Genomic DNA, 72,089 nt, shown 5'->3' with positions numbered 1-72,089 from the left:
GGCAATCTCCTCTCTGGTTGCGCGCCTGTCACCTCAGTTCCAAATAAAAGCCGAATGAAGCGATTGGATCGGTATCAAACGCGTTTCTACTCTCCGACAGTTGGCATCGTACCCGTCGTAAGCTAGCGAAATGGCACCGAAAACCAGTGGAAAGGCTGCGAAGAAGTCTGGCAAGGCCCAGAAAAACATCTCCAAGTCGGACAAGAAGAAGAAAAGGAAGACCCGCAAGGAGAGCTACGCTATCTACATCTACAAGGTGTTGAAGCAGGTCCACCCGGACACCGGTATTTCCTCGAAGGCGATGAGCATCATGAACAGTTTCGTGAACGACATCTTCGAGCGCATCGCTGCCGAAGCGTCCCGCCTGGCGCACTACAACAAGCGCTCGACGATCACGTCCCGCGAAATCCAAACCGCCGTCCGCCTGCTGCTGCCCGGTGAGCTGGCCAAGCACGCCGTCTCCGAAGGAACTAAGGCAGTTACCAAGTACACCAGCTCGAAGTAATTCTCGACGGACGGGGGAAGCTCATCCATCTATCCATCCAACCAACCGGTCCTTTTCAGGACCACAATACGCATCTGTCGAAAAGAATTTGTCCCAACCCAACCCTCCATCATCAAATGTTACCAACTAATTCCAGTCGCACAATATTCAAGTTGCGCAATAGAATCGCGGTAGACAGCCACTTACGGGGCATTTCCTAGCGTTCCCAGGTAACAAAATCGTCTATCTCGCTCTATCTAAGCAAAAAGTAAACCTACCAAAGCGAGAAAGGATGATGATTTTCTAACCTGGGTTTCTCCAACGGAGAGCAGCATTTTGTATCGTTCATTTACTCATCCTTTTGCTTGCCTGAGACATTACTTGTGTTTGATGAATATTATTCATGTTTGTATGTACTTAATGCATATATGTTTGTGATGAATGCAGTGCAGAATTATGATAAAACGTTTTCGTACAAACAATTATGAACTATCAGTTTTGAAACATTAGCGTACATCGGAGAATTGCTGCATTGTGGTAAACATTGATGGCAATCATGACTTCCTGGCTTGACCTGAAAATAGAATTTCATATCCATGGCGATCGCTTCACACGGGTACCTTGTTGGTGTGGCGTCGCGTACCACTCAACCAAGCAAAGCTATTCTCTAGGCTCCCATGCCAACAACACGCGCGCATCGAGTACTCCATGCAACATTTTTCTAACCAACAAAATGAATCGACATGATTGGAAGGAGGATGATTTCAACATTACTCTTTTGCTCAACATTTCTGGTGGTCCTGAGAAGGACCGTTTTTGTTTGGGGCGAGACTGCCGCTCGAGGGACAGCGACGACTTAGGCACGCTCTCCACGGATGCGACGGGCCAGCTGGATGTCTTTCGGCATGATGGTGACGCGCTTCGCGTGGATGGCGCACAGGTTGGTGTCCTCGAACAGGCCGACAAGGTACGCCTCGCTGGCTTCCTGCAGGGCCATCACGGCCGAGCTCTGGAAACGCAGGTCGGTCTTGAAGTCTTGCGCAATTTCACGAACCAGACGCTGGAAGGGCAGCTTGCGGATGAGCAGCTCGGTCGACTTCTGGTAGCGACGGATTTCACGCAGGGCTACGGTTCCCGGACGGTAACGATGCGGCTTCTTCACTCCTCCGGTGGCCGGAGCACTCTTGCGAGCGGCCTTGGTGGCCAGCTGCTTGCGCGGGGCCTTGCCTCCGGTCGATTTACGGGCAGTTTGCTTCGTACGGGCCATTGTACACTGTTGGCTGAGGGTAGCGGGACGTGAGCGTGTCTTTCTCGATGCGAAGTGGCTTCTGAAATAGAGTTTCACGACTTCCGACGCCCCTTTTATAAGATCGCTCGGCCTGCACACATGCACACTTCCTCGCAGCGAGCGTACGACAGAGGGTACGCATGTGTTGGTGTGGCCTAAAGTGTATATAATGGCGCGGTCTCGCGCCGAGAGCATTTATTGTGCATTGTGAACCTGAACCTTACGGATCAAAATGACTGGACGCGGAAAGGGAGGCAAAGGTCTGGGCAAAGGAGGAGCCAAGCGTCATCGCAAAGTGCTGCGCGATAACATCCAGGGAATCACCAAGCCAGCTATCCGTCGTCTGGCCCGCCGTGGAGGAGTGAAGCGTATCTCTGGCCTGATTTACGAGGAAACTCGTGGCGTGCTGAAGGTATTCCTGGAGAACGTGATCCGTGATGCGGTCACCTACACCGAACACGCCAAGCGCAAGACCGTCACAGCGATGGACGTCGTGTACGCGCTGAAGCGTCAAGGTCGCACTCTGTACGGTTTCGGAGGTTAAGCCCGACGACCCCGCCAGCCAGCGAACACAGCTGTTGCCAGCTCATCTCAACGGTCCTTTTCAGGACCACAATCCGTTAGCGTTGCCTAAAATGCCTACATTTTACAACTTTGATCGATGGTTGGTTTGAAAATATTGAGAATTATTTTAAGTGATCATTGGTGTTCGTTTGCGGTGATTCGAATATCGAACAGAACCAGTGTTCAGGCATGCTCAAAGAGAGACGCCATCTAGTGCAGACGCTGAGACACGGTACCACAGGGTGTTTTTTTTTTTTTTTAATTTCGTAGCAACGTACGGAACTGTCCATGAAGTGAGACGAGCAACACGCGCAGGTCCCTTCCCGATTGTGATCAGTGAAAATCAAACATATGTATAGTGTCATAAAAAAGCAGCATCGAAAAGCCTGCCGTCGCACACGCAAGGATCGAGAGAAACGTTACGAAGTGTTGGTAGAAACGCTCTCTTTTTGTGTGATTTCTCTGGCGAAGCTTTCGCTACGCTCATGCGTCTCGCGATATGCTATCTTATAAAATAGCTGATTCCTCTGTTGCCCGCACAAATGCAGTTCGTGACCAAGGCCTGCTTCGCACAGATTAAGTGCGAAATCTCAGTACTGTACAATTGTCCGGCCGATCCTAGAATTCGAAAGCCTCATGTGGACTCGTTCACAACAACATATTATTAACAGGATAGAATCATTTCAGTATAAGTGTTTGCGCGCATCGCGTATGCAATCTCCATCAGGATGCTCTACTGCTCCTTAGTTCGATCGGTGCTGCCCAAGCGCCACACATTGCTTAAACGACTGGAAAACAGAAACTCCACTTAAAAACAAAATGACGCGCCCGACCTTTTACCCGACGTTTAATGCGTGCGCGCCTTTTCGCCTCGAGGACGCGTTTATTTAGACCAACGACGACGGTTTCAGACGATAAGTGTCATCGTTTTTTTTTAAACTATGTCGTCGCCTATGAACATGCACATTGTAATATTATTGTACCGGCACCAGTGATGGCACCGACGTACGCGTTGTACAAACAACCAGATCACTCCCATTGCCACTCCTTTTGCCACCGCCGCCGTCGTTTTTAGTCCCCCGTGGGGGTAGTTGTGAAAAAATCACAACTCTTCTGGGTGGTGGTTGGTGAAGTTTGTGAAGCAATTTTATTCGATCCTTCGATACAATCTCAAAACTGTGTACTATTATCAGACCAAACCCTGTGTGTTGTGTTGTTCACGGGCAAGGCTGGTCCCTGGAATATGGAATGGGAATGCGAATGGAACGAAAACAAAACTAGCATAAGATAGAAATAAAACTACATTTCTATTGGGGCAATTTTGAAACAGTCCCAAGATACGATTTGGGCATCGAGTCGCTGAACCAGCGAAATTGGCTCCGGGTACACACAATAGGACCGGGGTTTAAATCCCATCCAGACCGCCTAGGGGCGTACATAGGGCTGACTACTTTGCTACGGGTACAATCAAGTCACAGAAAGCCAGAAATGGCAAGCCAAGACCGCTCGAGGTTGTAATGCCTGGGAAGAAGAAGAAATTATTTGTTGCGGGACTACCGAACTAAACTTGTATGTCCCAACCAGGCCGCTGCTTGACGTGTAGAGGATTGCCGAACCCGTTTTGGCGCCTATTCGCCGAGTCTTTTATCAAAAAGATTGTATGGAATGGAAATACATGTGCAGTCGGTCGGGTCGAGAAACAGCGTAGAATTTGTTTAATTAAGAAAGCCTCATATCCTCAGTCCTGTCCGTGTGGGAGGGTTAATTCCTACCTGTACAAGGTTTGCTGTTTTAATTTTTATGGGATGTTTTGGCTACCCTGCACTGAAGGTCAGGCGGATGCGGATCAGATTAATGAGGCTGTGTGTCAGCTTCTACTTCATCGCGCATGCGTTACCTGAGACAGGCTGGCAGGCTGGGTGGGATACTTGAGCGTTCTCCATGCAGATTTTCGAAGGTACGGTTAGGGAGGGAACAGGAATGGTTCAACATATTCTTTAGCAATACGATTTGTCGCCCTGAAAAGGACGGTTTTTGGTGGAGCAGCTGGTGGCTGGCTAGTGAGCTTAGGCCTTCTTTTCGGTCTTCTTCGGCAACAGCACGGCCTGAATGTTGGGCAGCACACCACCCTGGGCGATGGTCACACCGGACAGCAGCTTGTTCAATTCCTCGTCGTTGCGGATGGCCAGCTGCAGATGACGCGGGATGATGCGCGTCTTCTTGTTGTCTCGTGCAGCGTTTCCTGCCAATTCCAACACTTCAGCGGCCAGGTACTCCATCACGGCAGCCAGATACACTGGTGCGCCGGCACCGACACGCTCGGCATAGTTGCCTTTGCGCAGCAGACGATGGATACGGCCAACTGGGAACTGCAGACCAGCACGGTTCGAGCGGGACTTTGCCTTTCCCTTCACTTTTCCTCCCTTTCCACGGCCAGACATGATGAAGGCTTGGGTTTCAGTTGAGTTCGTTGAGAGCGCGACGCGGCGATGTGCGATGCTTCGTAGCTTGTTCGTTTGTGCCAGAAAACGTTTTTTTTTTTTTTTTTTTTTAAAGTTAAAGAATTTATTGATGGATATCTTAGAATTAACATTATTAACATATTTTCGCGAGAATCAACTGAAATGTTTTTCAGCGCTCTTGTCGTTTTGTATGCCAAGAGGCAGTTCTTTTTGTTAATTAAATAATGATGTTGTATGCACTTAGGCTAATTGTTAGTTTAAACTTACAAACTAATTAACAACTTACGAACTAAAACAAACTACTATCTTAAAACTAGCTAACTACCTTATTCTCTAAATATTAGGTTTTTCACCTGCTGGTGTGTGGAAACCGCTGCTGAAGTCTGCAACCGGTTGATGATGTTGTCTGCTATTACGTCGAATGGTGCTGTGTTCGCTGCTTCGTAGAGCTCCTCAAGCCGTGTCCAGCTGGGAGCGTCCAGAATTAGTCGGAGGATTCTATTGCAGCTGGTTTGTATCTTCAGCAGGTTCGTCCTTGCACAGGTACGCCAGACAGGAATGCCGTACGTTGCTGTGGGCAGGACGATCTGTTTATAGATGGCTATCTTGTTGGATGGGTGTAACTTGGAGCGTCTGTTGATGAGTGGGTATAGCTTCCCCAATAGGATGAGCAAGCGGATGGATGTTTGCTTGGTGTGGTGATGGAACAGCATACGGTTGTCGATGGTGATCCCGAGGTATCGCACCGTCGTCTTCCACGGCAACCGGATGCTGTCGATGGTGATGTGATGGGTTTGGGGACTGATGAGCTGTTTTGACGGGCGATGGGGGATGATCATCGCCTGGGTCTTGGAGTGGTTGATTTTGATCTTCCAGCTGGAAGCATACTGTCCGATGATGGTCAGCGAACGTTGAGCGCAGCTTCTCAACTCTACCAACGTCCTACCCTTCGTCGCGATGGCCATGTCGTCTGCAAACAGGAACATGTCCGCACCGACGGGAAGGGTCGGTAGGTCCGCAGTGTACAGCAAATAGAGCAAAGGCCCCAATATGCTGCCCTGCGGAACACCGGCTGGTACTGTAGCAGCACCAGAGGCAGTTGAGGAGACGACGACCCGGAACGTCCGCTGTTGTAGATAGTTGTGCAGGATGTTCACCAGGTGAGCTGGAACCCCGAACCTGCATAACTTGTGGATGAGCCCGTTGTGCCACACGTTGTCGAACGCCTTCTCGATGTCCAGCAGGACGACAGCGGTGGATTTGGAAACTCGTTTGTTTCTATGGATGGTGTTCTTGAGCCGAAGAAGCTGTAGTGTGGAGGAATGGCCGGACCGGAAACCGAACTGCTCCGCTGGGATGAGTTGCCGCTCGTCGACTGCATCGCGAAGCCTCCAGTAAACCAATCTCTCGAAGAGTTTACCGGGAGCACTCAGCAGACTGATGGGTCGATAGCTTGCAGGCAGCGTCGGATCCTTCCCTGGCTTTAGGATCGGGATCACCTTAGCGCACTTCCAGGACTGTGGGAAATAGAAAAGTTGAAAGCAACGGTTATAGATATTTACCAGAAGTGATAGCGCCTTTGGTTGCAGTTTTTTCAAAAGAATGTTGAAGATGCCGTCGAAGCCGGGCGCCTTCATGTTCCTCATTCTCTTGACTGCAGCCTTCACTTCTGCTATGGTGGTTTGGTCTTCGGGTGGAAAGGGTGGGTCGTCCGCATCGAGTCGGTCAATCGTCGCAGCCACAGATGACTCATGTGGACTGGGCATCGACAGACCGATCTGGTGAGCACTGGCGAACTGGTGGGCAAGTGCATCGGACTTTTCTGCTGGTGTGTATGCCGTCTGGGTCGTGGCTATGGTGAGTGGTGGTACTGGTCTGGGTTTGGTGCGAAGGACTTTTGCAGTTTTCCAGAAGCTGGGTGCATGGGGAGGTAGCCTTTGGACCATACGCTCGAAGCTGTTGTTGCGGATCGTCTGTACTCGCTCGCGGATGATATGCATAAGCTGCGTGGCCTGGCGTTTCAGCAACAAGTCCCCAGTCCGCTGATACCGTCGCCTCAGCATATTACGTCTGGTGATGAGTGATCGCGTGTGGTCATCGAGAACGAGAATCTCACCACGCACACTCCTCTCCGGGACGCACTCCGCTTCAGCTGCTTTGACGGCACCCTCGAACCGGGCGATTGCTGCGTCAACGTCGGGTATCGCGGGACCAACGTCAGTGTTGTCGATAAGCTGGTCCACGGTTCTCCCAAAGCGAGCCCAGTCGGTGTGGCAGTAGTCCTTTCGCAGTAGAGGTGGATGTCGGGTTGCATTCAGATTCAGTTCCGTTAAGACCGGGAAGTGATCTGAGTTCAGCTCATCGATGGTTTGGGGTTTGCTGCAGATGAAATTAGAAAGGAAAATATCTATTATTGAATGGATACCTCGGTTGGGGATGTGTGTTGGAGCATCGGGGAACTGCACAACGAAATTCCCACGCTGCAACAGGTCCGCCAGGGCGATTCCGTTTGTGTTGCTCCGTACGTTGCCCCACAACTGGTGCCTGGCGTTGAGATCACCCCCAATGAGTGAACGGGCCGGATTGCTGGTGATGATGTGTAGCTCTTGTCGGAACGTAGCTCTCCGCGACAGGGTGCACTGCCGCGGACAGTAGACTGCCGTAAGCTGCAGTGGACCGGTGTCGGTATGGAGCTGGACGCCTATTGCTTCTATGGTGGTGGTGTTGTAGTGCGGGAGTAGTGTGTGCCGGATTCCACGTCGGATCGCTATGGCAACACCGCCGCCTCGGGAGGTGGTGCGATCCAGACGATGGATGGTGTAGTTGCCTAAGAAGAAACTCATCTCAGGCTTGAGATATGTTTCCACTATTAGCGCTGCATCGATGTTGTGCCGGACGAGGAAGTCACCGAGTGGAATTTGCTTAGTCCGGACGGACTGAGCATTCCATGTGATGACTCGCAGCGCCCGGTCAGTGAAGGAGCATCAATAGTTCTCCGATAACGGCGATTTGTTCTCCCTTGTTGCGGCAAAGGCGGATCTTCGGGAGCATTCTGCTAAATATAGCGAATAGCTCTTCCGGGCTAAACAGGTCTTCCGATGAAGTTGTGGCTGGAGTTGTGGTTGGTGTTGTAGCTGGTGTGTCTGGAGCGTTCTTGATGTCCTGCAGTCGCTTCGCAAGGTTGTATCTCGGTGCTGTGGATTGCAAGGAAGAAGAAGAGGTTGGTTTAGGTTGTGGTACTGTTGGGTTAGGTTGTGGGATGCGCGCTGCCGCAGGTCGGACGCTTGGAGTGGTTGGTGCTGACACAATCTGCGCAAAGCTTTTGGCCTTGGGAGCAGTGTGCAACACCGGAGGAGGAATGGAGTGTGGGAGTGTGGTTTGGATGGTGGCTAACGGTGGAAGCGCGTGCCACACGTTAGCTTTGGCTGGTGGAGGAGCAGAGTTTCGACCGTTGGCGCGCTGACGAATCTCAATGTATTTGGCCCGCTTTGGACACGACGGATCATCGGCGCGATGAGCAGCACCACAGTTCGAGCACTTTACTGTGCCCGAACCCGATGGACACTGCTCCGAGAGATGCTCCGCCGCGCAGATGGCACACCGAGGTTTAATTTGGCAATGGCGAGTACCATGCCCAAAAGCCTGACATCGATGGCATTGCGTCGGGCCTTTCTTCCCTCCGCGGTACGGCTCCCATCGCACGATGACTTGCTGGATTGACCGTACTGCCTCCAGCTTTTTTAGCGAGCATGTTCCTCGCTTGAAATGAACCAGGTACAACCTGGTTTGAATGCCCTCTGCGCGGCGCTTGATCTCGAACGCCTCCAAAACGTCGAGCTGGTGGATTTCCTTCAGTTCACAAACGATCTCCGCGAGGTCCGTTTCCGGAAGCCCACGAAGCACCGCCTTGAAGGGACGCATGTTTTTAGCGTCATGCGAAAAATATTCCGCATTCCGCTGCTGCAGGTAGTTAAGGACCTCCTGCTGTTCAGCAGGAGATCGAACGGTGATTGACGTGCCTACGCCGGAGATACGGAACTCTGGTGTGATTCCACGAGCCTGCAGTTCCGGACGCAGGACAGCTACTGGGAGTGACTTCACCGTGATCGGAGGCATTTTTGCCGCCGATACGGGAGCCGGAGCCGATGTACGCCCTGCAGGAACAGCGGGCGTAGCTGGTGTTGTGGAAGGCTTCGTTGTCGGGACTGCCTTCCGTTGTCGCCGGTTTACGGTGACAAATTGTGCCAGGTTATCCTCCTGCACGCTGGTGGATGAACGTGACTCCGTACTGTCCACGCTCATCGTATCGTCAGATTCCTCCGAAGAGGAAGAAACCACGCTCCTCGAGCGCTTGGACTCGGCCGAATCGGAGCTCGATCCTACCGAGTCTGGCTTCCTACTCCTCCTTCTACCACGCTTCGGCATAGCCGAAGTCGAAGCCGAAGCAGGCTACGAGGCTACACTCACGAACAGGCACAAGCGCAGCACACGAACACACACACAGGTACAAATACGATACACGGAGAATCACAGCACAGGTACAGTAGCACAACACGGGCACACCAAGAAGCACAGTCAAGTAGCAGGCACTAATCGCAGGCAGCATAACCACACTGGTCGAAGTCCAGGCACGGTATAATGCCAGAAAACGCGCCCTTTTCTCGTTTATATACCGGGAGAGAAAACGTCGGCAATCTCCTCTCTGGTTGCGCGCCTGTCACCTCAGTTCCAAATAAAAGCCGAATGAAGCGATTGGATCGGTATCAAACGCGTTTCTACTCTCCGACAGTTGGCATCGTACCCGTCGTAAGCTAGCGAAATGGCACCGAAAACCAGTGGAAAGGCTGCGAAGAAATCTGGCAAGGCCCAGAAAAACATCTCCAAGTCGGACAAGAAGAAGAAAAGGAAGACCCGCAAGGAGAGCTACGCTATCTACATCTACAAGGTGTTGAAGCAGGTCCACCCGGACACCGGTATTTCCTCGAAGGCGATGAGCATCATGAACAGTTTCGTGAACGACATCTTCGAGCGCATCGCTGCCGAAGCGTCCCGCCTGGCGCACTACAACAAGCGCTCGACGATCACGTCCCGCGAAATCCAAACCGCCGTCCGCCTGCTGCTGCCCGGTGAGCTGGCCAAGCACGCCGTCTCCGAAGGAACCAAGGCAGTCACCAAGTACACCAGCTCGAAGTAATTCTCGACGGACGGGGGAAGCTCATCCATCTATCCATCCAACCAACCGGTCCTTTTCAGGACCACAATACGCATCTGTCGAAAAGAATTTGTCCCAACCCAACCCTCCATCATCAAATGTAACCAACTAATTCCAGTCGCGCAATATTCAAGTTGCGCAATAGAATCGCGGTAGACAGCCACTTTAGGGCATTTCCTAGCGTTCCCAGGTAACAAAATCGTCTATCTCGCTCTATCTAAGCAAAAAGTAAACCTACCAAAGCGAGAAAGGATGATGATTTTCTAACCTGGGTTTCTCCAACGGAGAGCAGCATTTTGTATCGTTCATTTACTCATCCTTTTGCTTGCCTGAGACATTACTTGTGTTTATGAATATTATTCATGTTTGTATGTACTTAATGCATATATGTTTGTGATGAATGCAGTGCAGAATTATGCTAAAACGTTTTCGTACAAACAATTATGAACTATCAGTTTTGAAACATTAGCGTACATCGGAGAATTGCTGCATTGTGGTAAACATTGATGACAATCATGACTTCCTGGCTTGACCTGAAAATAGAAATTCATATGTGGTGTGGCGTCGCGTACCACTCAACCAAGCAAAGCTATTCTCTAGGCTCCGATGCCAACAACACGCGCGCATCGAGTACTCCATGCAACATTTTTCTAACCAACAAAATGAATCGACATGATTGGAAGGAGGATGATTTCAACATTACTCTTTTGCTCAACATTTCTGGTGGTCCTGAGAAGGACCGTTTTTGTTTGCGGCGAGACTGCCGCTCGAGGGACAGCGACGACTTAGGCACGCTCTCCACGGATGCGACGGGCCAGCTGGATGTCTTTCGGCATGATGGTGACGCGCTTCGCGTGGATGGCGCACAGGTTGGTGTCCTCGAACAGGCCGACAAGGTACGCCTCGCTGGCTTCCTGCAGGGCCATCACGGCCGAGCTCTGGAAACGCAGGTCGGTCTTGAAGTCTTGCGCAATTTCACGAACCAGACGCTGGAAGGGCAGCTTGCGGATGAGCAGCTCGGTCGACTTCTGGTAGCGACGGATTTCACGCAGGGCTACGGTTCCCGGACGGTAACGATGCGGCTTCTTCACTCCTCCGGTGGCCGGAGCACTCTTGCGAGCGGCCTTGGTGGCCAGTTGCTTGCGCGGGGCCTTGCCTCCGGTCGATTTACGGGCAGTTTGCTTCGTACGGGCCATTGTACACTGTTGGCCGAGGGTAGCGGGACGTGAGCGTGTCTTTCTCGATGCGAAGTGGCTTCTGAAATAGAGTTTCACGATTTCCGACGCCCCTTTTATAAGATCGCTCGGCCTGCACACATGCACACTTCCTCGCAGCGAGCGTACGACAGAGGGTACGCATGTGTTGGTGTGGCCTAAAGTGTATATACTGGCGCGGTCTCGCGCCGAGAGCATTTATTGTGCATTGTGAACCTGAACCTTACGGATCAAAATGACTGGACGCGGAAAGGGAGGCAAAGGTCTGGGCAAAGGAGGAGCCAAGCGTCATCGCAAAGTGCTGCGCGATAACATCCAGGGAATCACCAAGCCAGCTATCCGTCGTCTGGCCCGCCGTGGAGGAGTGAAGCGTATCTCTGGCCTGATTTACGAGGAAACTCGTGGCGTGCTGAAGGTATTCCTGGAGAACGTGATCCGTGATGCGGTCACCTACACCGAACACGCCAAGCGCAAGACCGTCACAGCGATGGACGTCGTGTACGCGCTGAAGCGTCAAGGTCGCACTCTGTACGGTTTCGGAGGTTAAGCCCGACGACCCCGCCAGCCAGCGAACACAGCTGTTGCCAGCTCATCTCAACGGTCCTTTTCAGGACCACAATCCGTTAGCGTTGCTTAAAATGCCTACATTTTACAACTTTGATTGATGGTTGGTTTGAAAATATTGAGAATTATTTTAAGTGATCATTGGTGTTCGTTTGCGGTGATTCGAATATCGAACAGAACCAGTGTTCAGGCATGCTCAAAGAGAGACGCCATCTAGTGCAGACGCTGAGATACGGTACCACAGGGTGTTTTTTTTTTTTTTTTTAATTTCGTAGCAACGTACGGAACTGTCCATGAAGTGAGACGAGCAACACGCGCAGGTCCCTTCCCGATTGTGATCAGTGAAAATCAAACATATGTATAGTGTCATAAAAAAGCAGCATCGAAAAGCCTGCCGTCGCACACGCAAGGATCGAGAGAAACGTTACGAAGTGTTGGTAGAAACGCTCTCTTTTTGTGTGATTTCTCTGGCGAAGCTTTCGCTACGCTCATGCGTCTCGCGATATGCTATCTTATAAAATAGCTGATTCCTCTGTTGCCCGCACAAATGCAGTTCGTGACCAAGGCCTGCTTCGCACAGATTAAGTGCGAAATCTCAGTACTGTACAATTGTCCGGCCGATCCTAGAATTCGAAAGCCTCATGTGGACTCGTTCACAACAACATATTATTAACAGGATAGAATCATTTCAGTATAAGTGTTTGCGCGCATCGCGTATGCAATCTCCATCAGGATGCTCTACTGCTCCTTAGTTCGATCGGTGCTGCCCAAGCGCCACACATTGCTTAAACGACTGGAAAACAGAAACTCCACTTAAAAACAAAATGACGCGCCCGACCTTTTACCCGACGTTTAATGCGTGCGCGCCTTTTCGCCTCGAGGACGCGTTTATTTAGACCAACGACGACGGTTTCAGACGATAAGTGTCATCGTTTTTTTTTAAACTATGTCGTCGCCTATGAACATGCACATTGTAATATTATTGTACCGGCACCAGTGATGGCACCGACGTACGCGTTGTACAAACAACCAGATCACTCCCATTGCCACTCCTTTTGCCACCGCCGCCGTCGTTTTTAGTCCCCCGTGGGGGTAGTTGTGAAAAAATCCCAACTCTTCTGGGTGGTGGTTGGTGAAGTTTGTGAAGCAATTTTATTCGATCCTTCGATACAATCTCAAAACTGTGTACTATTATCAGACCAAACCCTGTGTGTTGTGTTGTTCACGGGCAAGGCTGGTCCCTGGAATATGGAATGGGAATGCGAATGGAACGAAAACAAAACTAGCATAAGATAGAAATAAAACAACATTTCTATTGGGGCAATTTTGAAACAGTCCCAAGATACGATTTGGGCATCGAGTCGCTGAACCAGCGAAATTGGCTCCGGGTACACACAATAGGACCGGGGTGTAAATCCCATCCAGACCGCCTAGGGGCGTACATAGGGCTGACTACTTTGCTACGGGTACAATCAAGTCACAGAAAGCCAGAAATGGCAAGCCAAGACCGCTCGAGGTTGTAATGCCTGGGAAGAAGAAGAAATTATTTGGCCGCTGCTTGACGTGTAGAGGATTGCCGAACCCGTTTTGGCGCCTATTCGCCGAGTCTTTTATCAAAAAGATTGTATGGAATGGAAATACATGTGCAGTCGGTCGGGTCGAGAAACAGCGTAGAATTTGTTTAATTAAGAAAGCCTCATATCCTCAGTCCTGTCCGTGTGGGAGGGTTAATTCCTACCTGTACAAGGTTTGCTGTTTTAATTTTTATGGGATGTTTTGGCTACCCTGCACTGAAGGTCAGGCGGATGCGGATCAGATTAATGAGGCTGTGTGTCAGCTTCTACTTCATCGCGCATGCGTTACCTGAGACAGGCTGGCAGGCTGGGTGGGATACTTGAGCGTTCTCCATGCAGATTTTCGAAGGTACGGTTAGGGAGGGAACAGGAATGGTTCAACATATTCTTTAGCAATACGATTTGTCGCCCTGAAAAGGACGGTTTTTGGTGGAGCAGCTGGTGGCTGGCTAGTGAGCTTAGGCCTTCTTTTCGGTCTTCTTCGGCAACAGCACGGCCTGAATGTTGGGCAGCACACCACCCTGGGCGATGGTCACACCGGACAGCAGCTTGTTCAATTCCTCGTCGTTGCGGATGGCCAGCTGCAGATGACGCGGGATGATGCGCGTCTTCTTGTTGTCTCGTGCAGCGTTTCCTGCCAATTCCAACACTTCAGCGGCCAGGTACTCCATCACGGCAGCCAGATACACTGGTGCGCCGGCACCGACACGCTCGGCATAGTTGCCTTTGCGCAGCAGACGATGGATACGGCCAACTGGGAACTGCAGACCAGCACGGTTCGAGCGGGACTTTGCCTTTCCCTTCACTTTTCCTCCCTTTCCACGGCCAGACATGATGAAGGCTTGGGTTTCAGTTGAGTTCGTTGAGAGCGCGACGCGGCGATGTGCGATGCTTCGTAGCTTGTTCGTTTGTGCCAGAAAACGCGCCCTTTTCTCGTTTATATACCGGGAGAGAAAACGTCGGCAATCTCCTCTCTGGTTGCGCGCCTGTCACCTCAGTTCCAAATAAAAGCCGAATGAAGCGATTGGATCGGTATCAAACGCGTTTCTACTCTCCGACAGTTGGCATCGTACCCGTCGTAAGCTAGCGAAATGGCACCGAAAACCAGTGGAAAGGCTGCGAAGAAATCTGGCAAGGCCCAGAAAAACATCTCCAAGTCGGACAAGAAGAAGAAAAGGAAGACCCGCAAGGAGAGCTACGCTATCTACATCTACAAGGTGTTGAAGCAGGTCCACCCGGACACCGGTATTTCCTCGAAGGCGATGAGCATCATGAACAGTTTCGTGAACGACATCTTCGAGCGCATCGCTGCCGAAGCGTCCCGCCTGGCGCACTACAACAAGCGCTCGACGATCACGTCCCGCGAAATCCAAACCGCCGTCCGCCTGCTGCTGCCCGGTGAGCTGGCCAAGCACGCCGTCTCCGAAGGAACCAAGGCAGTCACCAAGTACACCAGCTCGAAGTAATTCTCGACGGACGGGGGAAGCTCATCCATCTATCCATCCAACCAACCGGTCCTTTTCAGGACCACAATACGCATCTGTCGAAAAGAATTTGTCCCAACCCAACCCTCCATCATCAAATGTAACCAACTAATTCCAGTCGCGCAATATTCAAGTTGCGCAATAGAATCGCGGTAGACAGCCACTTTAGGGCATTTCCTAGCGTTCCCAGGTAACAAAATCGTCTATCTCGCTCTATCTAAGCAAAAAGTAAACCTACCAAAGCGAGAAAGGATGATGATTTTCTAACCTGGGTTTCTCCAACGGAGAGCAGCATTTTGTATCGTTCATTTACTCATCCTTTTGCTTGCCTGAGACATTACTTGTGTTTATGAATATTATTCATGTTTGTATGTACTTAATGCATATATGTTTGTGATGAATGCAGTGCAGAATTATGCTAAAACGTTTTCGTACAAACAATTATGAACTATCAGTTTTGAAACATTAGCGTACATCGGAGAATTGCTGCATTGTGGTAAACATTGATGACAATCATGACTTCCTGGCTTGACCTGAAAATAGAAATTCATATGTGGTGTGGCGTCGCGTACCACTCAACCAAGCAAAGCTATTCTCTAGGCTCCGATGCCAACAACACGCGCGCATCGAGTACTCCATGCAACATTTTTCTAACCAACAAAATGAATCGACATGATTGGAAGGAGGATGATTTCAACATTACTCTTTTGCTCAACATTTCTGGTGGTCCTGAGAAGGACCGTTTTTGTTTGCGGCGAGACTGCCGCTCGAGGGACAGCGACGACTTAGGCACGCTCTCCACGGATGCGACGGGCCAGCTGGATGTCTTTCGGCATGATGGTGACGCGCTTCGCGTGGATGGCGCACAGGTTGGTGTCCTCGAACAGGCCGACAAGGTACGCCTCGCTGGCTTCCTGCAGGGCCATCACGGCCGAGCTCTGGAAACGCAGGTCGGTCTTGAAGTCTTGCGCAATTTCACGAACCAGACGCTGGAAGGGCAGCTTGCGGATGAGCAGCTCGGTCGACTTCTGGTAGCGACGGATTTCACGCAGGGCTACGGTTCCCGGACGGTAACGATGCGGCTTCTTCACTCCTCCGGTGGCCGGAGCACTCTTGCGAGCGGCCTTGGTGGCCAGCTGCTTGCGCGGGGCCTTGCCTCCGGTCGATTTACGGGCAGTTTGCTTCGTACGGGCCATTGTACACTGTTGGCTGAGGGTAGCGGGACGTGAGCGTGTCTTTCTCGATGCGAAGTGGCTTCTGAAATAGAGTTTCACGATTTTTTTTTTTTTTTGAAGAATCACAAAATGTTTGATTTTATTTCAAATTTGATTAAATCGCAGCAACTTTTACAAAGGTTTGCTTATGTCTAGATATCCTGCCTCAATAGGTGTTTATGCTAGTTTTTATGGTTTCCATTTTTATGTTGGTGTAAGGTTAGACCTTAATTGTGTTTTGAAGCGATAACAGCTTATGAGGTGGAAGGAAGCCTTCTTGGAGGAAATAGATCCTAATATTTTAAGTAAAAGATAATGATATTTTAACGCTACACTTAACCTACCCTACTACTAACTTAACTTATACTAGGAGAGAACATTTCAATATTAACTATTTACACTATATACACATGTTCACAGAAACAAACTCCTGATTACTTGTTCATCGGAAATGAGACTGTGCTGGCGCAGACGATCCTTAACAGCTTGCACACTTTCGCAAACTGTGGGACATCCTGTTTCCTCGTGGAGCGCTCTGGTAGAGTGCCTAATGGGTAGACCCATGATCATTTTCAGCACCTTGTTCTGTGCTCTTTGTATAGCCTGCATGTTTGTGGCAGAACATCTGCTCCAAACATTGCATCCATACATTATTGCAGGTGAAATAATCTGCCGGAAAACCGTTAACCTGTTTTCCAATGATAGGCTCGATTGCCTTTTTATGAGAGGATAGAGTTTTTTAATCAATGCTACAACCTTCATTTTGACGTGCTGGACATGGTCTTTAAAGTTTAGTCGTTGATCAAAATAAACACCCAGGTACCGTGCTTTGGTGGCCCAGGGAATGATGGTGTTATTAGATCTTATGTTTCCCAACTTCCGTTCGAGGCTTTCAGCTCTCATATTAGGGCGATACGGAACCACCAAAGCCTGGGTTTTTGAGTGGTTCACAACTATTTTCCACTCGTGTAGGTATTTAACATAGGTGTCAAAACCTCTTTGCAATCCACTGCGTAAGTGGCACAGCACCCGTCCACAGTGGATTATGGCTGTATCATCCGCATATAATGCAAGGCATGTTCCCCTATCGAGCTGAGGAACGTCGGCAGTAAAACAGTTATATAAGAGGGGGCCAAGAACGCTCCCCTGAGGTACTCCAGCGCAATTTACAAAAGGATCGGAATGTACAGACCCAATGTAAACTGCCGACGTACGAGATCTAAGGTAGCTTTGGACAATCCTCACCAAATATGTAGGAAAGCCCTGAAGCATTAGCTTATGTAGCAGTCCATCGTGCCAAACGCTGTCAAACGCCTTCTCGATGTCGAGAAAAGCCATAGCAGTGGATTTGCCACAGCGTTTGGCTTTGTCGACAACATTCAAGACACGCTGGAGCTGCTGCATCGCCGAGTGCCGTCTCCGAAACCCGAATTGAACCTCGGTGATGTTGTGGCTGGATTCGCAGTGCGCTTCCATTCGGGTGTGTATGATCCTCTCGAATGCTTTGCTGACCACACTAAGCAAAGAGATAGGCCTATAGCTTGTTCCCAAGCATGGGTCCTTCCCCGGCTTCGCAACTGGGACAATCTTGGAATGTTTCCACATTTGTGGAAAGTATCCCAGTTCCAAGCACCTGTTGAAAACACTGGTCAGCAAGGTGACAGCGCTTGAACCTACATGTTTCAGCATGATGTTGAAGATGCCATCAACACCGGGGGCCTTGAAGCCAGCACTGTACTTGATGACATCCTGTACCTCCCCGCAAGTAACCCGGTGGATATCGGCCGGATCAAGGGAAGTAAAGGCAAGGTTTTCTATGCTTAGGTTAACAGTGTCCTCAAAAGGACTACTGTTAGAATCGCTAATCCTATGCGCTCGAGCAAAGTGAGAGGCCAGGGAATCCGCCTTTTCTTTTGGAGTAAAGCTCATGGTGTTACTTTGCTTAAGGACTGGGATAGGTCTTCGTCTATCCTTAAGCACTTTACTCATTCGCCAGAAGGGCCTTGAGCTTTTAGGAAAACTACTAATACGCTTTTCGAATGCCAGATTACGCGCTTCTCGCAATCTGGTTTCCACGAACCTAGCTAGCCTCCTAAAACCGCAGTAATACGCTCTATTACCCGTTCTTTGGAACAGTCGCCGCACCGAGTTTTTCAACGCTATGTAACGTTTCGTTTCCGCATCCAACTCTTGCACCTTAGCGCGGACCTGAACAGTTGGAACCGAACGCACTTCGGCTTCTTTCAACATACTTACAAAGCTGGTAAGTGCCGCGTCGATGTCGTCAACCGTCTCGAGAAGAGGATTGCCATCCACATGCTCTTCCATGTAGCGTTGGAAGCAAGGCCAGTTTGCCTCACGATAATTGCGCCGCTGCCTTATGGCTTGCGTCCCCGAAACATTGATGTTCATTGTCACCGGCAGATGGTCCGATGTTAAGGCCGTGACCGAATCAGGAACGTCGACACAGTCCGCCATGTTGGTGAGGAAGATGTCCAGCGTTGAGTTATACCGGCCGTTCTGGAACGTGGGCTGGAACGGATAGATCACCTCGTAAAGGCCAGCTTGTGCATCCTCCCAGAGCGTGGTACCGTTTTTATTGGCACGTGTGTTGCCCCACTGCTGATGGCGAGCGTTCAGATCCCCGGCGATGATATATTTCCCGGATGTGCGAGTGAGGGTGCGGAAATCTCTTTTCAGCATATTGGTGGAGCCATCTGCATCACGACTTTGTATCGAGCAATAGGCGGCGATGAATCGAAAGTGTCCCTGGGTTGACTGGACTTCTATGCCTACTGCTTCAATAACATGGGTGCCAGGAAGGGGAAGTATGCGGAACACTAAAGAGCGATGGACAGCAATCAGTACTCCCCCTTTTGGATGGTCTTGTCTATCTAAGCGTATGATGGTATGCTCAGGGAGATAGAAAGACTTCTCTGGACTCAGGTGCGTCTCCGTTAAGGCGAGCAGGTCAATTTTCTCGTTCTTGAGAAAATGTATTAGTTCCAATCTTTTGGGCAAGACGGAACGAGCATTCCACGTAGCGCATTTAAGCATCGCAATGCATAGTGGTGATGAATTCGACCATTTTTGTTAACACTTGGTCTTTCGGGCATATCTTTACTATGCGCTTATATTCCATCCAGAGACGAACAATGTCGTGGAATTGAGCTCTTTCATCTGCTTCTTCTTTTTCCGTCAGACTGGCTCGCAATTTATCAAGTTTATCTTGAGCTGGCTGGTGGTATCGTTTTGACACTGCTTGCACATTAACAGTAGCGGGGACTTTTATGGCGGTCTTATGCTTCCCACTTGGGATCAACTCACCCTGAGCAGATGTGTTCAAGATGGTATCATGTGAGGCTGACGATTGAACTTCTTGCTGCTGTTGCTGCTGTTGCTGTCGCTGCAGTCGCTGCTGCTGCTGCTGTTGACGCTGCTGCTGTTGTTGTTGCTGCTGCTGCTGCTGTTGCTGGTCCTGCTGCTGGTGCTGATGCTGCTGCTGCTGAACCGTCTGCTGCTGTTGCTGGTGCTGAACTGTCTGATGTTGCTGTTGCACATGCTGCTGTCGACTTGGACATCCTGGACAGGAGCACAGATGTTGAGTGCCATGTCCAATCCAAGGTAAAGGTTGGCTCCAAGCAGATGTTTTGGGCTGTGGTGCAGATATCCAGCGTGTTGGTGCTGGTGTGGAGGCTTTGGACATGCTGTGCTTTTTGGCATAGGCAAGCCTTGCCGGACAGTTCTTATTGTGGGGGCTATGGTTCCCCTTACAATTGGCACATCGACGCTGATCCTCCAACTCAACTGCACACTGAGTGGTCTTGTGGTTACCTCCACATTTCGCGCATCTGGTAGTCATTGCACAATTGTTGGCAGCATGTCCAAAGTGCAGGCATTTCACACATTGCAACACATCGCTACGCCTTGGTTGATATCTCTCCCACTTCACGCTGGTGAAGTTTAGATGGGATATTTTCTGCAGTTCCACCAGGGAGGTGATGCCTTTCGGGAAGGATACTATGAACATTTTGGAAGTCAATGCTCGGCTCTCTCCCGTCCTCATTTCACGCACTAGCGTTGGTTGTAGATTAAACGCTTTCAGCATTTCTTCTACATGATCTGCAGATCCAAAGCGCAGACCTTTCAGGACTACCTGATACGGTTTGTCCGACTTGAAATCGTGAGAGTAGAACTCACGCTTGAATCCACAAATCATGGATTTTACCGCTTCATGATCGGAGCGAGAGCCACAGACGACGCGACAGAAGTTGCCTGCAGTAAAGGTGAAGGAGGCTTTTATCTCTCCTTTTATCGTTGCATTGCAGAGGGATAGATATTCCTCTTCAGATAGTCCCTGGACCATAATAGGAGGGATTTTTTCCTTCAGCGCGGGAGAGCTCTCTGGAGAGATTTCTTCATTGTCATCATTGATGATGTTCATTGCTACTTCATCAGCAGCGGCAGGCGTCACTTGAATCTCAGCCTTTTTCATGGCTGCCATAGTAGCAGCAACATTGCGTGACGCGACACGCTTGCGACCATTTCCCATGGTCTCTTTTTCTTCTTCTCCCAAGGCTTTGGGATAATCCGCTCTCTTTCTTTTCCCGGCTTTAAGCTGGCCAGCTTGCGAACCTACCGTCCGCCAAGCCGCCATATAGTTGGTGATACTACACTACAACTTTGAAACTGTTAAACGTGAGAGCACATACACTGTGCCACTAATCACTCTCACTACTCTCTCACGGTAATAAGCAAATGTCTCTCACTGTCAGCAGATACGCGCACGTGTTGCTTCGGCAACGGACAAAACGAGACTGATCAATAGAGTTTCACGACTTCCGACGCCCCTTTTATAAGATCGCTCGGCCTGCACACATGCACACTTCCTCGCAGCGAGCGTACGACAGAGAGTACGCATGTGTTGGTGTGGCCTAAAGTGTATATAATGGCGCGGTCTCGCGCCGAGAGCATTAATTGTGCATTGTGAACCTGAACCTTACGGATCAAAATGACTGGACGCGGAAAGGGAGGCAAAGGTCTGGGCAAAGGAGGAGCCAAGCGTCATCGCAAAGTGCTGCGCGATAACATCCAGGGAATCACCAAGCCAGCTATCCGTCGTCTGGCCCGCCGTGGAGGAGTGAAGCGTATCTCTGGCCTGATTTACGAGGAAACTCGTGGCGTGCTGAAGGTATTCCTGGAGAACGTGATCCGTGATGCGGTCACCTACACCGAACACGCCAAGCGCAAGACCGTCACAGCGATGGACGTCGTGTACGCGCTGAAGCGTCAAGGTCGCACTCTGTACGGTTTCGGAGGTTAAGCCCGACGACCCCGCCAGCCAGCGAACACAGCTGTTGCCAGCTCATCTCAACGGTCCTTTTCAGGACCACAATCCGTTAGCGTTGCCTAAAATGCCTACATTTTACAACTTTGATCGATGGTTGGTTTGAAAATATTGAGAATTATTTTAAGTGATCATTGGTGTTCGTTTGCGGTGATTCGAATATCGAACAGAACCAGTGTTCAGGCATGCTCAAAGAGAGACGCCATCTAGTGCAGACGCTGAGACACGGTACCACAGGGTTTTTTTTTAATTTCGTAGCAACGTACGGAACTGTCCATGAAGTGAGACGAGCAACACGCGCAGGTCCCTTCCCGATTGTGATCAGTGAAAATCAAACATATGTATAGTGTCATAAAAAAGCAGCATCGAAAAGCCTGCCGTCGCACACGCAAGGATCGAGAGAAACGTTACGAAGTGTTGGTAGAAACGCTCTCTTTTTGTGTGATTTCTCTGGCGAAGCTTTCGCTACGCTCATGCGTCTCGCGATATGCTATCTTATAAAATAGCTGATTCCTCTGTTGCCCGCACAAATGCAGTTCGTGACCAAGGCCTGCTTCGCACAGATTAAGTGCGAAATCTCAGTACTGTACAATTGTCCGGCCGATCCTAGAATTCGAAAGCCTCATGTGGACTCGTTCACAACAACATATTATTAACAGGATAGAATCATTTCAGTATAAGTGTTTGCGCGCATCGCGTATGCAATCTCCATCAGGATGCTCTACTGCTCCTTAGTTCGATCGGTGCTGCCCAAGCGCCACACATTGCTTAAACGACTGGAAAACAGAAACTCCACTTAAAAACAAAATGACGCGCCCGACCTTTTACCCGACGTTTAATGCGTGCGCGCCTTTTCGCCTCGAGGACGCGTTTATTTAGACCAACGACGACGGTTTCAGACGATAAGTGTCATCGTTTTTTTTTAAACTATGTCGTCGCCTATGAACATGCACATTGTAATATTATTGTACCGGCACCAGTGATGGCACCGACGTACGCGTTGTACAAACAACCAGATCACTCCCATTGCCACTCCTTTTGCCACCGCCGCCGTCGTTTTTAGTCCCCCGTGGGGGTAGTTGTGAAAAAATCACAACTCTTCTGGGTGGTGGCTGGTGAAGTTTGTGACGCAATTTTATTCGATCCTTCGACACAATCGCAAAACTGTGTACTTTTATCAGACCAAACCCTGTGTGTTGTGTTGTTCACGGGCAAGGCTGGTCCCTGGAATGCGGGATGGGAATGCGAATGGGAAGAAAACAAAACTAGCATAAGATAAAAATAAAACTACATTTCTACTGGGGCAAATTTGAAACATTTCAAGATACGATTTGGGCATCGAGTCGCTGAACCAGCGAAATTGGCTCCGGGTACACACAATAGGACCGGGGTTTAGATCCCATCCAGACCGCCTAGGGGCGTACAACGTTCTGACTACTTTGCTACGGGTACAATCAAGTCACAGAAAGCCAGAAATGGCAGGCCAAGACCGCTCGAGCTTGTAATGCCTGGGAAGAAGAAGAAATTATTTGTTGCGGGACTACCGAACTAAACTTGTATGTCCCAACCAGGCCGCTGCTTGACGTGTAGAGGATTGCCGAACCCGTTTTGGCGCCTATTCGCCGAGTCTTTTATCAAAAAGATTGTATGGAATGGAAATACATGTGCAGTCGGTCGGGTCGAGAAACAGCGTAGAATTTGTTTAATTAAGAAAGCCTCATATCCTCAGTCCTGTCCGTGTGGGAGGGTTAATTCCTACCTGTACAAGGTTTGTTATTTTAATTTTTATGGGATGTTTTGGCTACCCTGCACTGAAGGTCAGGCGGATGCGGATCAGGTTAATGAGGCTGTGTGTCAGCTTCTACTTCATCTCGCATGCGTTACCTGAGACAGGCTGGCAGGCTGGGTGGGATACTTGAGCGTTCTCCATGCAGATTTTCGAAGGTACGGTTAGGGAGGGAACAGCAATGGTTCAACATATTCTTTAGCAATACGATTTGTCGCCCTGAAAAGGACGGTTTTTGGTGGAGCAGCTGGTGGCTGGCTAGTGAGCTTAGGCCTTCTTTTCGGTCTTCTTCGGCAACAGCACGGCCTGAATGTTGGGCAGCACACCACCCTGGGCGATGGTCACACCGGACAGCAGCTTGTTCAATTCCTCGTCGTTGCGGATGGCCAGCTGCAGATGACGCGGGATGATGCGCGTCTTCTTGTTGTCTCGTGCAGCGTTTCCTGCCAATTCCAACACTTCAGCGGCCAGGTACTCCATCACGGCAGCCAGATACACTGGTGCGCCGGCACCGACACGCTCGGCATAGTTGCCTTTGCGCAGCAGACGATGGATACGGCCAACTGGGAACTGCAGACCAGCACGGTTCGAGCGGGACTTTGCCTTTCCCTTCACTTTTCCTCCCTTTCCACGGCCAGACATGATGAAGGCTTGGGTTTCAGTTGAGTTCGTTGAGAGCGCGACGCAGCGATGTGCGATGCTTCGTAGCTTGTTCGCTTGTGCCAGAAAACGCGCTCGTTTTTCGTTTATATACCGAGAGAGAAAACGTCGGCAATCTCCTCTCTGGTTGCGCGCCTGTCACCTCAGTTCCAAATAAAAGCCGAATGAAGCGATTGGATCGGTATCAAACGCGTTTCTACTCTCCGACAGTTGACACCGTACCCGTCGTAAGCTAGCGAAATGGCACCGAAAACCAGTGGAAAGGCTGCGAAGAAGTCTGGCAAGGCCCAGAAAAACATCTCCAAGTCGGACAAGAAGAAGAAAAGGAAGACCCGCAAGGAGAGCTACGCTATCTACATCTACAAGGTGTTGAAGCAGGTCCACCCGGACACCGGTATTTCCTCGAAGGCGATGAGCATCATGAACAGTTTCGTGAACGACATCTTCGAGCGCATCGCTGCCGAAGCGTCCCGCCTGGCGCACTACAACAAGCGCTCGACGATCACGTCCCGCGAAATCCAAACCGCCGTCCGCCTGCTGCTGCCCGGTGAGCTGGCCAAGCACGCCGTCTCCGAAGGAACTAAGGCAGTTACCAAGTACACCAGCTCGAAGTAATTCTCGACGGACGGGGGAAGCTCATCCATCTATCCATCCAACCAACCGGTCCTTTTCAGGACCACAATACGCATCTGTCGAAAAGAATTTGTCCCAACCCAACCCTCCATCATCAAATGTTACCAACTAATTCCAGTCGCACAATATTCAAGTTGCGCAATAGAATCGCGGTAGACAGCCACTTACGGGGCATTTCCTAGCGTTCCCAGGTAACAAAATCGTCTATCTCGCTCTGTCTAAGCAAAAAGTAAACCTACCAAAGCGAGAAAGGATGATGATTTTCTAACCTGGGTTTCTCCAACGGAGAGCAGCATTTTGTATCGTTCATTTACTCATCCTTTTGCTTGTCTGAGACATTACTTGTGTTTATGAATATTATTCATGTTTGTATGTACTTAATGCATATATGTTTGTGATGAATGCAGTGCAGAATTATGATAAAACGTTTTCGTACAAACAATTATGAACTATCAGTTTTGAAACATTAGCGTACATCGGAGAATTGCTGCATTGTGGTAAACATTGATGGCAATCATGACTTCCTGGCTTGACCTGAAAATAGAATTTCATATCCATGGCGATCGCTTCACACGGGTGCCTTGTTGGTGTGGCGTCGCGCACCACTCAACCAAGCAAAGCTATTCTCTAGGCTCCCATGCCAACAACACGCGCGCATCGAGTACTCCATGCAACATTTTTCTAACCAACAAAATGAATCGACATGATTGGAAGGAGGATGATTTCAACATTACTCTTTTGCTCAACATTTCTGGTGGTCCTGAGAAGGACCGTTTTTGTTTGGGGCGAGACTGCCGCTCGAGGGACAGCGACGACTTAGGCACGCTCTCCACGGATGCGACGGGCCAGCTGGATGTCTTTCGGCATGATGGTGACGCGCTTCGCGTGGATGGCGCACAGGTTGGTATCCTCGAACAGGCCGACAAGGTACGCCTCGCTGGCTTCCTGCAGGGCCATCACGGCCGAGCTCTGGAAACGCAGGTCGGTCTTGAAGTCTTGCGCAATTTCACGAACCAGACGCTGGAAGGGCAGCTTGCGGATGAGCAGCTCGGTCGACTTCTGGTAGCGACGGATTTCACGCAGGGCTACGGTTCCCGGACGGTAACGATGCGGCTTCTTCACTCCTCCGGTGGCCGGAGCACTCTTGCGAGCGGCCTTGGTGGCCAGCTGCTTGCGCGGGGCCTTGCCTCCGGTCGATTTACGGGCAGTTTGCTTCGTACGGGCCATTGTACACTGTTGGCTGAGGGTAGCGGGACGTGAGCGTGTCTTTCTCGATGCGAAGTGGCTTCTGAAATAGAGTTTCACGACTTCCGACGCCCCTTTTATAAGATCGCTCGGCCTGCACACATGCACACTTCCTCGCAGCGAGCGTACGACAGAGGGTACGCATGTGTTGGTGTGGCCTAAAGTGTATATAATGGCGCGGTCTCGCGCCGAGAGCATTTATTGTGCATTGTGAACCTGAACCTTACGGATCAAAATGACTGGACGCGGAAAGGGAGGCAAAGGTCTGGGCAAAGGAGGAGCCAAGCGTCATCGCAAAGTGCTGCGCGATAACATCCAGGGAATCACCAAGCCAGCTATCCGTCGTCTGGCCCGCCGTGGAGGAGTGAAGCGTATCTCTGGCCTGATTTACGAGGAAACTCGTGGCGTGCTGAAGGTATTCCTGGAGAACGTGATCCGTGATGCGGTCACCTACACCGAACACGCCAAGCGCAAGACCGTCACAGCGATGGACGTCGTGTACGCGCTGAAGCGTCAAGGTCGCACTCTGTACGGTTTCGGAGGTTAAGCCCGACGACCCCGCCAGCCAGCGAACACAGCTGTTGCCAGCTCATCTCAACGGTCCTTTTCAGGACCACAATCCGTTAGCGTTGCCTAAAATGCCTACATTTTACAACTTTGATCGATGGTTGGTTTGAAAATATTGAGAATTATTTTAAGTGATCATTGGTGTTCGTTTGCGGTGATTCGAATATCGAACAGAACCAGTGTTCAGGCATGCTCAAAGAGAGACGCCATCTAGTGCAGACGCTGAGACACGGTACCACAGGGGTTTTTTTTTCTAAATTTCGTAGCAACGTACGGAACTGTCCAATAAGTGAGACGAGCAACACGCGCAGGTCCCTTCCCGATTGTGATCAGTGAAAATCAAACATATGTATAGTGTCACAAAAAAGCAGCATTGAAAAGCCTGCCGTCGCACACACAAGGATCGAGAGAAACGTTACGAAGTGTTGGTAGAAACGCTCTCTTTTTGTGTGATTTCTCTGGCGAAGCTTTCGCTACGCTCATGCGTCTCGAGATATGCTATCTTATAAAATAGCTGATTTCTCTGTTGCCCGCACAAATGCAGTTCGTGACCAAGGCCTGCTTCGCACAGATTAAGTGCGAAATCTCAGTACTGTACAATTGTCCGGCCGATCCTAGAATTCGAAAGCCTCATGTGGACTCGTTCACAACAACATATTATTAACAGGATAGAATCATTTCAGTATAAGTGTTTGCGCCCATCGCGTATGCAATCTCCATCAGGATGCTCTACTGCTCCTTAGTTCGATCGGTGCTGCCCAAGCGCCACACATTGCTTAAACGACTGGAAAACAGAAACTCCACATAAAAACAAATGACGCGCCCGACCTTTTACCCGACGTTTAATGCGTGCGCGCATTTTCCCCTTGAGGACGCGTTTATTTAGACCAACGACGACGGTTTCAGACGATAAGTGTCATCGTTTTTTAAACTATGTCGACGCCTATGAACATGCACATTTAATATTATTGTACCCGCACCAGTGATGGCACCGACGTACGCGTTGTACAAACAACCAGATCACTCCCATTGCCACTCCTTTTGCCACCGCCGCCGTCGTTTTTAGTCACCCGTGGGGGTAGTTGTGAAAAAATCACAACTCTTCTGGGTGGTGGTTGGTGAAGTTTGTGACGCAATTTTATTCGATCCTTCGACACAATCGCAAAACTGTGTACTTTTATCAGACCAAACCATGTGTGTTGTGTTGTTCACGGGCAAAGCTGATCCCTGGAATGCGGGATGGGAATGCGAATGGGAAGAAAACAAAACTAGCATTAGATAGAAATAAAACTACATTTCTATTGGGGCAAATTTGAAACATTTCAAGATACGATTTGGGCATCGAGTCGCTGAACCAGCGAAATTGGCTCCGGGTACACACAATAGGACCGGGGTTTAGATCCCATCCAGACCGCCTAGGGGCGTACAACGTTCTGACTACTTTGCTACGGGTACAATCAAGTCACAGAAAGCCAGAAATGGCAGGCCAAGACCGCTCGAGCTTGTAATGCCTGGGAAGAAGAAGAAATTATTTGTTGCGGGACTACCGAACTAAACTTGTATGTCCCAACCAGGCCGCTGCTTGACGTGTAGAGGATTGCCGAACCCGTTTTGGCGCCTATTCGCCGAGTCTTTTATCAAAAAGATTGTATGGAATGGAAATACATGTGCAGTCGGTCGGGTCGAGAAACAGCGTAGAATTTGTTTAATTAAGAAAGCCTCATATCCTCAGTCCTGTCCGTGTGGGAGGGTTAATTCCTACCTGTACAAGGTTTGTTATTTTAATTTTTATGGGATGTTTTGGCTACCCTGCACTGAAGGTCAGGCGGATGCGGATCAGGTTAATGAGGCTGTGTGTCAGCTTCTACTTCATCTCGCATGCGTTACCTGAGACAGGCTGGCAGGCTGGGTGGGATACTTGAGCGTTCTCCATGCAGATTTTCGAAGGTACGGTTAGGGAGGGAACAGCAATGGTTCAACATATTCTTTAGCAATACGATTTGTCGCCCTGAAAAGGACGGTTTTTGGTGGAGCAGCTGGTGGCTGGCTAGTGAGCTTAGGCCTTCTTTTCGGTCTTCTTCGGCAACAGCACGGCCTGAATGTTGGGCAGCACACCACCCTGGGCGATGGTCACACCGGACAGCAGCTTGTTCAATTCCTCGTCGTTGCGGATGGCCAGCTGCAGATGACGCGGGATGATGCGCGTCTTCTTGTTGTCTCGTGCAGCGTTTCCTGCCAATTCCAACACTTCAGCGGCCAGGTACTCCATCACGGCAGCCAGATACACTGGTGCGCCGGCACCGACACGCTCGGCATAGTTGCCTTTGCGCAGCAGACGATGGATACGGCCAACTGGGAACTGCAGACCAGCACGGTTCGAGCGGGACTTTGCCTTTCCCTTCACTTTTCCTCCCTTTCCACGGCCAGACATGATGAAGGCTTGGGTTTCAGTTGAGTTCGTTGAGAGCGCGACGCAGCGATGTGCGATGCTTCGTAGCTTGTTCGCTTGTGCCAGAAAACGTTTTAAGTTTTAAAGTTAAAGAATTTATTGATGGATATCTTAGAATTAACATTATTAACATATTTTCGCGAGAATCAACTGAAATGTTTTTCAGCGCTCTTGTCGTTTTGTATGCCAAGAGGCAGTTCTTTTTGTTAAATTAAATAATGATGTTGTATGCACTTAGGCTAATTGTTAGTTTAAACTTACAAACTAAATAACAACTTACGAACTAAAACAAACTACTATCTTAAAACTAGCTAACTACCTTATTCTCTAAATATTAGGTTTTTCACCTGCTGGTGTGTGGAAACCGCTGCTGAAGTCTGCAACCGGTTGATGATGTTGTCTGCTATTACGTCGAATGGTGCTGTGTTCGCTGCATCGTAGAGCTCCTCAAGCCGTGTCCAGCTGGGAGCGTCCAGAATGAGACGGAGGATTCTATTGCAATTGGTTTGTATCTTCAGCAGGTTCGTCCTTGCACAGGTACGCCAGACAGGAATGCCGTACGTTGCTGTGGGCAGGACGATCTGTTTATAGATGGCTATCTTGTTGGATGGGTGTAACTTGGAGCGTCTGTTGATGAGTGGGTATAGCTTCCCCAATAGGATGAGCAAGCGGATGGATGTTTGCTTGGTGTGGTGATGGAACAGCATACGGTTGTCGATGGTGATCCCGAGGTATCGCACCGTCGTCTTCCACGGCAACCGGATGCTGTCGATGGTGATGTGCTGGGTTTGGGGACTGATGAGCTGTTTTGACGGGCGATGGGGGATGATCATCGCCTGGGTCTTGGAGTGGTTGATTTTGATCTTCCAGCTGGAAGCATACTGTCCGATGATGGTCAGCGAACGTTGAGCGCCGCTTCTCAACTCTACCAACGTCCTACCCTTCGTCGCGATGGCCATGTCGTCTGCAAACAGGAACATGTCCGCACCGACGGGAAGGGTCGGCAGGTCCGCAGTGTACAGCAAATAGAGCAAAGGCCCCAATATGCTGCCCTGCGGAACACCGGCTGGTACTGTAGCAGCACCAGAGGCAGTTGAGGAGACGACGACCCGGAACGTCCGCTGTTGTAGATAGTTGTGCAGGATGTTCACCAGGTGAGCTGGAACCCCGAACCTGCATAACTTGTGGATGAGCCCGTTGTGCCACACGTTGTCGAACGCCTTCTCGATGTCCAGCAGGACGACAGCGGTGGATTTGGAAACTCGTTTGTTTCTTTGGATGGTGTTCTTGAGCCGAAGAAGCTGTAGTGTGGAGGAATGGCCGGACCGGAAACCGAACTGCTCCGCTGGGATGAGTTGCCGCTCGTCGACTGCATCGCGAAGCCTCCAGTAAACTAATCTCTCGAAGAGTTTACCGGGAGCACTCAGCAGACTGATGGGTCGATAGCTTGCAGGCAGCGTCGGATCCTTCCCTGGCTTTAGGATCGGGATCACCTTAGCGCACTTCCAGGACTGTGGGAAATAGAAAAGTTGAAAACAACGGTTATAGATATTTACCAGAAGTGATAGCGCCTTTGGTTGCAGTTTTTTCAAAAGAATGTTGAAGATGCCGTCGAAGCCGGGCGCCTTCATGTTCCTCATTCTCTTGACTGCAGCCTTCACTTCTGCTATGGTGGTTTGGTCTTCGGGTGGAAAGGGTGGGTCGTCCGCAACGAGTCGGTCAATCGTCGCAGCCACAGATGACTCATGTGGACTGGGCATCGACAGACCGATCTGGTGAGCACTGGCGAACTGGTGGGCAAGTGCATCGGACTTTTCTGCTGGTGTGTATGCCGTCTGGGTCGTGGCTATGATGAGTGGTGGTACTGGTCTGGGTTTGGTGCGAAGGACTTTTGCAGTTTTCCAGAAGCTGGGTGCATGGGGAGGTAGCCTTTGGACCATACGCTCGAAGCTGTTGTTGCGGATCGTCTGTACTCGCTCGCGGATGATATGCATAAGCTGCGTGGCCTGGCGTTTCAGCAACAAGTCCCCAGTCCGCTGATACCGTCGCCTCAGCATATTACGTCTGGTGATGAGTGATCGCGTGTGGTCATCGAGAACGAGAATCTCACCACGCACACTCCTCTCCGGGACGCACTCCGCTTCAGCTGCTTTGACGGCACCCTCGAACCGGGCGATTGCTGCGTCAACGTCGGGTATCGCGGGACCAACGTCAGTGTTGTCGATAAGCTGGTCCACGGTCCTCCCAAAGCGAGCCCAGTCGGTGTGGCAGTAGTCCTTTCGCAGTAGAGGTGGATGTCGGGTTGCATTCAGATTCAGTTCCGTTAAGACCGGGAAGTGATCTGAGTTCAGCTCATCGATGGTTTGGGGTTTGCTGCAGATGAAATTAGAAAGGAAAATATCTATTATTGAATGGATACCTCGGTTGGGGATGTGTGTTGGAGCATCGGGGAACTGCACGACGAAATTTCCACGCTGCAACAGGTCCGCCAGGGCGATTCCATTTGTGTTGCTCCGTACGTTGCCCCACAACTGGTGCCTGGCGTTGAGATCACCCCCAATGAGTGAACGGGCCGGATTGCTGGTGATGATGTGTAGCTCTTGTCGGAACGTAGCTCTCCGCGACAGAGTGCACTGCCGCGGACAGTAGACTGCCGTAAGCTGCAGTGGACCGGTGTCGGTATAGAGCTGGACGCCTATTGCTTCTATGGTGGTGGTGTTGTAGTGCGGGAGTAGTGTGTGCCGGATTCCACGTCGGATCGCTATGGCAACACCGCCGCCTCGGGAGGTGGTGCGATCCAGACGATGGATGGTGTAGTTGCCTAAGAAGAAACTCATCTCAGGCTTGAGATATGTTTCCACTATTAGCGCTGCATCGATGTTGTGCCGGACGAGGAAGTCACCGAGTGGAATTTGCTTAGTCCGGACGGACTGAGCATTCCATGTGATGACTCGCAGCGCCCGGTCAGTGAAGGAGCATCAATAGTTCTCCGATAACGGCGATTTGTTCTCCCTTGTTGCGGCAAAGGCGGATCTTCGGGAGCATTCTGCTAAATATAGCGAATAGCTCTTCCGGGCTGAACAGGTCTTCCGATGAAGTTGTGGCTGGAGTTGTAGTTGGTGTTGTAGCTGGTGTGTCTGGAGCGTTCTTGATGTCCTGCAGTCGCTTCGCAAGGTTGTATCTCGGTGCTGTGGATTGCAAGGAAGAAGAAGAGGTTGGTTTAGGTTGTGGTACTGTTGGGTTAGGTTGTGGGATACGCGCTGCCGCAGGTCGGACGCTTGGAGTGGTTGGTGCTGACACAATCTGCGCAAAGCTTTTGGCCTTGGGAGCAGTGTGCAACACCGGAGGAGGAATGGAGTGTGGGAGTGTGGTTTGGATGGTGGCTAACGGTGGAAGCGCGTGCCACACGTTAGCTTTGGCTGGTGGAGGAGCAGAGTTTCGACCGTTGGCGCGCTGACGAATCTCAATGTATTTGGCCCGCTTTGGACACGACGGATCATCGGCGCGATGAGCAGCACCACAGTTCGAGCACTTTACTGTGCCCGAACCCGATGGACACTGCTCCGAGAGATGCTCCGCCGCGCAGATGGCACACCGAGGTTTAATTTGGCAATGGCGAGTACCATGCCCAAAAGCCTGACATCGATGGCATTGCGTCGGGCCTTTCTTCCCTCCGCGGTACGGCTCCCATCGCACGATGACTTGCTGGATTGACCGTACTGCCTCCAGCTTTTTTAGCGAGCATGTTCCTCGCTTGAAATGAACCAGGTACAACCTGGTTTGAATGCCCTCTGCGCGGCGCTTGATCTCGAACGCCTCCAAAACGTCGAGCTGGTGGATTTCCTTCAGTTCACAAACGATCTCCGCGAGGTCCGTTTCCGGAAGCCCACGAAGCACCGCCTTGAAGGGACGCATGTTTTTAGCGTCATGCGAAAAATATTCCGCATTCCGCTGCTGCAGGTAGTTAAGGACCTCCTGCTGTTCAGCAGGAGATCGAACGGTGATTGACGTGCCTACGCCGGAGATACGGAACTCTGGTGTGATTCCACGAGCCTGCAGTTCCGGACGCAGGACAGCTACTGGGAGTGACTTCACCGTGATCGGAGGCATTTTTGCCGCCGATACGGGAGCCGGAGCCGATGTACGCCCTGCAGGAACAGCGGGCGTAGCTGGTGTTGTGGAAGGCTTCGTTGTTGGGACTGCCTTCCGTTGTCGCCGGTTTACGGTGACAAATTGTGCTGAGTTATCCTCCTGCACGCTGGTGGATGAACGTGACTCCGAACTGTCCACGCTCATCGTATCGTCAGATTCCTCCGAAGAGGAAGAAACCACGCTCCTCGAGCGCTTGGACTCGGCCGAATCGGAGCTCGATCCTACCGAGTCGTGCCAGAAAACGCGCTCGTTTTTCGTTTATATACCGAGAGAGAAAACGTCGGCAATCTCCTCTCTGGTTGCGCGCCTGTCACCTCAGTTCCAAATAAAAGCCGAATGAAGCGATTGGATCGGTATATCATTCCGTGCCTGGACTTCGACCAGTGTGGTTATGCTGCCTGCGATTAGTGCCTGCTACTTGACTGTGCTTCTTGGTGTGCCCGTGTTGTGCTACTGTACCTGTGCTGTGATTCTCCGTGTATCGTATTTGTACCTGTGTGTGTGTTCGTGTGCTGCGCTTGTGCCTGTTCGTGAGTGTAGCCTCGTAGCCTGCTTCGGCTTCGACTTCGGCTATGCCGAAGCGCGGTAGAAGGAGGAGTAGGAAGCCAGACTCGGTAGGATCGAGCTCCGATTCGGCCGAGTCCAAGCGCTCGAGGAGCGTGGTTTCTTCCTCTTCGGAGGAGTCTGACGATACGATGAGCGTGGACAGTACGGAGTCACGTTCATCCACCAGCGTGCAGGAGGATAACCTGGCACAATTTGTCACCGTAAACCGGCGACAACGGAAGGCAGTCCCGACAACGAAGCCTTCCACAACACCAGCTACGCCCGCTGTTCCTGCAGGGCGTACATCGGCTCCGGCTCCCGTATCGGCGGCAAAAATGCCTCCGATCACGGTGAAGTCACTCCCAGTAGCTGTCCTGCGTCCGGAACTGCAGGCTCGTGGAATCACACCAGAGTTCCGTATCTCCGGCGTAGGCACGTCAATCACAGTTCGATCTCCTGCTGAACAGCAGGAGGTCCTTAACTACCTGCAGCAGCGGAATGCGGAATATTTTTCGCATGACGCTAAAAACATGCGTCCCTTCAAGGCGGTGCTTCGTGGGCTTCCGGAAACGGACCTCGCGGAGATCGTTTGTGAACTGAAGGAAATCCACCAGCTCGACGTTTTGGAGGCGTTCGAGATCAAGCGCCGCGCAGAGGGCATTCAAACCAGGTTGTACCTGGTTCATTTCAAGCGAGGAACATGCTCGCTAAAAAAGCTGGAGGCAGTACGGTCAATCCAGCAAGTCATCGTGCGATGGGAGCCGTACCGCGGAGGGAAGAAAGGCCCGACGCAATGCCATCGATGTCAGGCTTTTGGGCATGGTACTCGCCATTGCCAAATTAAACCTCGGTGTGCCATCTGCGCGGCGGAGCATCTCTCGGAGCAGTGTCCATCGGGTTCGGGCACAGTAAAGTGCTCGAACTGTGGTGCTGCTCATCGCGCCGATGATCCGTCGTGTCCAAAGCGGGCCAAATACATTGAGATTCGTCAGCGCGCCAACGGTCGAAACTCTGCTCCTCCACCAGCCAAAGCTAACGTGTGGCACGCGCTTCCACCGTTAGCCACCATCCAAACCACACTCCCACACTCCATTCCTCCTCCGGTGTTGCACACTGCTCCCAAGGCCAAAAGCTTTGCGCAGATTGTGTCAGCACCAACCACTCCAAGCGTCCGACCTGCGGCAGCGCGTATCCCACAACCTAACCCAACAGTACCACAACCTAAACCAACCTCTTCTTCTTCCTTGCAATCCACAGCACCGAGATACAATCTTGCGAAGCGACTGCAGGACATCAAGAACGCTCCAGACACACCAGCTACAACACCAACTACAACTCCAGCCACAACTTCATCGGAAGACCTGTTTAGCCCGGAAGAGCTATTCGCTATATTTAGCAGAATGCTCCCGAAGATCCGCCTTTGCCGCAACAAGGGAGAACAAATCGCCGTTATCGGAGAACTATTGATGCTCCTTCACTGACCGGGCGCTGCGAGTCATCACATGGAATGCTCAGTCCGTCCGGACTAAGCAAATTCCACTCGGTGACTTCCTCGTCCGGCACAACATCGATGCAGCGCTAATAGTGGAAACATATCTCAAGCCTGAGATGAGTTTCTTCTTAGGCAACTACACCATCCATCGTCTGGATCGCACCACCTCCCGAGGCGGCGGTGTTGCCATAGCGATCCGACGTGGAATCCGGCACACACTACTCCCGCACTACAACACCACCACCATAGAAGCAATAGGCGTCCAGCTCCATACCGACACCGGTCCACTGCAGCTTACGGCAGTCTACTGTCCGCGGCAGTGCACCCTGTCGCGGAGAGCTACGTTCCGACAAGAGCTACATATCATCACCAGCAATCCAGCCCGTTCACTCATTGGGGGTGATCTCAACGCCAGGCACCAGTTGTGGGGCAACGTACGGAGCAACACAAATGGAATCGCCCTGGCGGACCTGTTGCAGCGTGGAAATTTCGTCGTGCAGTTCCCCGATGCTCCAACACACATCCCCAACCGAGGTATCCATTCAATAATAGATATTTTCCTTTCTAATTTCATCTGCAGCAAACCCCGCACCATCGATGAGCTGAACTCAGATCACTTCCCGGTCTTAACGGAACTGAATCTGAATGCAACGCGACATCCACCTCTACTGCGAAAGGACTACTGCCACACCGACTGGGCTCGCTTTGGGAGAACCGTGGATCAGCTTATCGACAACACTGACGTTGGTCCCGCGATACCCGACGTTGACGCAGCAATCGCCCGGTTCGAGGGTGCCGTCAAAGCAGCTGAAGCGGAGTGCGTCCCGGAGAGGAGTGTGCGTGGTGAGATTCTCGTTCTCGATGACCACACGCGATCACTCATCACCAGACGTAATATGCTGAGGCGACGGTATCAGCGGACTGGGGACTTGTTGCTGAAACGCCAGGCCACGCAGCTTATGCATATCATCCGCGAGCGAGTACAGACGATCCGCAACAACAGCTTCGAGCGTATGGTCCAAAGGCTACCTCCCCATGCACCCAGCTTCTGGAAAACTGCAAAAGTCCTTCGCACCAAACCCAGACCAGTACCACCACTCACCATAGCCACGACCCAGACGGCATACACACCAGCAGAAAAGTCCGATGCACTTGCCCACCAGTTCGCCAGTGCTCACCAGATCGGTCTGTCGATGCCCAGTCCACATGAGTCATCTGTGGCTGCGACGATTGACCGACTCGATGCGGACGACCCACCCTTTCCACCCGAAGACCAAACCACCATAGCAGAAGTGAAGGCTGCAGTCAAGAGAATGAGGAACATGAAGGCGCCCGGCTTCGACGGCATCTTCAACATTCTTTTGAAAAAACTGCAACCAAAGGCGCTATCACTTCTGGTAAATATCTATAACCGTTGTTTTCAACTTTTCTATTTCCCACAGTCCTGGAAGTGCGCTAAGGTGATCCCGATCCTAAAGCCAGGGAAGGATCCGACGCTGCCTGCAAGCTATCGACCCATCAGTCTGCTGAGTGCTCCCGGTAAACTCTTCGAGAGATTAGTTTACTGGAGGCTTCGCGATGCAGTCGACGAGCGGCAACTCATCCCAGCGGAGCAGTTCGGTTTCCGGTCCGGCCATTCCTCCACACTACAGCTTCTTCGGCTCAAGAACACCATCCAAAGAAACAAACGAGTTTCCAAATCCACCGCTGTCGTCCTGCTGGACATCGAGAAGGCGTTCGACAACGTGTGGCACAACGGGCTCATCCACAAGTTATGCAGGTTCGGGGTTCCAGCTCACCTGGTGAACATCCTGCACAACTATCTACAACAGCGGACGTTCCGGGTCGTCGTCTCCTCAACTGCCTCTGGTGCTGCTACAGTACCAGCCGGTGTTCCGCAGGGCAGCATATTGGGGCCTTTGCTCTATTTGCTGTACACTGCGGACCTGCCGACCCTTCCCGTCGGTGCGGACATGTTCCTGTTTGCAGACGACATGGCCATCGCGACGAAGGGTAGGACGTTGGCAGAGTTGAGAAGCGGCGCTCAACGTTCGCTGACCATCATCGGACAGTATGCTTCCAGCTGGAAGATCAAAATCAACCACTCCAAGACCCAGGCGATGATCATCCCCCATCGCCCGTCAAAACAGCTCATCAATCCCCAAACCCAGCACATCACCATCGACAGCATCCGGTTGCCGTGGAAGACGACGGTGCGATACCTCGGGATCACCATCGACAACCGTATGCTGTTCCATCACCACACCAAGCAAACATCCATCCGCTTGCTCATCCTATTGGGGAAGCTATACCCACTCATCAACAGACGCTCCAAGTTACACCCATCCAACAAGATAGCCATCTATAAACAGATCGTCCTGCCCACAGCAACGTACGGCATTCCTGTCTGGCGTACCTGTGCAAGGACGAACCTGCTGAAGATACAAACCAGCTGCAATAGAATCCTCCGACTAATTCTGGACGCTCCCAGCTGGACACGGCTTGAGGAGCTCTACGATGCAGCGAACACAGCACCATTCGACGTTATAGCAGACAACATCATCAACCGGTTGCAGACTTCAGCAGCGGTTTCCACACACCAGCAGGTGAAAAACCTAATATTTAGAGAATAAGGTAGTTAGCTAGTTTTAAGATAGTAGTTTGTTTTAGTTCGTAAGTTGTTAATTAATTTGTAAGTTTAAACTAACAATTAGCCTAAGTGCATACAACATCATTATTTAATTTTACAAAAAGAACTGCCTCTTGGCATACAAAACGACAAGAGCGCTGAAAAACATTTCAGTTGATTCTCGCGAAAATATGTTAATAATGTTAATTCTAAGATATCCATCAATAAATTCTTTAACTTTAAAAAAAAAAAAAAAAAAAACTGGATCGGTATCAAACGCGTTTCTACTCTCCGACAGTTGACACCGTACCCGTCGTAAGCTAGCGAAATGGCACCGAAAACCAGTGGAAAGGCTGCGAAGAAGTCTGGCAAGGCCCAGAAAAACATCTCCAAGTCGGACAAGAAGAAGAAAAGGAAGACCCGCAAGGAGAGCTACGCTATCTACATCTACAAGGTGTTGAAGCAGGTCCACCCGGACACCGGTATTTCCTCGAAGGCGATGAGCATCATGAACAGTTTCGTGAACGACATCTTCGAGCGCATCGCTGCCGAAGCGTCCCGCCTGGCGCACTACAACAAGCGCTCGACGATCACGTCCCGCGAAATCCAAACCGCCGTCCGCCTGCTGCTGCCCGGTGAGCTGGCCAAGCACGCCGTCTCCGAAGGAACTAAGGCAGTTACCAAGTACACCAGCTCGAAGTAATTCTCGACGGACGGGGGAAGCTCATCCATCTATCCATCCAACCAACCGGTCCTTTTCAGGACCACAATACGCATCTGTCGAAAAGAATTTGTCCCAACCCAACCCTCCATCATCAAATGTTACCAACTAATTCCAGTCGCACAATATTCAAGTTGCGCAATAGAATCGCGGTAGACAGCCACTTACGGGGCATTTCCTAGCGTTCCCAGGTAACAAAATCGTCTATCTCGCTCTGTCTAAGCAAAAAGTAAACCTACCAAAGCGAGAAAGGATGATGATTTTCTAACCTGGGTTTCTCCAACGGAGAGCAGCATTTTGTATCGTTCATTTACTCATCCTTTTGCTTGTCTGAGACATTACTTGTGTTTATGAATATTATTCATGTTTGTATGTACTTAATGCATATATGTTTGTGATGAATGCAGTGCAGAATTATGATAAAACGTTTTCGTACAAACAATTATGAACTATCAGTTTTGAAACATTAGCGTACATCGGAGAATTGCTGCATTGTGGTAAACATTGATGGCAATCATGACTTCCTGGCTTGACCTGAAAATAGAATTTCATATCCATGGCGATCGCTTCACACGGGTGCCTTGTTGGTGTGGCGTCGCGCACCACTCAACCAAGCAAAGCTATTCTCTAGGCTCCCATGCCAACAACACGCGCGCATCGAGTACTCCATGCAACATTTTTCTAACCAACAAAATGAATCGACATGATTGGAAGGAGGATGATTTCAACATTACTCTTTTGCTCAACATTTCTGGTGGTCCTGAGAAGGACCGTTTTTGTTTGGGGCGAGACTGCCGCTCGAGGGACAGCGACGACTTAGGCACGCTCTCCACGGATGCGACGGGCCAGCTGGATGTCTTTCGGCATGATGGTGACGCGCTTCGCGTGGATGGCGCACAGGTTGGTATCCTCGAACAGGCCGACAAGGTACGCCTCGCTGGCTTCCTGCAGGGCCATCACGGCCGAGCTCTGGAAACGCAGGTCGGTCTTGAAGTCTTGCGCAATTTCACGAACCAGACGCTGGAAGGGCAGCTTGCGGATGAGCAGCTCGGTCGACTTCTGGTAGCGACGGATTTCACGCAGGGCTACGGTTCCCGGACGGTAACGATGCGGCTTCTTCACTCCTCCGGTGGCCGGAGCACTCTTGCGAGCGGCCTTGGTGGCCAGCTGCTTGCGCGGGGCCTTGCCTCCGGTCGATTTACGGGCAGTTTGCTTCGTACGGGCCATTGTACACTGTTGGCTGAGGGTAGCGGGACGTGAGCGTGTCTTTCTCGATGCGAAGTGGCTTCTGAAATAGAGTTTCACGACTTCCGACGCCCCTTTTATAAGATCGCTCGGCCTGCACACATGCACACTTCCTCGCAGCGAGCGTACGACAGAGGGTACGCATGTGTTGGTGTGGCCTAAAGTGTATATAATGGCGCGGTCTCGCGCCGAGAGCATTTATTGTGCATTGTGAACCTGAACCTTACGGATCAAAATGACTGGACGCGGAAAGGGAGGCAAAGGTCTGGGCAAAGGAGGAGCCAAGCGTCATCGCAAAGTGCTGCGCGATAACATCCAGGGAATCACCAAGCCAGCTATCCGTCGTCTGGCCCGCCGTGGAGGAGTGAAGCGTATCTCTGGCCTGATTTACGAGGAAACTCGTGGCGTGCTGAAGGTATTCCTGGAGAACGTGATCCGTGATGCGGTCACCTACACCGAACACGCCAAGCGCAAGACCGTCACAGCGATGGACGTCGTGTACGCGCTGAAGCGTCAAGGTCGCACTCTGTACGGTTTCGGAGGTTAAGCCCGACGACCCCGCCAGCCAGCGAACACAGCTGTTGCCAGCTCATCTCAACGGTCCTTTTCAGGACCACAATCCGTTAGCGTTGCCTAAAATGCCTACATTTTACAACTTTGATCGATGGTTGGTTTGAAAATATTGAGAATTATTTTAAGTGATCATTGGTGTTCGTTTGCGGTGATTCGAATATCGAACAGAACCAGTGTTCAGGCATGCTCAAAGAGAGACGCCATCTAGTGCAGACGCTGAGACACGGTACCACAGGGTTTTTTTTTCTAAATTTCGTAGCAACGTACGGAACTGTCCAATAAGTGAGACGAGCAACACGCGCAGGTCCCTTCCCGATTGTGATCAGTGAAAATCAAACATATGTATAGTGTCACAAAAAAGCAGCATTGAAAAGCCTGCCGTCGCACACACAAGGATCGAGAGAAACGTTACGAAGTGTTGGTAGAAACGCTCTCTTTTTGTGTGATTTCTCTGGCGAAGCTTTCGCTACGCTCATGCGTCTCGAGATATGCTATCTTATAAAATAGCTGATTTCTCTGTTGCCCGCACAAATGCAGTTCGTGACCAAGGCCTGCTTCGCACAGATTAAGTGCGAAATCTCAGTACTGTACAATTGTCCGGCCGATCCTAGAATTCGAAAGCCTCATGTGGACTCGTTCACAACAACATATTATTAACAGGATAGAATCATTTCAGTATAAGTGTTTGCGCCCATCGCGTATGCAATCTCCATCAGGATGCTCTACTGCTCCTTAGTTCGATCGGTGCTGCCCAAGCGCCACACATTGCTTAAACGACTGGAAAACAGAAACTCCACATAAAAACAAATGACGCGCCCGACCTTTTACCCGACGTTTAATGCGTGCGCGCATTTTCCCCTTGAGGACGCGTTTATTTAGACCAACGACGACGGTTTCAGACGATAAGTGTCATCGTTTTTTAAACTATGTCGACGCCTATGAACATGCACATTTAATATTATTGTACCCGCACCAGTGATGGCACCGACGTACGCGTTGTACAAACAACCAGATCACTCCCATTGCCACTCCTTTTGCCACCGCCGCCGTCGTTTTTAGTCACCCGTGGGGGTAGTTGTGAAAAAATCACAACTCTTCTGGGTGGTGGTTGGTGAAGTTTGTGACGCAATTTTATTCGATCCTTCGACACAATCGCAAAACTGTGTACTTTTATCAGACCAAACCATGTGTGTTGTGTTGTTCACGGGCAAAGCTGATCCCTGGAATGCGGGATGGGAATGCGAATGGGAAGAAAACAAAACTAGCATTAGATAGAAATAAAACTACATTTCTATTGGGGCAAATTTGAAACATTTCAAGATACGATTTGGGCATCGAGTCGCTGAACCAGCGAAATTGGCTCCGGGTACACACAATAGGACCGGGGTTTAGATCCCATCCAGACCGCCTAGGGGCGTACAACGTTCTGACTACTTTGCTACGGGTACAATCAAGTCACAGAAAGCCAGAAATGGCAGGCCAAGACCGCTCGAGCTTGTAATGCCTGGGAAGAAGAAGAAATTATTTGTTGCGGGACTACCGAACTAAACTTGTATGTCCCAACCAGGCCGCTGCTTGACGTGTAGAGGATTGCCGAACCCGTTTTGGCGCCTATTCGCCGAGTCTTTTATCAAAAAGATTGTATGGAATGGAAATACATGTGCAGTCGGTCGGGTCGAGAAACAGCGTAGAATTTGTTTAATTAAGAAAGCCTCATATCCTCAGTCCTGTCCGTGTGGGAGGGTTAATTCCTACCTGTACAAGGTTTGTTATTTTAATTTTTATGGGATGTTTTGGCTACCCTGCACTGAAGGTCAGGCGGATGCGGATCAGATTAATGAGGCTGTGTGGCAGCTTCTACTTCATCTCGCATGCGTTACCTGAGACAGGCTGGCAGGCTGGGTGGGATACTTGAGCGTTCTCCATGCAGATTTTCGAAGGTACGGTTAGGGAGGGAACAGGAATGGTTCAACATATTCTTTAGCAATACGATTTGTCGCCCTGAAAAGGACGGTTTTTGGTGGAGCAGCTGGTGGCTGGCTAGTGAGCTTAGGCCTTCTTTTCGGTCTTCTTCGGCAACAGCACGGCCTGAATGTTGGGCAGCACACCACCCTGGGCGATGGTCACACCGGACAGCAGCTTGTTCAATTCCTCGTCGTTGCGGATGGCCAGCTGCAGATGACGCGGGATGATGCGCGTCTTCTTGTTGTCTCGTGCAGCGTTTCCTGCCAATTCCAACACTTCAGCGGCCAGGTACTCCATCACGGCAGCCAGATACACTGGTGCGCCGGCACCGACACGCTCGGCATAGTTGCCTTTGCGCAGCAGACGATGGATACGGCCAACTGGGAACTGCAGACCAGCACGGTTCGAGCGGGACTTTGCCTTTCCCTTCACTTTTCCTCCCTTTCCACGGCCAGACATGATGAAGGCTTGGGTTTCAGTTGAGTTCGTTGAGAGCGCGACGCAGCGATGTGCGATGCTTCGTAGCTTGTTCGCTTGTGCCAGAAAACGCGCCCGTTTTTCGTTTATATACCGAGAGAGAAAACGTCGGCAATCTCCTCTCTGGTTGCGCGCCTGTCACCTCAGTTCCAAATAAAAGCCGAATGAAGCGATTGGATCGGTATCAAACGCGTTTCTACTCTCCGACAGTTGACACCGTACCCGTCGTAAGCTAGCGAAATGGCACCGAAAACCAGTGGAAAGGCTGCGAAGAAGTCTGGCAAGGCCCAGAAAAACATCTCCAAGTCGGACAAGAAGAAGAAAAGGAAGACCCGCAAGGAGAGCTACGCTATCTACATCTACAAGGTGTTGAAGCAGGTCCACCCGGACACCGGTATTTCCTCGAAGGCGATGAGCATCATGAACAGTTTCGTGAACGACATCTTCGAGCGCATCGCTGCCGAAGCGTCCCGCCTGGCGCACTACAACAAGCGCTCGACGATCACGTCCCGCGAAATCCAAACCGCCGTCCGCCTGCTGCTGCCCGGTGAGCTGGCCAAGCACGCCGTCTCCGAAGGAACTAAGGCAGTTACCAAGTACACCAGCTCGAAGTAATTCTCGACGGACGGGGGAAGCTCATCCATCTATCCATCCAACCAACCGGTCCTTTTCAGGACCACAATACGCATCTGTCGAAAAGAATTTGTCCCAACCCAACCCTCCATCATCAAATGTTACCAACTAATTCCAGTCGCACAATATTCAAGTTGCGCAATAGAATCGCGGTAGACAGCCACTTACGGGGCATTTCCTAGCGTTCCCAGGTAACAAAATCGTCTATCTCGCTCTGTCTAAGCAAAAAGTAAACCTACCAAAGCGAGAAAGGATGATGATTTTCTAACCTGGGTTTCTCCAACGGAGAGCAGCATTTTGTATCGTTCATTTACTCATCCTTTTGCTTGCCTTCGACATTACTTGTGTTTATGAATATTATTCATGTTTGTATGTACTCCATGCATATATGTTTGTGATGAATGCCAGTCTGTCATTACCAGCGAGTGTCAAAAAACGTGTCTTTCCGTAACGGACAATTTTTGCGTAAAAAAGAGAGGATTTTGATTTGAAAAATGTCGGTTAGCGACAGAACCTTTAAGGTGGATTTCTCGCAAATCCCAAGAAAGCCCACACGCACGGAAATTTTTAGCTTCCTTACGGACAAGCTAAGCCTAAAACCGGAAAAGCTGGAAATGGTACAATTCCTGAACCTTTCCACATCTGTGGTGGTGGAGATGAAAGAGGAGGGCGATGCTCTCTTAATAGTGGAGGTGCATGATAGAAAGCACACCATCACGTGTAACGGTCGGGATCACGCGATCCCAATCACAATGGAGGACGACACCAAAGTCGTAACCATACAGGAGGTATCCGCCAAGGTGACTAACGCGGATATTATATCAGCTTTGGAGGCCTTCGGAGAGGTGAAGGGGGCAAAGGACCTCCTCTGGGAGGAGCCTACGCCTTTCCCAGGCGTAAGAAACGGCAACAGAGCGGTGAAAATGTTAATTAACAGGCCCATTCCATCATACATCACCATAAAGGGTGAGCGGGGTAGGATCACATACCGCGGGCAGGAACAAACCTGCATGTACTGCGATCAAATGGTCCATTACGGTGTTTCCTGCACACAAAACAGGAAAAATAACAGCCAAAAGGCATCAGGTGTCAACCAGCGCCTATACTCGGCAATAGTACAGGGCAACCACACTACGGCCAAAGAGGGCTCAACAGAAAAAGTGGTAACCACAAAAAGTGTCCCCACCCAAGTGGGTACAATTACTAGAAAAAAATCCATTGACGAACCAGGCTGCAGCAAAGCACTGGAACGCATAGACTACGGTAAAAGTGTCTCGAACACTATGACACTTAACAAAAGAGCAATGTCCGACAGCTCCTATCCAGACACAGACGAGGAAAAAGCAGGGGTCTCCCAGCATGATTTTAAAAAGCCACACAAAAAAAGCACCAAAACGAACGAACGTAGCATACTATAAACTGCCAAACAGGTTTTTTGTTGTATAGGTTTTTGTTAACATATAAAAAAAAGAGAAAAGATAAATTTGTTCAATATTATGACATCCACATTAAAAATACTACAAACAAACATAACCAGCCTCATTAAAAACAAAGACGAGTTAGAAAGAATTCTACTCGCACAAGACATCACAGCAGCTTGCATCTGTGAAACTTGGTTAGACGACAATAATCTACATAAATCCAAAATCCACAACTACAACCGCATAAACAGCAATAGATCGGACGGCTATGGAGGCACTGCAATTTACCTCCAAAAAAACAAAAAATTTAGAACAATCAATAGACTTAGTAACGAAAACATACAAATCACAGAAATTGAACTCATACAGGATAAATTCAAAATAATTTGCATCTATGCAGCCCCTAGGACCCCGATTCAAGACTTCAAAGACACCATTACGCAAATAATACACAATACAAACAACAGGAAATGCCTAATAGCCGCAGACCTCAACTCGCATCACACCTCATGGGGAAACCCTTGGAGCGACAATAAAGGTACGTTTATAATTAACGAAATAGACAATACTCAACTAACAATTTTGCACAACAAAGAACCTACATACATCCCCACAGACTTAAACAAAAGAAATACAGCAATAGACTTAACATTCGTAACAGAAAACATAACCGATAAATGCACAAGGGTAGTACTAGATCACCACATGGGAGCCACCAATCACAAAACAATTATCACAACTATAGAAACAATCAATCACAAACAAGCCCGACTAATAACAAACAGGAAAAAACTTTACCATGAATTAAAACAAATGGAAATAGAGGAACACACCTCAGTGAAACAAATTTTCCAGAAAATAGACACACTAGTAAAAGGAAACACCTCTAAATCAAAAAAACCACTAAAAATCTGGTGGAATAGAGAAACGGAAAAAGCTTGGAAGGTAAAAAACAAAAGTAGACAAATTTTCAATAGAAACAAAACAATAGAGAACGAAATTGAATTCAAGAAAAATCTAGCTAAATTCAGACTAATTAAAAGAAAACACAAAATCCAAAAATATGAAGAGAAACTTAGCGAGATAAACAATTACACTAACACCACAGAATTATGGAGATTTATAGGAAAAATCGAAGGCAAAAAAACAAACACAAAAGATGAAAATCTCATCCACAACAACAAAGAGGCAGCAAAAACATTTTTAGAAGAAAATTTTCAAAAAAATAAGAAAGGGAACAAAAAACCTTATCAATATGCTAGGCCATTAAACAATATCATGGACGAAGAAAGATGGCATAACATTCTAAAAAAAAAGAAAAATACAGCCCCAGGGCCTGACAAAATCTCCTACGAAATTCTGAAAAATATAAATAGACCATCGGTCAGTAAAATAGTAAAGGAGATAAATAACATGTGGGAAAAAGGAAATTTAAAAAAGCAATACAAACACATAGAAATAGTGGCGATCCCCAAACCAGGGGCTGATAGAAACAACGCTAAAAACTATAGGCCCATAGCTATGATTCCGGCTATCACTAAAATCATAAATTCAGCAGTGTTAGAAGACCTCAACAGACACTGTCACAACAACAACATTATACCAACAACTTCTTTTGGCTTCAAAAAAAAACTGTACCACAAACCAATGCGTCAACTATTTAGTGAATGAAATTACATCCAACAAAAGAAAAAACTGGTTAACTGGAATAATGTTTATAGATTTAAAAAGCGCGTACAACAACGTACACACAGACTCGCTCATACAAATTTTGGAGCAAAACCAGATTCCGATAGAAATCATTAGATGGGTAGGAAGTTTCTTAAACAACAGAACGATAGAAATAAAATCAGAAGGAGAAAAGCTAAAAAAATTAGTGTCAGACGGTTTACCACAAGGGGATGTCCTCTCACCCACCTTATTTAACATCTACACCAAAAAAATCCACGAAACACTCAACAATAGCGACGGAAAAGTTTTACAGTATGCGGACGATTTCGTAATCATTCAAAAAGGGAAAACAGCCACAGAACTGGAATATAAGATGCAAACAGCGATCAATAGTTTTTCAAATACAATCCAGGGACTAAAGCTTCCAATTAACATAGACAAAACAAAATTTATGATCTTCAGCAAGAAACCCCAAAACATCACTATACAAATAAGAAACCAGCGAATAGAAAAAGTTACAGTTTACAAATATCTCGGAGTGTGGATTGATGGCAACCTATTTTTCAAAAAACATGTAGAAGAACTCAAGGATAAAGCTAGAAAAAGATTACAGTTAGTGAGAAGGATATGTAACACCAAAAACAACCTCAGCCCTACGAAAACCATTACTGTACACAGAGCCATTATAAGGAACATTTTGGAAACTGGCTCCCTGTACACTCTAAATGCAAAAAAAAACTTACTAAACTCAATGAATTCAATTACAAACCAGTCACTCAGAAAAGTAACGGGTTGCTCTAAAACAACCCCTATTAACACGCTAATGGCGATTGCAGCCGAAACCCCACCACACATTAGAGCAAGTTATATAGCCAAAAAGGACATGGTCAAAACATTAATTTACTCTCCGATCCATAGGGACCAAATGAGAAGAACCATGAGAGAAAACTCAAGAACCAGATCAAGAAACAAATCATACATGGAGAATTTATTCCAGAACAATCTGAATATTTTTGAAGAAACAGCAAGAATCAAAACAAATGACATCAATGGAAGCACAAAAATTCGCTGTGAAATCGAACCCAACATATCAAAAAACTCTACAGCAGGGAAAGTATACCTCAAACAATTTTGCGAACAGGAAATAAAAAAGCTAGGAACAACGAACACTCTAATTTTCACTGACGGGAGCAAGAGCGATGAGGGATGCGGAATCGGAATATACATAAGACCTCACAATAATAACAATAACAGATACTGGGCACATAAATTCAAAACAAAAAACATAACTCCAATTACGTCCATAGAATTAGCAGCCATAGAAAAAGCCATTAACATCATAACGATAGAAAAAATAGAAAACCCAATCATCCTTACAGACAGTCAAGCTGCATGTAAAATCCTCATTAACGCACAAAACCTCGATCACATCGACGAAATAGTCTATAATATACTCAGAGGATGCAAACACTCTAACGCTCAAATAAGATGGATTCCAGGACACTTAGGTCTATATGGAAACGAAAAGGCAGATGAACTAGCAAAAAAAGGAGTGCACGCAAAAGACATATACAACAACAAACTACGTTTGGCAGATGTAAACCATATGTTAGTTGAAAACATGAAAAAAGAAACTAGAGAATGGTACAAAAAAACGTGTGAGCAAAAGGGAAAAAAATTCCAAAGATTCCAAAAAGAGTTCGAAGACAAACCGTGGCACCACAATCTAAACATCACACCCCATGACATCAAAACAACAAACAAAATCATAGCTGGACATGATCTCTCAAAATATTGGCTCAACAAAATGAGAATCACCGAAAACGGAAACTGTGATGCATGTAATATTCCCGAAACAGGAACACATAACATCTTTTACTGCAACAGATACCAGACCCAACGAGAAAAATACGACATCTCCTTCGACGCATTTTTAGAGAAATGGAAAGAGCCGAACGGACGCATGGTCAAAAATATAACCAAATTCATACGAGAAACAAAAATCTCATTTTGAATAGAACCAAGCAAGACATGAAACATGCAGCATAAACGAAAAGCATAACACCACTCATCTGACAAACAGACCAAGCAGAAAAACAACAGACTCCGCAACCGGGTAGATGACTCTTGAGCAGTCCTAGGACTCAGTCGAAAGCCCAAACGAAACAGTTAACCTTTGAATATGTGGGGGGAACAATAGTTGCTCATACGCATAGAAGGCTATACCCTGTTTCAACAAAATAGAAGAAGAAGAAGAAGTGATGAATGCAGTGCAGAATTATGATAAAACGTTTTCGTACAAACAATTATGAACTATCAGTTTTGAAACATTAGCGTACATCGGAGAATTGCTGCATTGTGGTAAACATTGATGGCAATCATGACTTCCTGGCTTGACCTGAAAATAGAATTTCATATCCGCCAAGGTGACTAACGCGGATATTATATCAGCTTTGGAGGCCTTCGGAGAGGTGAAGGGGGCAAAGGACCTCCTCTGGGAGGAGCCTACGCCTTTCCCAGGCGTAAGAAACGGCAACAGAGCGGTGAAAATGTTAATTAACAGGCCCATTCCATCATACATCACCATAAAGGGTGAGCGGGGTAGGATCACATACCGCGGGCAGGAACAAACCTGCATGTACTGCGATCAAATGGTCCATTACGGTGTTTCCTGCACACAAAACAGGAAAAATAACAGCCAAAAGGCATCAGGTGTCAACCAGCGCCTATACTCGGCAATAGTACAGGGCAACCACACTACGGCCAAAGAGGGCTCAACAGAAAAAGTGGTAACCACAAAAAGTGTCCCCACCCAAGTGGGTACAATTACTAGAAAAAAATCCATTGACGAACCAGGCTGCAGCAAAGCACTGGAACGCATAGACTACGGTAAAAGTGTCTCGAACACTATGACACTTAACAAAAGAGCAATGTCCGACAGCTCCTATCCAGACACAGACGAGGAAAAAGCAGGGGTCTCCCAGCATGATTTTAAAAAGCCACACAAAAAAAGCACCAAAACGAACGAACGTAGCATACTATAAACTGCCAAACAGGTTTTTTGTTGTATAGGTTTTTGTTAACATATAAAAAAAAGAGAAAAGATAAATTTGTTCAATATTATGACATCCACATTAAAAATACTACAAACAAACATAACCAGCCTCATTAAAAACAAAGACGAGTTAGAAAGAATTCTACTCGCACAAGACATCACAGCAGCTTGCATCTGTGAAACTTGGTTAGACGACAATAATCTACATAAATCCAAAATCCACAACTACAACCGCATAAACAGCAATAGATCGGACGGCTATGGAGGCACTGCAATTTACCTCCAAAAAAACAAAAAATTTAGAACAATCAATAGACTTAGTAACGAAAACATACAAATCACAGAAATTGAACTCATACAGGATAAATTCAAAATAATTTGCATCTATGCAGCCCCTAGGACCCCGATTCAAGACTTCAAAGACACCATTACGCAAATAATACACAATACAAACAACAGGAAATGCCTAATAGCCGCAGACCTCAACTCGCATCACACCTCATGGGGAAACCCTTGGAGCGACAATAAAGGTACGTTTATAATTAACGAAATAGACAATACTCAACTAACAATTTTGCACAACAAAGAACCTACATACATCCCCACAGACTTAAACAAAAGAAATACAGCAATAGACTTAACATTCGTAACAGAAAACATAACCGATAAATGCACAAGGGTAGTACTAGATCACCACATGGGAGCCACCAATCACAAAACAATTATCACAACTATAGAAACAATCAATCACAAACAAGCCCGACTAATAACAAACAGGAAAAAACTTTACCATGAATTAAAACAAATGGAAATAGAGGAACACACCTCAGTGAAACAAATTTTCCAGAAAATAGACACACTAGTAAAAGGAAACACCTCTAAATCAAAAAAACCACTAAAAATCTGGTGGAATAGAGAAACGGAAAAAGCTTGGAAGGTAAAAAACAAAAGTAGACAAATTTTCAATAGAAACAAAACAATAGAGAACGAAATTGAATTCAAGAAAAATCTAGCTAAATTCAGACTAATTAAAAGAAAACACAAAATCCAAAAATATGAAGAGAAACTTAGCGAGATAAACAATTACACTAACACCACAGAATTATGGAGATTTATAGGAAAAATCGAAGGCAAAAAAACAAACACAAAAGATGAAAATCTCATCCACAACAACAAAGAGGCAGCAAAAACATTTTTAGAAGAAAATTTTCAAAAAAATAAGAAAGGGAACAAAAAACCTTATCAATATGCTAGGCCATTAAACAATATCATGGACGAAGAAAGATGGCATAACATTCTAAAAAAAAAGAAAAATACAGCCCCAGGGCCTGACAAAATCTCCTACGAAATTCTGAAAAATATAAATAGACCATCGGTCAGTAAAATAGTAAAGGAGATAAATAACATGTGGGAAAAAGGAAATTTAAAAAAGCAATACAAACACATAGAAATAGTGGCGATCCCCAAACCAGGGGCTGATAGAAACAACGCTAAAAACTATAGGCCCATAGCTATGATTCCGGCTATCACTAAAATCATAAATTCAGCAGTGTTAGAAGACCTCAACAGACACTGTCACAACAACAACATTATACCAACAACTTCTTTTGGCTTCAAAAAAAAACTGTACCACAAACCAATGCGTCAACTATTTAGTGAATGAAATTACATCCAACAAAAGAAAAAACTGGTTAACTGGAATAATGTTTATAGATTTAAAAAGCGCGTACAACAACGTACACACAGACTCGCTCATACAAATTTTGGAGCAAAACCAGATTCCGATAGAAATCATTAGATGGGTAGGAAGTTTCTTAAACAACAGAACGATAGAAATAAAATCAGAAGGAGAAAAGCTAAAAAAATTAGTGTCAGACGGTTTACCACAAGGGGATGTCCTCTCACCCACCTTATTTAACATCTACACCAAAAAAATCCACGAAACACTCAACAATAGCGACGGAAAAGTTTTACAGTATGCGGACGATTTCGTAATCATTCAAAAAGGGAAAACAGCCACAGAACTGGAATATAAGATGCAAACAGCGATCAATAGTTTTTCAAATACAATCCAGGGACTAAAGCTTCCAATTAACATAGACAAAACAAAATTTATGATCTTCAGCAAGAAACCCCAAAACATCACTATACAAATAAGAAACCAGCGAATAGAAAAAGTTACAGTTTACAAATATCTCGGAGTGTGGATTGATGGCAACCTATTTTTCAAAAAACATGTAGAAGAACTCAAGGATAAAGCTAGAAAAAGATTACAGTTAGTGAGAAGGATATGTAACACCAAAAACAACCTCAGCCCTACGAAAACCATTACTGTACACAGAGCCATTATAAGGAACATTTTGGAAACTGGCTCCCTGTACACTCTAAATGCAAAAAAAAACTTACTAAACTCAATGAATTCAATTACAAACCAGTCACTCAGAAAAGTAACGGGTTGCTCTAAAACAACCCCTATTAACACGCTAATGGCGATTGCAGCCGAAACCCCACCACACATTAGAGCAAGTTATATAGCCAAAAAGGACATGGTCAAAACATTAATTTACTCTCCGATCCATAGGGACCAAATGAGAAGAACCATGAGAGAAAACTCAAGAACCAGATCAAGAAACAAATCATACATGGAGAATTTATTCCAGAACAATCTGAATATTTTTGAAGAAACAGCAAGAATCAAAACAAATGACATCAATGGAAGCACAAAAATTCGCTGTGAAATCGAACCCAACATATCAAAAAACTCTACAGCAGGGAAAGTATACCTCAAACAATTTTGCGAACAGGAAATAAAAAAGCTAGGAACAACGAACACTCTAATTTTCACTGACGGGAGCAAGAGCGATGAGGGATGCGGAATCGGAATATACATAAGACCTCACAATAATAACAATAACAGATACTGGGCACATAAATTCAAAACAAAAAACATAACTCCAATTACGTCCATAGAATTAGCAGCCATAGAAAAAGCCATTAACATCATAACGATAGAAAAAATAGAAAACCCAATCATCCTTACAGACAGTCAAGCTGCATGTAAAATCCTCATTAACGCACAAAACCTCGATCACATCGACGAAATAGTCTATAATATACTCAGAGGATGCAAACACTCTAACGCTCAAATAAGATGGATTCCAGGACACTTAGGTCTATATGGAAACGAAAAGGCAGATGAACTAGCAAAAAAAGGAGTGCACGCAAAAGACATATACAACAACAAACTACGTTTGGCAGATGTAAACCATATGTTAGTTGAAAACATGAAAAAAGAAACTAGAGAATGGTACAAAAAAACGTGTGAGCAAAAGGGAAAAAAATTCCAAAGATTCCAAAAAGAGTTCGAAGACAAACCGTGGCACCACAATCTAAACATCACACCCCATGACATCAAAACAACAAACAAAATCATAGCTGGACATGATCTCTCAAAATATTGGCTCAACAAAATGAGAATCACCGAAAACGGAAACTGTGATGCATGTAATATTCCCGAAACAGGAACACATAACATCTTTTACTGCAACAGATACCAGACCCAACGAGAAAAATACGACATCTCCTTCGACGCATTTTTAGAGAAATGGAAAGAGCCGAACGGACGCATGGTCAAAAATATAACCAAATTCATACGAGAAACAAAAATCTCATTTTGAATAGAACCAAGCAAGACATGAAACATGCAGCATAAACGAAAAGCATAACACCACTCATCTGACAAACAGACCAAGCAGAAAAACAACAGACTCCGCAACCGGGTAGATGACTCTTGAGCAGTCCTAGGACTCAGTCGAAAGCCCAAACGAAACAGTTAACCTTTGAATATGTGGGGGGAACAATAGTTGCTCATACGCATAGAAGGCTATACCCTGTTTCAACAAAATAGAAGAAGAAGAAGAAGTGATGAATGCAGTGCAGAATTATGATAAAACGTTTTCGTACAAACAATTATGAACTATCAGTTTTGAAACATTAGCGTACATCGGAGAATTGCTGCATTGTGGTAAACATTGATGGCAATCATGACTTCCTGGCTTGACCTGAAAATAGAATTTCATATCCATGGCGATCGCTTCACACGGGTACCTTGTTGGTGTGGCGTCGCGTACCACTCAACCAAGCAAAACTATTCTCTAGGCTCCCATGCCAACAACACGCGCGCATCGAGTACTCCATGCAACATTTTTCTAACCAACAAAATGAATCGACATGATTGGAAGGAGGATGATTTCAACATTACTCTTTTGCTCAACATTTCTGGTGGTCCTGAGAAGGACCGTTTTTGTTTGGGGCGAGACTGCCGCTCGAGGGACAGCGACGACTTAGGCACGCTCTCCACGGATGCGACGGGCCAGCTGGATGTCTTTCGGCATGATGGTGACGCGCTTCGCGTGGATGGCGCACAGGTTGGTGTCCTCGAACAGGCCGACAAGGTACGCCTCGCTGGCTTCCTGCAGGGCCATCACGGCCGAGCTCTGGAAACGCAGGTCGGTCTTGAAGTCTTGCGCAATTTCACGAACCAGACGCTGGAAGGGCAGCTTGCGGATGAGCAGCTCGGTCGACTTCTGGTAGCGACGGATTTCACGCAGGGCTACGGTTCCCGGACGGTAACGATGCGGCTTCTTCACTCCTCCGGTGGCCGGAGCACTCTTGCGAGCGGCCTTGGTGGCCAGCTGCTTGCGCGGGGCCTTGCCTCCGGTCGATTTACGGGCAGTTTGCTTCGTACGGGCCATTGTACACTGTTGGCTGAGGGTAGCGGGACGTGAGCGTGTCTTTCTCGATGCGAAGTGGCTTCTGAAATAGAGTTTCACGACTTCCGACGCCCCTTTTATAAGATCGCTCGGCCTGCACACATACGCACTTCCTCGCAGCGAGCGTACGACAGAGGGTACGCATGTGTTGGTGTGGCCTAAAGTGTATATAATGGCGCGGTCTCGCGCCGAGAGCATTAATTGTGCATTGTGAACCTGAACCTTACGGATCAAAATGACTGGACGCGGAAAGGGAGGCAAAGGTCTGGGCAAAGGAGGAGCCAAGCGTCATCGCAAAGTGCTGCGCGATAACATCCAGGGAATCACCAAGCCAGCTATCCGTCGTCTGGCCCGCCGTGGAGGAGTGAAGCGTATCTCTGGCCTGATTTACGAGGAAACTCGTGGCGTGCTGAAGGTATTCCTGGAGAACGTGATCCGTGATGCGGTCACCTACACCGAACACGCCAAGCGCAAGACCGTCACAGCGATGGACGTCGTGTACGCGCTGAAGCGTCAAGGTCGCACTCTGTACGGTTTCGGAGGTTAAGCCCGACGACCCCGCCAGCCAGCGAACACAGCTGTTGCCAGCTCATCTCAACGGTCCTTTTCAGGACCACAATCCGTTAGCGTTGCTTAAAATGCCTACATTTTACAACTTTGATTGATGGTTGGTTTGAAAATATTGAGAATTATTTTAAGTGATCATTGGTGTTCGTTTGCGGTGATTCGAATATCGAACAGAACCAGTGTTCAGGCATGCTCAAAGAGAGACGCCATCTAGTGCAGACGCTGAGATACGGTACCACAGGGTGTTTTTTTTTTTTTTTTTAATTTCGTAGCAACGTACGGAACTGTCCATGAAGTGAGACGAGCAACACGCGCAGGTTCCTTCCCGATTGTGATCAGTGAAAATCAAACATATGTATAGTGTCATAAAAAAGCAGCATTGAAAAGCCTGCCGTCGCACACGCAAGGATCGAGAGAAACGTTACGAAGTGTTGGTAGAAACGCTCTCTTTTTGTGTGATTTCTCTGGCGAAGCTTTCGCTACGCTCATGCGTCTCGCGATATGCTATCTTATAAAATAGCTGATTCCTCTGTTGCCCGCACAAATGCAGTTCGTGACCAAGGCCTGCTTCGCACAGATTAAGTGCGAAATCTCAGTACTGTACAATTGTCCGGCCGATCCTAGAATTCGAAAGCCTCATGTGGACTCGTTCACAACAACATATTATTAACAGGATAGAATCATTTCAGTATAAGTGTTTGCGCGCATCGCGTATGCAATCTCCATCAGGATGCTCTACTGCTCCTTAGTTCGATCGGTGCTGCCCAAGCGCCACACATTGCTTAAACGACTGGAAAACAGAAACTCCACTTAAAAACAAAATGACGCGCCCGACCTTTTACCCGACGTTTAATGCGTGCGCGCCTTTTCGCCTCGAGGACGCGTTTATTTAGACCAACGACGACGGTTTCAGACGATAAGTGTCATCGTTTTTTTTTAAACTATGTCGTCGCCTATGAACATGCACATTGTAATATTATTGTACCGGCACCAGTGATGGCACCGACGTACGCGTTGTACAAACAACCAGATCACTCCCATTGCCACTCCTTTTGCCACCGCCGCCGTCGTTTTTAGTCCCCCGTGGGGGTAGTTGTGAAAAAATCCCAACTCTTCTGGGTGGTGGTTGGTGAAGTTTGTGAAGCAATTTTATTCGATCCTTCGATACAATCTCAAAACTGTGTACTATTATCAGACCAAACCCTGTGTGTTGTGTTGTTCACGGGCAAGGCTGGTCCCTGGAATATGGAATGGGAATGCGAATGGAACGAAAACAAAACTAGCATAAGATAGAAATAAAACAACATTTCTATTGGGGCAATTTTGAAACAGTCCCAAGATACGATTTGGGCATCGAGTCGCTGAACCAGCGAAATTGGCTCCGGGTACACACAATAGGACCGGGGTGTAAATCCCATCCAGACCGCCTAGGGGCGTACATAGGGCTGACTACTTTGCTACGGGTACAATCAAGTCACAGAAAGCCAGAAATGGCAAGCCAAGACCGCTCGAGGTTGTAATGCCTGGGAAGAAGAAGAAATTATTTGGCCGCTGCTTGACGTGTAGAGGATTGCCGAACCCGTTTTGGCGCCTATTCGCCGAGTCTTTTATCAAAAAGATTGTATGGAATGGAAATACATGTGCAGTCGGTCGGGTCGAGAAACAGCGTAGAATTTGTTTAATTAAGAAAGCCTCATATCCTCAGTCCTGTCCGTGTGGGAGGGTTAATTCCTACCTGTACAAGGTTTGCTGTTTTAATTTTTATGGGATGTTTTGGCTACCCTGCACTGAAGGTCAGGCGGATGCGGATCAGATTAATGAGGCTGTGTGTCAGCTTCTACTTCATCGCGCATGCGTTACCTGAGACAGGCTGGCAGGCTGGGTGGGATACTTGAGCGTTCTCCATGCAGATTTTCGAAGGTACGGTTAGGGAGGGAACAGGAATGGTTCAACATATTCTTTAGCAATACGATTTGTCGCCCTGAAAAGGACGGTTTTTGGTGGAGCAGCTGGTGGCTGGCTAGTGAGCTTAGGCCTTCTTTTCGGTCTTCTTCGGCAGCAGCACGGCCTGAATGTTGCGCAGCACACCACCCTGGGCGATGGTCACACCGGACAGCAGCTTGTTCAATTCCTCGTCGTTGCGGATGGCCAGCTGCAGATGACGCGGGATGATGCGCGTCTTCTTGTTGTCTCGTGCAGCGTTTCCTGCCAATTCCAACACTTCAGCGGCCAGGTACTCCATCACGGCAGCCAGATACACTGGTGCGCCGGCACCGACACGCTCGGCATAGTTGCCTTTGCGCAGCAGACGATGGATACGGCCAACTGGGAACTGCAGACCAGCACGGTTCGAGCGGGACTTTGCCTTTCCCTTCACTTTTCCTCCCTTTCCACGGCCAGACATGATGAAGGCTTGGGTTTCAGTTGAGTTCGTTGAGAGCGCGACGCGGCGATGTGCGATGCTTCGTAGCTTGTTCGTTTGTGCCAGAAAACGCGCCCTTTTCTCGTTTATATACCGGGAGAGAAAACGTCGGCAATCTCCTCTCTGGTTGCGCGCCTGTCACCTCAGTTCCAAATAAAAGCCGAATGAAGCGATTGGATCGGTATCAAACGCGTTTCTACTCTCCGACAGTTGGCATCGTACCCGTCGTAAGCTAGCGAAATGGCACCGAAAACCAGTGGAAAGGCTGCGAAGAAATCTGGCAAGGCCCAGAAAAACATCTCCAAGTCGGACAAGAAGAAGAAAAGGAAGACCCGCAAGGAGAGCTACGCTATCTACATCTACAAGGTGTTGAAGCAGGTCCACCCGGACACCGGTATTTCCTCGAAGGCGATGAGCATCATGAACAGTTTCGTGAACGACATCTTCGAGCGCATCGCTGCCGAAGCGTCCCGCCTGGCGCACTACAACAAGCGCTCGACGATCACGTCCCGCGAAATCCAAACCGCCGTCCGCCTGCTGCTGCCCGGTGAGCTGGCCAAGCACGCCGTCTCCGAAGGAACCAAGGCAGTCACCAAGTACACCAGCTCGAAGTAATTCTCGACGGACGGGGGAAGCTCATCCATCTATCCATCCAACCAACCGGTCCTTTTCAGGACCACAATACGCATCTGTCGAAAAGAATTTGTCCCAACCCAACCCTCCATCATCAAATGTAACCAACTAATTCCAGTCGCGCAATATTCAAGTTGCGCAATAGAATCGCGGTAGACAGCCACTTTAGGGCATTTCCTAGCGTTCCCAGGTAACAAAATCGTCTATCTCGCTCTATCTAAGCAAAAAGTAAACCTACCAAAGCGAGAAAGGATGATGATTTTCTAACCTGGGTTTCTCCAACGGAGAGCAGCATTTTGTATCGTTCATTTACTCATCCTTTTGCTTGCCTGAGACATTACTTGTGTTTATGAATATTATTCATGTTTGTATGTACTTAATGCATATATGTTTGTGATGAATGCAGTGCAGAATTATGCTAAAACGTTTTCGTACAAACAATTATGAACTATCAGTTTTGAAACATTAGCGTACATCGGAGAATTGCTGCATTGTGGTAAACATTGATGACAATCATGACTTCCTGGCTTGACCTGAAAATAGAAATTCATATGTGGTGTGGCGTCGCGTACCACTCAACCAAGCAAAGCTATTCTCTAGGCTCCCATGCCAACAACACGCGCGCATCGAGTACTCCATGCAACATTTTTCTAACCAACAAAATGAATCGACATGATTGGAAGGAGGATGATTTCAACATTACTCTTTTGCTCAACATTTCTGGTGGTCCTGAGAAGGACCGTTTTTGTTTGGGGCGAGACTGCCGCTCGAGGGACAGCGACGACTTAGGCACGCTCTCCACGGATGCGACGGGCCAGCTGGATGTCTTTCGGCATGATGGTGACGCGCTTCGCGTGGATGGCGCACAGGTTGGTGTCCTCGAACAGGCCGACAAGGTACGCCTCGCTGGCTTCCTGCAGGGCCATCACGGCCGAGCTCTGGAAACGCAGGTCGGTCTTGAAGTCTTGCGCAATTTCACGAACCAGACGCTGGAAGGGCAGCTTGCGGATGAGCAGCTCGGTCGACTTCTGGTAGCGACGGATTTCACGCAGGGCTACGGTTCCCGGACGGTAACGATGCGGCTTCTTCACTCCTCCGGTGGCCGGAGCACTCTTGCGAGCGGCCTTGGTGGCCAGCTGCTTGCGCGGGGCCTTGCCTCCGGTCGATTTACGGGCAGTTTGCTTCGTACGGGCCATTGTACACTGTTGGCTGAGGGTAGCGGAACGTGAGCGTGTCCTTCTCGATGCGAAGTGGCTTCTGAAATAGAGTTACACGACTTCCGACGCCCCTTTTATAAGATCGCTCGGCCTGCACACATGCACACTTCCTCGCAGCGAGCGTACGACAGAGGGTACGCATGTGTTGGTGTGGCCTAAAGTGTATATAATGGCGCGGTCTCGCGCCGAGAGCATTAATTGTGCATTGTGAACCTGAACCTTACGGATCAAAATGACTGGACGCGGAAAGGGAGGCAAAGGTCTGGGCAAAGGAGGAGCCAAGCGTCATCGCAAAGTGCTGCGCGATAACATCCAGGGAATCACCAAGCCAGCTATCCGTCGTCTGGCCCGCCGTGGAGGAGTGAAGCGTATCTCTGGCCTGATTTACGAGGAAACTCGTGGCGTGCTGAAGGTATTCCTGGAGAACGTGATCCGTGATGCGGTCACCTACACCGAACACGCCAAGCGCAAGACCGTCACAGCGATGGACGTCGTGTACGCGCTGAAGCGTCAAGGTCGCACTCTGTACGGTTTCGGAGGTTAAGCCCGACGACCCCGCCAGCCAGCGAACACAGCTGTTGCCAGCTCATCTCAACGGTCCTTTTCAGGACCACAATCCGTTAGCGTTGCTTAAAATGCCTACATTTTACAACTTTGATTGATGGTTGGTTTGAAAATATTGAGAATTATTCTAAGTGATCATTGGTGTTCGTTTGCGGTGATTCGAATATCGAACAGAACCAGTGTTCAGGCATGCTCAAAGAGAGACGCCATCTAGTGCAGACGCTGAGACACGGTATCACAGGGTGTTTTTTTTTTAATTTCGTAGCAACGTACGGAACTGTCCATGAAGTGAGACGAGCAACACGCGCAGGTCCCTTCCCGATTGTGATCAGTGAAAATCAAACATATGTATAGTGTCACAAAAAAGCAGCATTGAAAAGCCTGCCGTCGCACACGCAAGGATCGAGAGAAACGTTACGAAGTGTTGGTAGAAACGCTCTCTTTTGGTGTGATTTCTCTGGCGAAGCTTTCGCTACGCTCATGCGTCTCGCGATATGCTATCTTATAAAATAGCTGATTTCTCTGTTGCCCGCACAAATGCAGTTCGTGACCAAGGCCTGCTTCGCACAGATTAAGTGCGAAATCTCAGTACTGTACAATTGTCCGGCCGATCCTAGAATTCGAAAGCCTCATGTGAACTCGTTCACAACAACATATTATTAACAGGATAGAATCATTTCAGTATAAGTGTTTGCGCGCATCGCGTATGCAATCTCCATCAGGATGCTCTACTGCTCCTTAGTTCGATCGGTGCTGCCCAAGCGCCACACATTGCTTAAACGACTGGAAAACAGAAACTCCACTTAAAAACAAAATGACGCGCCCGACCTTTTACCCGACGTTTAATGCGTGCGCGCCTTTTCGCCTCGAGGACGCGTTTATTTAGACCAACGACGACGGTTTCAGACGATAAGTGTCATCGTTTTTTTTAAACTCTGTCGTCGCCTATGAACATGCACATTGTAATATTATTGTACCGGCACCAGTGATGGCACCGACGTACGCGTTGTACAAACAACCAGATCACTCCCATTGGCACTCCTTTTGCCGCCACCGCCGCCGTCGTTTTTAGTCCCCCGTGGGGGTAGTTGTGAAAAAATCACAACTCTTCTGGGTGGTGGTTGGTGAAGTTTGTGAAGCAATTTTATTCGATCCTTCGATACAATGTCAAAACTGTGTACTATTATCAGACCAAACCCTGTGTGTTGTGTTGTTCACGGGCAAGGCTGGTCCCTGGAATATGGAATGGGAATGCGAATGGAACGAAAACAAAACTAGCATTAGATAGAAATAAAACTACATTTCTATTGGGGCAATTTTGAAACAGTCCCAAGATACGATTTGGGCATCGAGTCGCTGAACCAGCGAAATTGGCTCCGGGTACACACAATAGGACCGGGGTTTAAATCCCATCCAGACCGCCTAGGGGCGTACATAGGGCTGACTACTTTGCTACGGGTACAATCAAGTCACAGAAAGCCAGAAATGGCAAGCCAAGACCGCTCGAGGTTGTAATGCCTGGGAAGAAGAAGAAATTATTTGTTGCGGGACTACCGAACTAAACTTGTATGTCCCAACCAGGCCGCTGCTTGACGTGTAGAGGATTGCCGAACCCCTTTTGGCGCCTATTCGCCGAGTCTTTTATCAAAAAGATTGTATGGAATGGAAATACATGTGCAGTCGGTCGGGTCGAGAAACAGCGTAGAATTTGTTTAATTAAGAAAGCCTCATATCCTCAGTCCTGTCCGTGTGGGAGGGTTAATTCCTACCTGTACAAGGTTTGCTATTTTAATTTTTATGGGATGTTTTGGCTGCCCTGCACTGAAGGTCAGGCGGATGCGGATCAGGTTAATGAGGCTGTGTGTCAGCTTCTACTTCATCTCGCATGCGTTACCTGAGACAGGCTGGCAGGCTGGGTGGGATACTTGAGCGTTCTCCATGCGGATTTTCGAAGGTACGGTTAGGGAGGGAACAGGAATGGTTCAACATATTCTTTAGCAATACGATTTGTCGCCCTGAAAAGGACGGTTTTTGGTGGAGCAGCTGGTGGCTGGCTAGTGAGCTTAGGCCTTCTTTTCGGTCTTCTTCGGCAACAGCACGGCCTGAATGTTGGGCAGCACACCACCCTGGGCGATGGTCACACCGGACAGCAGCTTGTTCAATTCCTCGTCGTTGCGGATGGCCAGCTGCAGATGACGCGGGATGATGCGCGTCTTCTTGTTGTCTCGTGCAGCGTTTCCTGCCAATTCCAACACTTCAGCGGCCAGGTACTCCATCACGGCAGCCAGATACACTGGTGCGCCGGCACCGACACGCTCGGCATAGTTGCCTTTGCGCAGCAGACGATGGATACGGCCAACTGGGAACTGCAGACCAGCACGGTTCGAGCGGGACTTTGCCTTTCCCTTCACTTTTCCTCCCTTTCCACGGCCAGACATGATGAAGGCTTGGGTTTCAGTTGAGTTCGTTGAGAGCGCGACGCGGCGATGTGCGATGCTTCGTAGCTTGTTCGTTTGTGCCAGAAAACGTTTTTTTTTTTTTAAAGTTAAAGAATTTATTGATGGATATCTTAGAATTAACATTATTAACATATTTTCGCGAGAATCAACTGAAATGTTTTTCAGCGCTCTTGTCGTTTTGTATGCCAAGAGGCAGTTCTTTTTGTTAAATTAAATAATGATGTTGTATGCACTTAGGCTAATTGTTAGTTTAAACTTACAAACTAATTAACAACTTACGAACTAAAACAAACTACTATCTTAAAACTAGCTAACTACCTTATTCTCTAAATATTAGGTTTTTCACCTGCTGGTGTGTGGAAACCGCTGCTGAAGTCTGCAACCGGTTGATGATGTTGTCTGCTATTACGTCGAATGGTGCTGTGTTCGCTGCATCGTAGAGCTCCTCAAGCCGTGTCCAGCTGGGAGCGTCCAGAATGAGACGGAGGATTCTATTGCAATTGGTTTGTATCTTCAGCAGGTTCGTCCTTGCACAGGTACGCCAGACAGGAATGCCGTACGTTGCTGTGGGCAGGACGATCTGTTTATAGATGGCTATCTTGTTGGATGGGTGTAACTTGGAGCGTCTGTTGATGAGTGGGTATAGCTTCCCCAATAGGATGAGCAAGCGGATGGATGTTTGCTTGGTGTGGTGATGGAACAGCATACGGTTGTCGATGGTGATCCCGAGGTATCGCACCGTCGTCTTCCACGGCAACCGGATGCTGTCGATGGTGATGTGCTGGGTTTGGGGACTGATGAGCTGTTTTGACGGGCGATGGGGGATGATCATCGCCTGGGTCTTGGAGTGGTTGATTTTGATCTTCCAGCTGGAAGCATACTGTCCGATGATGGTCAGCGAACGTTGAGCGCAGCTTCTCAACTCTACCAACGTCCTACCCTTCGTCGCGATGGCCATGTCGTCTGCAAACAGGAACATGTCCGCACCGACGGGAAGGGTCGGCAGGTCCGCAGTGTACAGCAAATAGAGCAAAGGCCCCAATATGCTGCCCTGCGGAACACCGGCTGGTACTGTAGCAGCACCAGAGGCAGTTGAGGAGACGACGACCCGGAACGTCCGCTGTTGTAGATAGTTGTGCAGGATGTTCACCAGGTGAGCTGGAACCCCGAACCTGCATAACTTGTGGATGAGCCCGTTGTGCCACACGTTGTCGAACGCCTTCTCGATGTCCAGCAGGACGACAGCGGTGGATTTGGAAACTCGTTTGTTTCTTTGGATGGTGTTCTTGAGCCGAAGAAGCTGTAGTGTGGAGGAATGGCCGGACCGGAAACCGAACTGCTCCGCTGGGATGAGTTGCCGCTCGTCGACTGCATCGCGAAGCCTCCAGTAAACTAATCTCTCGAAGAGTTTACCGGGAGCACTCAGCAGACTGATGGGTCGATAGCTTGCAGGCAGCGTCGGATCCTTCCCTGGCTTTAGGATCGGGATCACCTTAGCGCACTTCCAGGACTGTGGGAAATAGAAAAGTTGAAAACAACGGTTATAGATATTTACCAGAAGTGATAGCGCCTTTGGTTGCAGTTTTTTCAAAAGAATGTTGAAGATGCCGTCGAAGCCGGGCGCCTTCATGTTCCTCATTCGCTTGACTGCAGCCTTCACTTCTGCTATGGTGGTTTGGTCTTCGGGTGGAAAGGGTGGGTCGTCCGCATCGAGTCGGTCAATCGTCGCAGCCACAGATGACTCATGTGGACTGGGCATCGACAGACCGATCTGGTGAGCACTGGCGAACTGGTGGGCAAGTGCATCGGACTTTTCTGCTGGTGTGTATGCCGTCTGGGTCGTGGCTATGGTGAGTGGTGGTACTGGTCTGGGTTTGGTGCGAAGGACTTTTGCAGTTTTCCAGAAGCTGGGTGCATGGGGAGGTAGCCTTTGGACCATACGCTCGAAGCTGTTGTTGCGGATCGTCTGTACTCGCTCGCGGATGATATGCATAAGCTGCGTGGCCTGGCGTTTCAGCAACAAGTCCCCAGTCCGCTGATACCGTCGCCTCAGCATATTACGTCTGGTGATGAGTGATCGCGTGTGGTCATCGAGAACGAGAATCTCACCACGCACACTCCTCTCCGGGACGCACTCCGCTTCAGCTGCTTTGACGGCACCCTCGAACCGGGCGATTGCTGCGTCAACGTCGGGTATCGCGGGACCAACGTCAGTGTTGTCGATAAGCTGGTCCACGGTTCTCCCAAAGCGAGCCCAGTCGGTGTGGCAGTAGTCCTTTCGCAGTAGAGGTGGATGTCGGGTTGCATTCAGATTCAGTTCCGTTAAGACCGGGAAGTGATCTGAGTTCAGCTCATCGATGGTTTGGGGTTTGCTGCAGATGAAATTAGAAAGGAAAATATCTATTATTGAATGGATACCTCGGTTGGGGATGTGTGTTGGAGCATCGGGGAACTGCACGACGAAATTTCCACGCTGCAACAGGTCCGCCAGGGCGATTCCATTTGTGTTGCTCCGTACGTTGCCCCACAACTGGTGCCTGGCGTTGAGATCACCCCCAATGAGTGAACGGGCCGGATTGCTGGTGATGATGTGTAGCTCTTGTCGGAACGTAGCTCTCCGCGACAGAGTGCACTGCCGCGGACAGTAGACTGCCGTAAGCTGCAGTGGACCGGTGTCGGTATGGAGCTGGACGCCTATTGCTTCTATGGTGGTGGTGTTGTAGTGCGGGAGTAGTGTGTGCCGGATTCCACGTCGGATCGCTATGGCAACACCGCCGCCTCGGGAGGTGGTGCGATCCAGACGATGGATGGTGTAGTTGCCTAAGAAGAAACTCATCTCAGGCTTGAGATATGTTTCCACTATTAGCGCTGCATCGATGTTGTGCCGGACGAGGAAGTCACCGAGTGGAATTTGCTTAGTCCGGACGGACTGAGCATTCCATGTGATGACTCGCAGCGCCCGGTCAGTGAAGGAGCATCAATAGTTCTCCGATAACGGCGATTTGTTCTCCCTTGTTGCGGCAAAGGCGGATCTTCGGGAGCATTCTGCTAAATATAGCGAATAGCTCTTCCGGGCTGAACAGGTCTTCCGATGAAGTTGTGGCTGGAGTTGTAGTTGGTGTTGTAGCTGGTGTGTCTGGAGCGTTCTTGATGTCCTGCAGTCGCTTCGCAAGGTTGTATCTCGGTGCTGTGGATTGCAAGGAAGAAGAAGAGGTTGGTTTAGGTTGTGGTACTGTTGGGTTAGGTTGTGGGATGCGCGCTGCCGCAGGTCGGACGCTTGGAGTGGTTGGTGCTGACACAATCTGCGCAAAGCTTTTGGCCTTGGGAGCAGTGTGCAACACCGGAGGAGGAATGGAGTGTGGGAGTGTGGTTTGGATGGTGGCTAACGGTGGAAGCGCGTGCCACACGTTAGCTTTGGCTGGTGGAGGAGCAGAGTTTCGACCGTTGGCGCGCTGACGAATCTCGATGTATTTGGCCCGCTTTGGACACGACGGATCATCGGCGCGATGAGCAGCACCACAGTTCGAGCACTTTACTGTGCCCGAACCCGATGGACACTGCTCCGAGAGATGCTCCGCCGCGCAGATGGCACACCGAGGTTTAATTTGGCAATGGCGAGTACCATGCCCAAAAGCCTGACATCGATGGCATTGCGTCGGGCCTTTCTTCCCTCCGCGGTACGGCTCCCATCGCACGATGACTTGCTGGATTGACCGTACTGCCTCCAGCTTTTTTAGCGAGCATGTTCCTCGCTTGAAATGAACCAGGTACAACCTGGTTTGAATGCCCTCTGCGCGGCGCTTGATCTCGAACGCCTCCAAAACGTCGAGCTGGTGGATTTCCTTCAGTTCACAAACGATCTCCGCGAGGTCCGTTTCCGGAAGCCCACGAAGCACCGCCTTGAAGGGACGCATGTTTTTGGCGTCATGCGAAAAATATTCCGCATTCCGCTGCTGCAGGTAGTTAAGGACCTCCTGCTGTTCAGCAGGAGATCGAACGGTGATTGACGTGCCTACGCCGGAGATACGGAACTCTGGTGTGATTCCACGAGCCTGCAGTTCCGGACGCAGGACAGCTACTGGGAGTGACTTCACCGTGATCGGAGGCATTTTTGCCGCCGATACGGGAGCCGGAGCCGATGTACGCCCTGCAGGAACAGCGGGCGTAGCTGGTGTTGTGGAAGGCTTCGTTGTTGGGACTGCCTTCCGTTGTCGCCGGTTTACGGTGACAAATTGTGCTGAGTTATCCTCCTGCACGCTGGTGGATGAACGTGACTCCGAACTGTCCACGCTCATCGTATCGTCAGATTCCTCCGAAGAGGAAGAAACCACGCTCCTCGAGCGCTTGGACTCGGCCGAATCGGAGCTCGATCCTACCGAGTCTGGCTTCCCACTCCTCCTTCTACCACGCTTCGGCATAGCCGAAGTCGAAGCCGAAGCAGGCTACGAGGCTACACTCACGAACAGGCACAAGCGCAGCACACGAACACACACACAGGTACAAATACGATACACGGAGAATCACAGCACAGGTACAGTAGCACAACACGGGCACACCAAGAAGCACAGTCAAGTAGCAGGCACTAATCGCAGGCAGCATAACCACACTGGTCGAAGTCCAGGCACGGTATCGATGTGCCAGAAAACGCGCCCTTTTCTCGTTTATATACCGGGAGAGAAAACGTCGGCAATCTCCTCTCTGGTTGCGCGCCTGTCACCTCAGTTCCAAATAAAAGCCGAATGAAGCGATTGGATCGGTATCAAACGCGTTTCTACTCTCCGACAGTTGGCATCGTACCCGTCGTAAGCTAGCGAAATGGCACCGAAAACCAGTGGAAAGGCTGCGAAGAAATCTGGCAAGGCCCAGAAAAACATCTCCAAGTCGGACAAGAAGAAGAAAAGGAAGACCCGCAAGGAGAGCTACGCTATCTACATCTACAAGGTGTTGAAGCAGGTCCACCCGGACACCGGTATTTCCTCGAAGGCGATGAGCATCATGAACAGTTTCGTGAACGACATCTTCGAGCGCATCGCTGCCGAAGCGTCCCGCCTGGCGCACTACAACAAGCGCTCGACGATCACGTCCCGCGAAATCCAAACCGCCGTCCGCCTGCTGCTGCCCGGTGAGCTGGCCAAGCACGCCGTCTCCGAAGGAACCAAGGCAGTCACCAAGTACACCAGCTCGAAGTAATTCTCGACGGACGGGGGAAGCTCATCCATCTATCCATCCAACCAACCGGTCCTTTTCAGGACCACAATACGCATCTGTCGAAAAGAATTTGTCCCAACCCAACCCTCCATCATCAAATGTAACCAACTAATTCCAGTCGCACAATATTCAAGTTGCGCAATAGAATCGCGGTAGACAGCCACTTACGGGGCATTTCCTAGCGTTCCCAGGTAACAAAATCGTCTATCTCGCTCTATCTAAGCAAAAAGTAAACCTACCAAAGCGAGAAAGGATGATGATTTTCTAACCTGGGTTTCTCCAACGGAGAGCAGCATTTTGTATCGTTCATTTACTCATCCTTTTGCTTGCCTTCGACATTACTTGTGTTTATGAATATTATTCATGTTTGTATGTACTTAATGCATATATGTTTGTGATGAATGCAGTGCAGAATTATGCTAAAACGTTTTCGTACAAACAATTATGAACTATCAGTTTTGAAACATTAGCGTACATCGGGAGTATTGCTGCATTGTGGTAAACATTGATGGCAATCATGACTTCCTGGCTTGACCTGAAAATAGAAATTCATATGTGGTGTGGCGTCGCGTACCACTCAACCAAGCAAAGCTATTCTCTAGGCTCCGATGCCAACAACACGCGCGCATCGAGTACTCCATGCAACATTTTTCTAACCAACAAAATGAATCGACATGATTGGAAGGAGGATGATTTCAACATTACTCTTTTGCTCAACATTTCTGGTGGTCCTGAGAAGGACCGTTTTTGTTTGCGGCGAGACTGCCGCTCGAGGGACAGCGACGACTTAGGCACGCTCTCCACGGATGCGACGGGCCAGCTGGATGTCTTTCGGCATGATGGTGACGCGCTTCGCGTGGATGGCGCACAGGTTGGTGTCCTCGAACAGGCCGACAAGGTACGCCTCGCTGGCTTCCTGCAGGGCCATCACGGCCGAGCTCTGGAAACGCAGGTCGGTCTTGAAGTCTTGCGCAATTTCACGAACCAGACGCTGGAAGGGCAGCTTGCGGATGAGCAGCTCGGTCGACTTCTGGTAGCGACGGATTTCACGCAGGGCTACGGTTCCCGGACGGTAACGATGCGGCTTCTTCACTCCTCCGGTGGCCGGAGCACTCTTGCGAGCGGCCTTGGTGGCCAGCTGCTTGCGCGGGGCCTTGCCTCCGGTCGATTTACGGGCAGTTTGCTTCGTACGGGCCATTGTACACTGTTGGCTGAGGGTAGCGGAACGTGAGCGTGTCTTTCTCGATGCGAAGTGGCTTCTGAAATTTTTTTTTTTTTTTTTTTTTTCGTTTATTTATAGAGGCTTTGGGTCTTTGAGACTTCATTCGCCTCTTTCCTGTCTATTGTTACATATGTGTGGTAAAAACTATGGCTTAACTATTGCTTAACTATTATTCTTTTAGTAATATGGAAACTATTATGCTATAAATTTATAGTTCTCGGTACAGGTTGCTGATGTGTAAAAATCGGATGAGGCGGTTCTGCTGTTGCTTGTCGGGAGACAGTATGATGGCTAGGTCGGTATCTAGTTGGCAGGTGGTTCGGTGTGTAGTGTATCCATGGCAATCGGTAAGGATGTGGCGGACGGTAATGTCGACGCCACAGAAGCTGCAAAGTGGAGGACTGGATCGTTCGAGCAGGTAGGAGTGGGTCAGGCGGGTGTGACCAATGCGAAGCCGGGAAAGGACTCGTTGGATGTGGCTGGAATCGGGATCGTCCCAGGGTGCGGTGTTGTGCTTGATGGAGCGGAGTTTTGTGGAGAGGTCTAGGTTGTGCCAGGTGGTGTTCCAGTGTTGAGCGACTATTGCGTTAGTGAAGCGGATGGCGTCACGGCGCGAAAGAGAGCTGTGCGGTTCGGCCGGACGGAGCCGACCTTGGTTGGCAAGACGGTCGGCTTTCTCGTTTCCGTCGATTCCGGAATGACCCGGAATCCAACAGAGGACTATGTCAGGAGATGGAAGGATGTCATCTAGGAGCTGAATGTGTGGGTCTTTTGAGGAACCGTGTTGAAGGGCTGCCAGAACACTAGCGCTGTCGGTGAAGATGACGTTCGGAATGTCGGTCCGAAGTCCTTCATCGGCGGCAAGACGGATGGCTATTGCTTCGGCTGAAAAGATAGAGGTGTGGTTAGGGAGCTTGATGGCGCAATTTTCGAGGCTGGAATGGATCCCACAGCCGGCTGACTCCCGATTGACGGAGCCGTCTGTGTAGATGTGGTGATGGTGCTGGTATTTGGTCCGGATCAGGTGCGTAAAGGTGGTATTGGCGATGTGGCTGCTTTTTCCGGTTCCCCGGAGAGTTTGTTTCAGTTCCCAGTCTATGGCAGGAGTGCTATGGTACCAGGGACGTGTTCCCCGGCGGCTGGATTGGATGATCGGAGGAAGCTGGTGGTTGGTGAGTTGTTGCAGGTCGGAGTTAGCTCTGGTAATGAGGGCAGTTGCGTCGATTCCTTTCTCAAGGATCCGAGCTGCAGCTGCGACGAGTCTGTTGGTGATGATGTGCTGAAATGGAAGAAAACCGCTTTCGCAGAGGAGGGAAACAATCGGACTGGTGACAAAAGCACCAGTAGCGTAGCGGATGGCTGTATGGTAGACGGGTGCTACTCTCTTCTCGAAGGTTGCTCGCTCGCGGGAAACAATCTCGATGCCGTAGAGTAGTTTAGGTAGGAGCCAGGCGTTGATGATGCGATTCAGGGTTGAGCGGGAGGCCCGACCTTTACCGGTTCCAAGCATCCGGAACAAGTTCAGCCGGTTGTTTGCTTCCTTCTTGACCCTGTTGGAATGTGGAAGAAAAGAAAGCCTACTGTCGAAGGTTACGCCGAGTATGTCGGCTATCTTTGTGTTGGGTATTGGTGTCCTATTAAAAGTTATTGGTCGTCGTTGACTGCAAGAGCAGTGTTTGCAGATATGGAGGATTTTGGACTTTGTGTGTGATATTTCGTAGCCAGTCCATCTCGACCACTGTCGAACCTTGTCAACCCCTGTTTGCAGGAGTTTACGAGATTCGCAAGCAGTATGAGATGAAGAGGCTAGGATAATATCGTCTGCATAGAGGAATGCTTGGATTTCTGTGGGAAGGGAGCAAAAAAGAGATTCCATACTGATGAGGAAAAGGGTTGGAGAGAGAATGGCCCCTTGCGGAACACCATTCTCTTGTGTGTAGGGGTTGGATAGTTCGGTTCCTATTTGTACTCTAAAAGTCCTGTCCGTAAGGAAGCTATCAATGAACTTGGTTAAAAGTCCACCAAAGCCCCAACGAGACAGTTGTGTAAGAATGGCATGACGCCAGGTTCGATCAAAGGCTTTGGATAGGTCTATGATTGCTAGGTCTATGTGGTGGTCTCTACTGGTGGCTTTATCTAATAGATCGTCCAGCTTGGCAAAGTACGTTTCCGTACCTCTACCCGGCTGGAACGCATGCTGGTTATTGCTAAGGAGATTACGGTCTTGTAGTTCCTGTGTTAATCTACGGTTTACCATCCTTTCCAACACCTTAGCAATACAGTTAAGGAGCGAGATTGGACGGTAACTATCTATTTCATTAATGGGTTTTTTGGGTTTAGGAATCGGAATTGTTAAACTGCCTTTCCAGTCCGCCGGGATATTCCCGGTGGACCAGATGCTATTGTAAATGTTAAGAAGTATTAGTTTCGCATACGGGGGCAGGTTTTTCAGCAAAGGATAACCTACGTTGTCAGGGCCGGAAGATTTGCCCTGACATTTTCTGAGGGACCAGTTTAGTTCAGCTATTGAGAAATGTCTATTGTATCTATGGTTAGTGGCTTCTACTTGGGGAAGTGGGATCTGTTCTGCAGTTTGTTTGTGACGACGGAATTGTGGAGAAAAGTTGTCTGTAGCTGAAACATTTGCAAAGTGTTTTGCAAATGCTTCAGGTACTTCCGCGGGAGGGATGGTGGTAGATGGATTGGTTGGAAGGTTAAGGGTAATGGGAGCATAAGAGCGTTGGTTGCGGCCCGAGAGCACACTCACCCGCCGCCAAAGCTCCTTACAGGTCAAGAGAGGGTTGACATCAGCTACGAACTGATTCCAACTACTCTCTTTCGCTGTCCGGATTGCTTCTTTGGCAAGACGATTGGCTTCCCGATACCGTTCAGCTAATATAGGTGTGAAAAAATTATCGGGAATATGGCTTGCGCGGCGGAATCGGCGTAGAGCAGCGCGACGGGCTTTGATAGCCCGCGCGACTGTCTCATTCCACCAAGGGACATTTCTTCGGGAGGAAGTATTGCCTTTTGTACGAGGGATACTAAGGGAAGCTGCTATTTTAATGGTTTCTACGAAGCGGGAAATGGAGGGGTTTTCGTCAAGTGGAAGATTGAATCGGATTTCTGTTTGATACCTTTCCCAGTCAGCCTCCTCATACTTCCAACGGGAGCGTATGAGGGATGGCTGAGAACGAAAGGAGCTATGGATTAAGAGTGGGAAATGGTCACTGTTGTGTGTGTCTGTGTCAACGGCTATGTGGAATTGAGGTGCCATGGAAGATGACACCGCACAGTAATCTAAGATGGAGCTTTTCCCGTTGGAGGGAGAAACGCGGGTTGGGGTTTGGTTGTAGAGGATTTCTAAATCGACAGAAGGAAATATGCTGTCTAGGAGGTTGCCACGGGAGTTGGTAAGGGGACAACCCCAGGTGCTGTGTTGAGCATTAAGATCTCCGAGGAGGATCAATGGAAAGGAGAGCTGTGAGAGGAGGGTAGGAAGGTCATTTTGTATAGCAGACAACCTGAGGGAGGGAGATAGGTACATGCAGAGGACGGTTGCTTTAAGTGGAGATGTAATTTGTACGGCTACTGATGGGATTGAAGTGGTTAGTTTAATTGTTTTAGTCGGAATGTGTTTAAACACACCCAAACACACATTTTGGTGTGGATGAGTAGGGTTAATATTAAAAAACCAG

General features: G+C 48.9%; 2 protein-coding genes across 3 annotated transcripts; both read left to right on the top strand.

Moving 5' to 3' along the window:
- The first annotated feature begins 130 nt into the window (after positions 1 to 130).
- On the top strand, positions 131 to 505 carry LOC118516487 (histone H2B). The gene has a single exon (XM_036062416.1). The coding sequence runs from the start codon at positions 131 to 133 to the stop codon at positions 503 to 505; it is 375 nt and encodes a 124-aa protein (XP_035918309.1).
- Positions 506 to 33,264: 32,759 nt separating this feature from the next.
- On the top strand, positions 33,265 to 35,380 carry LOC118516489. Of its 2 annotated transcripts, none has more exons than XM_036062418.1 (2): positions 33,265 to 33,877; positions 34,703 to 35,380. In XM_036062418.1, exons 1-2 carry the CDS (start codon positions 33,472 to 33,474, stop codon positions 34,924 to 34,926), a joined length of 630 nt encoding a protein of 209 aa, XP_035918311.1. In that variant the 5' UTR covers positions 33,265 to 33,471; the 3' UTR covers positions 34,927 to 35,380. The 2 variants fall into 2 exon arrangements, with proteins under 2 accessions (XP_035918311.1, XP_035918310.1); XM_036062417.1 differs by having other exon boundaries at positions 33,265 to 34,267.
- The last annotated feature ends 36,709 nt before the right edge of the window (positions 35,381 to 72,089 follow it).

The sequence above is a fragment of the Anopheles stephensi genome, unplaced genomic scaffold (assembly GCF_013141755.1).
Source record: "Anopheles stephensi strain Indian unplaced genomic scaffold, UCI_ANSTEP_V1.0 ucontig302, whole genome shotgun sequence".
Classification (NCBI taxonomy): domain Eukaryota; kingdom Metazoa; phylum Arthropoda; class Insecta; order Diptera; family Culicidae; genus Anopheles; species Anopheles stephensi.
Note: the sequence above shows the minus strand (reverse complement) of the source record. Positions and strands in the feature narration are given on the sequence as shown.

What these genes read in the sequence shown, in the direction of transcription:
- LOC118516487 (XM_036062416.1), top strand. Translation starts at nt 131, where the DNA reads ATGGCACCGAAAACCAGTGGAAAGGCTGCGAAGAAGTCTGGCAAGGCC.
- LOC118516489 (XM_036062417.1), top strand. Translation starts at nt 33,472, where the DNA reads ATGCCGAAGCGCGGTAGAAGGAGGAGTAGGAAGCCAGACTCGGTAGGA. An exon ending in ATGTCAGGCTTTTGGGCATG is followed by an intron (nt 34,268 to 34,702) that starts GTACTCGCCATT and finishes TGCAATCCACAG; the next exon opens with CACCGAGATACAATCTTGCG.